Source organism: Pyrus communis, chromosome 14, assembly GCF_963583255.1.
Source record: "Pyrus communis chromosome 14, drPyrComm1.1, whole genome shotgun sequence".
NCBI lineage: Eukaryota > Viridiplantae > Streptophyta > Magnoliopsida > Rosales > Rosaceae > Pyrus > Pyrus communis.
The window spans coordinates 17,945,577-18,017,665 of NC_084816.1; the positions used below are offsets into that span (position 1 = coordinate 17,945,577).

Here is a 72,089-nt window from a genome sequence, read left to right on the forward strand (position 1 = left end):
ATAAAACCATCTTTCCAACTCTATCAACCCTCTTTGACAACTATTGTGTTTATTTGAGACATATATTGCATTGCATATTGATATAGTAGTTTCTTCGCAAATCATAGCACGTGTATTATCATTAGTGTATCAAAAGTACTAAATTCTAGATCGTAAACTCAAGATTTAATAAGCAAATATATATTGAAATTTGAGAGAATTTGATGCATCAGTTAGCTTGTGCAAATTTACGGGTCTTGACTCATTGTATGTTTGTGTTAAGGAAGTAGTATGTGGCATTATTTATTTATTTATTTTTATTTTTTTGAAAACTAGTATGTGGCATTATTCCCATGAAACTAAATCAACTTTTGCTAACCTAAGAGTGGCCCACATATATAGTGGATGGGTTGGTGGGGATTAGGCATTAGGGCTTCCGGTTAGGCTACTCAAATATAAAACAAATCTTCATGAACATACAGAAAAGATATGCAAAGTGTGAGCACGGAAAATGCACATTGTCCACAATTCTAGAAGTAGAGCATGTAGTGGCTATTATATATTTTCAGACTTATGACCAGAATTCGTTTGTACAAAAAAAGTCTTATCTCAACTTAATAAGGAGTTTCACAGTTCATATGAATCCCAATACTAAAAGAAAACTTTTAGTGCATATTTTGAATCTAAATGTGATAGTGTTTTATTTATTCGTATGTATACACGTAAGATTTATGTTTGAATTCGCTTTATTTCTAACAATTAAAGGGGTAATGTTTGAGCTCCTATTAATTTTTTGACACAAAGAATTAGTGAGAGATGTGAGATTCGAAATCAGAGTCTCTAATACAAAAATGGATATGCTTGTTCTATATAATTTTAGTTGATTTTTTACATCCGTGAAAGTCAGCTTCTCTCCGCCGCGTTTTTCCTTCCAATTGTTTAACAGTCGGATGAATAACAACCTAACTTTAGCTCCAAATTTAGTTATTTGTTGCTGTGTAGACCACTCCACTAAGATCAAGATACTCGGGAGGAAAAAATCTGCATGTAAGCTTTACTATAAAAACCAACCTCCATTGTCATCCTTAATCAAACATTCCCTCCCATCTAAGCCTCTATTCGGTCTCTAGTTTCCAACATTAAACCTCTCTCTAACAAGCCTAGCTCTTCACATTATTTCTTTCACCATGAAGTTGATTATACATTGTTTCTTCATATCTATCCTCCTCTTGTCTCCTATTCTAAGCATTGAATCCAATGACGTACAATCCCAACAATACTACGAAGATGCAACCATTGATGAGTTTTCGAATTCTCCGTTAAACGAAACTGAATCACAACCTTCAAACATGTTACGTGGAAGCGACCGTTTTCTCTTGCAAAAACGCCGGGTGAGATTGACTTGTAACAAGGTCCCCAAGATATGTCATGCTAAGGGAAGCCCAGGGACTCTGTGTTGCAAGAAGTGTGTTATTGTGTTCACTGAATGACAACCTTCAAATATGTTACGGGCAAGCGACCGCTTTCTCTTGCAAAAATGCCGGGTGAAATTGACTTGAAACAAGTTCCCCAGGATATGTCCTGCTAAGGGAAGCCCAGGGACTCATTGTTGCAAGAAGTGTGTTATTGTGTTCACTGAATCACAACCTTCAAATATGTTATGTGGAAGCAACTGCTTTCTCTTGCAAAAACGCCGGGTGAGATTGACTTGTAACAAGTTCCCCAAGATATGTCGTGCTAAGGGAAGCCTAGGGACTCATTGTTGCAAGAAGTGTGTTATTATGTTCACTGACCGAGCTAACTGTGGGAAGAAGTGCAAGTACAATTAATGAGATATGCTGCAAAGGGAAATGTGTGAACCCATCTTTCCATAGAAGGCTTTGTGGTAGCTGCAAAGATGGAGGGTTTCACTAGTACAAATAACAGTTTGCACGACGAAGCATAGTTCGTTGCGCAAAGTTAAAAAGCATCACCTGAAAATTAGCCCAATGAAAACTTCGTCACGCGCAAAGGTTGTGAGGGTAGGCTTTGCGACGACAATACCTGCATTGTAACATCAGAAGCTTGGTCGTCGTCATGGCAAGGTTGTTCGGGGTATGGGGAAGGCGCGAGTTCGTGAGATAGGTGCCTCCTCTTCCCAACCGACCACAGGACAGGTCATCGCCTTGACGGAGGAAGCGGAAACCCTAAAAAGTAAGATTACGGCCCAAGAAGCAGCCCAAGATGCTTGGGAAGCCCAGATTGCAGCCCAGTTTTCGGTCCAGGAAGGGAAAATGAGTGTGATTTTACGGGCCTTACAGATGTCCGGCCTCCAAATCCCGGTGCCAGCACCTAATCTTACTCCACATTTGACCTCCCAGCCACTTCGAAGGTGGAGCAAGATCAGGTGCTGGCATTGGGATTTGGAGGCCGGACATCTGTAAGGCCCGTAAGATCATGCTCATCTTCTCATCCTAGGCCTAAAATTGGGCTCCAATCTGGGCTTCCCGAGCATCCCGGGTACTTCTTAGACCACAATCTTACCTTTTAGGGTTTCCACATCCTTCGTCAGGGCCATGACCTATCCTGTGATCGGTCTGGAAGAGGAAGCACCCGTCTCACGAACCCGTGCCTTCCCCATGCCCTGAACAACCTTGCCATGACAACTACCGAGCTTCTGATCCAGGATCTCAGTGAGGATCTAAAGACCTGCATCCTCGGGTACAGTGACGCTCTCGATCAAGGTCTCCAAGGGAAGCTGCAATGCTGCTTCTTGGAGAACAGCATTAACCTTATCCACCATAGCAGCCTATAACAATAAAGAAAAAACATTTAATATTTAATAAAAAAATGTAATTAATATTTGAACGATTCATAAATATAAGAATAATAACGATTACATATACTTACATGCAGCTGCTTAGTGGTCTCATCGCCGGGTTGAACATAAACGTCCTTGAAAATGTCTACCTCTGGGAACTTAGAACCCTCCTAAAGGAAAAAAAAAAACATTAAGAAAATTTTATTAATCAATAATAAAATATAAATTGTATAAAATTTAAAAATTAATATACTTTTAACTGACGTTGCGCCTCAACCTTATACGAGAAGGGCATCGAACCGGAATGGTGGAGAAGTGTCTTTGACTCCCGAGCTTTCTTGCCAGCAACAGATTTATTCTGCTAAACGCACAATATACATGTTAGTGCGACTATTTGAAAGAAATTATTAAAAAAACTTAAAAAAATAACTAAAACAGTAATAAATTATTATTAAAATATTGTGTACATACCACAAATTTTGTGTCCGTAAAATGTTTGTAGAGCCACTCCCAATCCTCCATTGCTCCAACAACTCGATTGGGCAACCATCTAGGCGAGCAATCTCCGGATCATCCCATTTCTTAAAATGCATGTGGAGTTCGCACTTCCAATGTTTGTACCGGGTTGCTAAGTTCTCCTCTAAGTAGGCGGCGACCTCAGGGGATATGTTCTCAAGATTATAAATGACCTACAAATATGAAAATAGTAAAATAGTGAGAAATTTAATAATATTAAGATAATATTCTTTGGTTTATAAAATTTGTAAACAAAATTAAAAAATTATAAAGGTTAAAAATTAATATACTAACCGACCAACACATCTCGCACCAGTTTCTTCGTCCTCTCGGGAATTTCTGCCCAAGACTCCCACTGCATAGGACAATGCCATCGAATAACAAAACCACAGCTAGTAGCAATGCTACTATGCTGCTGTGAGGTAGGTGCTCCACGATGTCACAAATCATATGCAATTTGATCAATTCGTTGGACAGACGTATGTTGTGTGCCGGCTTCAGCATTCGATTAGGCCCCCTGGTGTTTTTTTTTAGCTGCCCAAAATAACTTAATTGGTGAAAACCCTAATCTTAAATTTCTACAGAAAATTCGACAAAACCTCCCCTAATAGTATACCATTTCCCAAAACCTGAAAACAGTAAAATAACAGTAATTCACACCCACAACACATTTTCACAATGCATCAAATTTTCACAATCATAAAAATAATAGTTTTAAAATGAAAAAAAGACAATGTAGTGAGGTAACTGGCTGGGTGCCCTTACCCTCGACTGTGGATGCCCAGGAAGTGTGATCAGAAGGCTCCGGTGAGGCTGCCATGCACTGAGCGGCTAAACTGACACTGATGACGCCGATGATGCGGGCACTTGGGACACCCTAAGAGTAGCCTCAGTAAGGGGTGTAGGCTCCCCAATCAATCGAGCACTCACGGCTGAAGCAGTAGGTGCTGAAAATGCAATGGTCGCGCCCTGACGACAAGTGATCAACTGTGACATCTATACAATTTTTGAACCATAAAAATATAACATTAGAAACTAATCATTTCTTGCATTTGAAACTAATCAATTAGTAGCCAAAGTAATATCATATCCTTTCTTGCATTTGTTCACATATATATAAAGCAATATTGCAAAGTAGAAATAATACTAATTCAAAAGTAGTTTTGGAGCAGATGGCTCACAAAGAGGATCCGGATTTGATTTATATATGTGATGTACTCATTGTTCAAAATATACGGAGCAGATGGCTCAAAGCACACATGCAGTAGCATTCACGTGTTTCAATAATGAGCAAGGACCAATAATCGAGCCGATTAAACAGAACTATCAACTTCTATAGTCAATAGTTGGTGTTTGGAGAGAACTTTTGGGTGTCTGTAGAATTACCAATGTTAGAATTATGAAGTGAATCTGTGACTCAACCGAATGTACTCTAATCCCAAAGCAACTACAAAAGTCTCCCCTAGGCTTAAACAAATAAACGCTAACACAAAACAAAATAAACGAAAAATTAACAGCAATTTGGGCAAATGCATATCAAATAAAAAATCAAAGAAATGTTCTTAGTGCTAATCATGAGTCATTATTTTTGTAGATAAATTACATTTCAACATGCGTATAACAATTTTTATTTTTATAGCATTAATGAGTATTTGCAAGCTAAGTAAATAGAAAATCACACCTTACATGTAGAAATTAAGTAAACTAATTCAGTAATGCTACGTTCATAAAAAATTAAATTTAATTAAATTTAAAAAAAAAAAAAAAAAAAAAAAGTTAATGCTCATCAATTAAGGGTGTATCTTCAGTACAGTCAGTAACACTACAAACATGTTTCCTCCCACACTCTATAAGGGTGCTGAGCACCTTTTCATCCAAAGAGCTCATATCATGTTTGTAGTTAATTCAATTGCCTAGTTAAACTTTACTCTTTCCTTTTGTAAGTTCTGCAACATAAAAAATTTACCAAAACCATTATTCATCAGAGATCATGAGAGATCATGTAAAGAAATGCTTTTCGCACACTTTTCTTTTTTTTTTTGCACATACGTGTTATTTTTTGTCTTCTGATTCTCTTTTAATTATCAAAAGATGGACAAATAAACAAAGTACATATATAGAAAGTAGGGATGGTTAATGGGTGCCCATGGATACTCCATATCCTATCATCATCATTACAAGCACAAACGCCACCACTCACCACCACAGATAACACATATCTATACTTAATGAGTACCCATTAACCATCCTAATAGAAAGTAAGAAGTATGCTGAAATCACTTTCCACCGTTCAGAAGGAAAAGACCAATTAAAGTACTAGTTTTACCTAGGACCATATCGTTTACTAGGACCAAAAGAGGAGGACCATATTTCATCTTCTGCGTGCTCAAATCAGAGGGTGAAACTGAAAATGAAAGCTAGTTCACCAGGTGCATGCATAGTTCAGTTTCAAAACTAATCCTTTCTTGCATTTGAAAGTAATCAATTAGCAGCCAAAGTAATATCATATCCTTTCTTGCATTTGAAACTAATCAATTAGCAGCCAAAACTAATCCCATAAATTTTATAGCAACCTATTTCCAGAAATTCATAATATCAACAAGGGTCCGAACATGATTTGAACCCTAAATTCATAATATATGCAGAGAAGATAACGTCACCATGACATTTCAGGTACAGTGCAAGAACCCTAAATTTTAGGAGCAACAAAATCATTAATTTGAAGCTTGACTACATGTGCAACAAGGGTCCAAAACATGAGATAACTAGTGTCCATGCTAGGGCTCCATGCTTTACTATATTTAGTCTTTGATTAGGGCTTAACCGTAACTAGTAAAACATACGACATTTTGTGTTACCGATTGTATGCAACTATGTGTTTGTTCATCTTATCAAATGCCTAATCAAGTGATTTTATACAAATATTCATGGAGCATAACTATTGGAGCAATCACCTAACGACACATCTGCTGGATAGTTTGGTTTATTAGGAGCATTAACTAAAGCTGTGAAACACCACATTGCTCGTGATTTTGAAGTTTATCGGATAAATTTCTCTAAAGTTTGGAAACTCAAAAATGAATTTCAGTCATAAATTTTAGAATTCTCACATATATCTCTTTCAGTATTCTAAAATTTCAAATCTTAGAAATTTAGCAAAGGTGGCAAATCAACCCATTGGGTTATTCATAGGCACCCGTTAAGACTATTTTAATTTGATATGATCATATTATAAAGGTGAGATTGATAGTAATAATGATGGTGTGAAGTGGAACCAAATTACCCATTAACAACCCAATTGAAGCACCATTCTGGGAGGAAGAGATCGGAAACCACGTGCCTTATAAGCGACTTTTCTGGGAAAATGTTATGGTCGTTTGCTTCAATGAGGGTACATACGTATTTTATGTGAATACCAAGTGATATTAAAGCTGTATCATGCTTGTTTTGTTTGCTTATCAAGTTATCACTTGACAAACAATGGCCTGATAAAGATTCGCGCATGAATAGAGGGAGACTTTTGACTGGGCGCCACTTTTTATTGCTTCTGATCTGAATTAATGCATCTTTGTATATACTGCTTATGCTGATGTTTTTCCATAAATATCTATAAAACAAATTATTATTTCAAAGATAATAGAGTCTTTACTACTCCAAAGATTGGTTAAGTAAGTTGGCAGTTATGAAAATTGGATGTAATTTTGATAAAAACTTAAATTTTGGGATTGAGGAAGTATAAGTATTTTGGGATTGAGGAGCTCAAGTATTTTGGGATTGATAGTATTGAAAAGATTTTCTCTCCCTTCTTATTAGTTGAATTTTTTTTTTTTTTTTTTTTTTGTCAAATATAAGCTAGGTTATGACAAAGAGAAATAAGTATAGAACCTCAAAAACTAATAGAAAACTATGGAGATTTAAATGAAAGGTGTCTTGCCATTTAGTATTTGTAAGTGAGAGGTTTTAGGTTTAATTCTTGCCAAAAATGAAGTTGAACCAGACTCATTGTAAGGTTTAGCCAACTCTCCCAATCCCTTAGTTTATATACTATCGTTTGTTTTAAAAAAAAAAAAAAAAAAAAAAAAAAAAAAATGAAAGGTGCCTCAGTTTTAAGACATTGGTTAGGGATGTGGGCGGGGTAAATTACTTTTGAAATTATATACGTAAACACTAAAATTAAATCACATATTAGCTGACAATATCTTGTATAGAAAGGAAATAACAAAACCACATGCATGGACACCAGAGGGATTCCATATTATAACAATCCATATGATATTCAAGTAGCAAACTTTACAGTTGTCTCCATATGTGGACTGTAATTAGCAATACATCTCTAAAAACAAAAAATATGTAAATATATAATATAAAAATTATTGATTTAAAGTCTGAGCTCGTAAAATAAGTTCTTAAATAAAGTTATGACATCGATTATTACATTCAGAGAAAGCACTCTAGGACAGTATAATTGATAAGAAAAGAAAACTATATATATACGTGTATATAATTAATTGAGAACCACCAATTTGGTTTTTATTTATTTATTTATTTTTTATTTTTATTGTGGTTTTTATTGCATAATCAAATCAAATTACGAACATCAGGAGTATTAACGAATCTCCTTAATCACGCATAATTGCAAAGACCATATACACAGTACTGCCCAAACTTGCAGGGACTGTTGCACTGGCCACAATGCCTCTTGTCATAATTCGTGTTCACGCACTCTCCTCTACAGCACGATTCAGTGTACTTGCACTTCTTCTTGCATGCACCACAGTTATTCTTGTCCTCGGACAAGTCCAGGCACTTGTTGTTGCAACACGTCGAGTTCTTATATCCCGGCGGCGTGTAGGCACATACCTCATTGTCTTTGTGGCAATGGTCAGCTGCTCTAGGGTTTTTGTCAACCAGATCATTTTCAGCTAGGAAACGACTCACCCTCTTGGAAGGTAGTAGCAAGGTGTTTTCATCGACCTCCGGTTGCTGTTTCCACGAGTCGGTGAAAGGGGTTTTTCCTTCTTGCTCTTCTTCTCCATAACCGACCCTTTTCACGGTCATGAGAGTGATAGACAAAGCCATGGTTGTTGCTATGACCAATATTATCTTGATGACCTCCATGGCTTTGTCTCTTTCTTTTTGTTTGTGTGTTTTTTGGGTGGGGGGGGGAATTGTAGTTTCTGGGTTGTGTTTGATTTGATGGTGGGTTGGAAGACATAGGGTTTATAGTACCTAGCCAGGGAGGGGTTGACGCGGGAAAGGTGGAAAAAGCTTGTGGTTATGTCATCCAAAGAGTGTGGTCGAATTCTAGGCTCTAGGGCATAGTATATTAGTATTACTTCTTAAAAACTTAAATGATTTGGGCACTCAAACCATCCACATTCCAACCGCACTCTTCATCTTGAAGGACCACGTTGCATGCAAAATTAAATGCATGCATTAGGCAATGTACTTACGTATTTTGTATTTGATCGTACTTAATATTAATGTGATAGATGATCAGTGTTTTATTCAGAATTGAACTGTAACCAGTGAATCTATATATATGCCGCATAACCAAAGTTTTTCGTTCAAGTTAGTGCGGTTCAAGGTTATTATGGGACCATAAAATATTTTGATAATGGAAACACGCCACGCATACAACTTATCAGATATGTACTTAGCCCTTGATGAAATATCCAGAAAGTTAGTCAAACCCTGGCTAGTCCCCGGGCCAATTCATCGCAAACGGTCTAAGTCGATCGTCACATGACCTGCTCTTACTTTGATAAATAATGAGTTTGCCTATCAGTCTCTTAACATGGCAAGATTCTCCGAAGCATATTTTAAGAATCTCATAAGAATATTCCTTCATCGATGTGCAAACTAGGTAACACTTTGCTAATAGGTTTAACAAACCTGGATGCTAGAGTTAACTCCTTAGTCCTCTATACATAACCAAGATCAACCATTTTATTTCAGTAATCAAGAATTCGCACAACTCATTACTTCTTACACTCTTTTTAACTTAGCCATCAGAAACTAGTCTTAGTTTGCTGCTTTTCATTGTGTGTGTAAATTTCGTCAATTCAACTTGCTCCCGCAGATGATATCGGTCTATGCTCTAGCATTTCTTTTTCACTTATATCTCTAGTTGTGATCACACTGCGAATGCCACACCCCCATGAAAGTCAAGGGGCAGCTATGAAAATTCACTAATGTGCGGCCACAAGTGAGCCGACATGAAGAAATTTAGGCATGCTGTGAGGGGAAGCAAAGGAGATAGGCCATTAATGAAATGTTATAACACAACGAAGCAATAGAGGTCGTCTAAGTGTTATGCTGTGACGTGTCCTTTCGAACTATAACTTTAGCTCTAAGAACGTCTGCGTACATGTACAGCTTATTATTATTAATTATTAATCAAAAAATTAAACATGTGTTAATGCAAATGCAATTATTCAAGTTAATTAGCTCTCAAGGCTTAATATTTCTACCCGCGTTTATTGTGTAATACGTCATTATAATGCAGAGGCGTACCAAATCAATGACCACCAAATACGTCTTATGGTTTGACATAATTTTTTTCATATACTGTATTGTTTGCCTATTTTAAAATTATGTGTTGTAATTGTTGTCAACGAGTTCATCGTGGTTGTTTGAGTTATTCATGAATCTATTCTGGTTTACAAGGAAGAATTGTGTAATATTCCTAGCTAGTAGCTGGATGGCTTGCTGGCAAAGCGATCGGTTGAGAAGGAGGAGAGTAACTTGAATGGAATATGTTCACCGTCATGTATCATCATGATTCAATACTGTAATGTCATATGATAGAGACTTATATACGATATTCTTTTATTGGACTGAGATGTCATAATGACAATAAATTTGTTGCATGCATATGTAAGTCATTTTCGAGGAATAGACAAGCTCCAACTAATACCATTTTCTAACACTACAAAACTAACCTAGGGAGCTACTTGTTTAGTGCAATCAAATTCTTTAATATCTTCAAGTCTCAAAATTGTTATGTGTTCGATGTCTTTTAATTTTCCCTTCTCTGTAATTGTAGGTTTTTGCCATGTTAAAATATGTTTTTTTCTTGCCACAAAAAAAAAAAAAAATATGTCGTGTCTTGAGCAATTATACATATATTCATAGAAAACCAACTATTCAAATGGGTGACTTAAGAAAATAGACAGTTCAGATCATTGTATGCAGTATAAGAAGTAGAGCCGAGAAGGTGGAACGAAAAGATCCAAATAAGAAGGTTCTTAGCATTCCCCTCAATATTGACAATATTTATGTTTTTAAATTATTAGTTTCAATAAGAAGTTTAGTCCAAACAACAAAACTAAAAAGCTTTCTTTTTATATACAATGATATATTTACATTAAGGGTGTGAGAAATAAATTGGTATCGAACTTATCATCTACGAAATTTGAACATAAAACTTTTCACTGACAAATAAAGAAAAATATCACTATATCACAATACTAATTAACAATTAAAAAGCTTTCTTTGATTAACCAAGTGACCTGAGTTTCTTTGATTAACCAAGTGACCTGAGCATTGCATATTGTCATACTTCCTCGATTCTTTTTTCTGATCAAAGGAGAAATTTGAACTTCGTACTTTTCTTTTTATTTTCTTACTTTTACTCTCATCTCTTTATATTTCTCGCTATCTTCCCTTACAATTACAACACCCAACCCTATCTTTTTCACCCTCTAACCCCAGCTTCTTGCTGGCAAAAACATAAACAAAAAGAAAAAGACTTCATAAATGTTGCAGATGATCTGTATATATCTCTATATAACATGTATGCATATATGTGGTTATGTATTAACTTAGAGTGGAAATTAGGTCGTGTTCGAGTTTTCTACTAATATCAATAATATAATATTTCAAAAATTATATTAACGTGTTGTATTTCTCACACAAATTTCGGTTGAACTAGCCATCTTATGGTCATGGTTACTTGCGTTGTCTTTTTCGATCAACATATACATACATACATACATACATACATACATACATACATACATATATATATATAGCATAGAATAATTATCTATATATATGTGTGCATCTCAGTTCTGTAGAAGAGGAATATTCAGAGTCAATTCGTTTTGCACATTGCACCACTTAATCTTATTAAGTTAATTCCAACGATTTGAAGGTCAAGATCCATCTCCTTTTAGATAGGGATGATATAATACACCTAAAATCTTGATTAATCGCCTCATAACTCACAAATATATATATATATATATATATATATTATCATCATCATCTGTGACTGTGAGAGGAACAAATCCCATCTACTTGTGCTACATTGTTGGTTAGTCAATCAGTTTATGAATCTGCTTTAGGAAAATATGTTTCTTGAATTTCAGCAAATTAATTAAACTGTTGTGGAAGCAAAATCCAAAACCATACGAATCACGCACACACGTATTTATTGCATTATTCAGCATGAATTACACATTCGAATTCTATGTACCTATGTGATGATGCATCACATTAAAAAATATCAAGAAAACAGTATTATATACCTTTTTCTAAATACGATATCAACAAATATATAAAACGATTTTTACACAATATACTAATCTAATCGTGTTTACCTTTTTGTAAGGGATGTGGTTTTTACACACCATTTTTAGTTTCTCAGACAATCCTCTTTATTTTAATCATTGGATCAAATAAATCAAATGAAAAAGAATGACAAGATTAATTAGGGGTGAGTAAGAAGTTAAAAATAATAATGTTTATTTATTATTTTACTTTGTCATAATAAGGAAGAAGGTCAACAATATCTTTTTATTAACTATAATTTTAGTCTGAAGAATAACTAAAGGGCCTAGTCCAACTACTACCTCGTCTAATTATATACATTAAGGGAGGAGAGTGGACTTAACCTTATAATGCGTTAGCAACAATAATATGATTTAAATTTGTTTTTGGTGATAATCAAAACTAAAATCTCTCACTTACAAGTGCACAAACATTTCTTAAGAAACAATTGTTAGTGTCACTAGAGTTCAACTAATTTAAACATTTTTAGTGTCACTAGACTTCAACTGATTTATAAAAATGTCACCCCTCTCTTTTTGTGTTTATGTTTAAAAAAAATTGTTAAATATTTTATACTAGGAAAAGTTATGAGGCCCTTTTCATAACATTTTTTTTTTTATAAAAAAAATCCTACTATTTCACTGGACCAAGTCGTATGATGGAGGAACTAAACGACATGACGTTCTTCTGTTGTTACGGCCATTTTCCAGAGAAAACGACTTCTGGGAAAAAACGGCCAAACGGCCGTCGCAAGATACCATCTTCCTCCAAAGAAAAGGAAGCGGCCTACTGTGCTGTCGATGCTTGAGCATGGAGTTCAGACCTCGCAACTACATCGCCGAAAAAGGAGCCCACGCGCTTCCTCGCGTACTCGCGGACAGCCACCCTTTCTCCGCTCCATCTTCTCCATCTCAGCTCCAGGTCCAAATCACACCCATCTCACTCTCGATTTTTTGTAATTTAATTGCCCTTGACTCTGCGCATTTGTTTGGTTGCAAGGATAGAGTAGGACATTCAAATCACCAATATTTCTTGATCAGGATACTAATCCGGTGTGCTAAATTTGAGCTATCATATGCTATAATTCCATTTCGAATTATAGTTAATCAGTGTACTAATATGGTTAGAAGCCTATAATTACAATAAATGGAGCAAAATTTCAAGTTAAATACAGTAATTGTGTTGGAATATTTAACGAATGCCAAATGGAAGGACAAACATTTGGTGGCTAGGAAAGGAGTGGATCTCTTTGCTTCGTTGTAGTTCGTGTGTTCGTTTGGTACCTTGTAACGAAAACATGTGGGATTAAAGAGGAAACAAATAGCATCGGATTAAGAAACTCGAATGCTAATGGTGTATGTATTGGCTGTTTGGTGTTTTGATCATGAAAATTTTGGAATTTACAAAGTTCAGCATCTTAATATAGGTTGAGGTCGTGGATGAAGGGAATGAGGAGTACTTTGACCCCCTCAGAAGGTCAGAAAACAATGCCGAAGCTTCTAGAGAGGATTTGGTGGAAATTGAAACCAGTTCTACTGCAGGACTCTCTGGTGAAGCTTCTATTCAAAATCCGTCTAAAGAATGGTCCTTTTTTAAGAGATCCCTGATGCAGAGGTTTCCAGTCTCCAAAACAGTTTTGACTTATTCAGTAAGCATTTCACGCTTCTTGACTTTATTAGTTCCCCATGCTGTTTTATATTCAAAAGTATGCAATCTTCCGAGGCTTCATTTCGTCTTAAGTAATTGTCAAGCTAGCGAGCATGTTTGGTCGTATCTTAGATGGTGGAGCCCATTTGTGACGTCAGTTTCGTTTCTGTGTATTTTGTAATGGCATAGAGTTCGATGTCTGGGTTCCTAGAAGAATTCTTTTTCAATTGTTGCTAGCTATTTTTCAAAAACACAACCATTAAGCATCTTAGCTGGTGGGGCTTGTGTTCTAACCTCACTTTCATATTCTGTATATTTTCTATATTGAAATAGAGTTTGAATTTTGCATTTCCTGGATGAATGCTACTCCAATTATTGTTGGCTAGTTTTCGAAACCATTAAGTATGATATGGGTATTCAGAATGTTCTTATCATATATCGGTTTCTATAACCGTTTTCCTTTCTTAGGTTTTCAAGGGGAAATTTTGGTTTTCCCTACCTTCTATTCTCATTCAGCTATTTACTTCCTTAAGTTTCTCACTGAAAGCTGTAACCTATCTTCTAACTTTTTATTTTCCTTTTTCTTTTTACTTACAGATGTCCGACATGATAGGGAAAGGCAGGAAAAGTATGTCAGCCTCCTTTGTTCCTATAATTTTTTGGAACAAGTATTCTTTTCGCAAGTATTTTTGTTGCTCAACTAGAGCAGCTATGATAATCACTTTGATTTATTTTACTGATGTGAATTTACAGCACATGAGAAATCTTCGACAAGTATGCATTTGGAGGAATTGGAAGATCCAGAAAAATTTGCAGAAGAGGGGGGCAAGGTCATCACGGGCCAGGAATATGTTTCTCGGTTGCATGAGCTTAAAGCTGAATTAACTCATGCATGGCATGCCGATGATCGTGTTACATCCCTGAAATTATCAATAAAAGTAAATTTTAATTGATAATTCAGTTTACCCAATTAATCTTACCTTGAGAGAATTTGTCATAGAAGAAAACATTAAGCAGCTGAGCTTTTAAATAGTTAGCTATGTGTGTTGATAGCCAGAACACTTCCATTTATTTTTGGTAGCCTGATATCGTATGTGCTGATAGCCTGAAGAATTTGTGGTAGAAGAAAAGATTAAGTAGTTGAGATTAAATAGCCTGAAGATTTCCATTTATTTGGCATACAACACTAGGTTTTTGTTGCGCCCTCATATGTAAGAAGTCATTTTTGTTTTATAGTTTTGAAAGGTCATTGGATTACCAGTTCGTGTTAATTATTATTTTCTCTGAGAATTAAGCCATTCAGAGGTTAAATGAGCTATGCATGCTTATAACTTAGCTTGAAGATTTCCATTCATATACACAATATAGCTAGTTTTTTCTTTTCCACTTTTTTTAAGAATCTGGGTTGTCTTTTCTCTCCCTAAAAATACAAAATTAGTTTGATTGGCCCTTAGATCATATTACTAGTTGCTGCAACTTCATCTCAGTGGGAGAGATAGGTTTGGGAGTGTATGTAATGCTGGTTTGTGTGGATGCGATTAAATTTTAAAAGCAATTTCTTTTTACAGGTTGCTCGGCTTTTGATGGATACATCTGTTTTACAATGTTATCCTACACTCTTTGCTATTGCTACGGATATTTTGGATATTCTTGGGGATATGGTATGGGAGCGAATCAAGTTGAAAGCTGAATTTACCGAAGATGGTACCAGAATCTTCTCCTTACCAGGTATCACTGACATTTCTCCCTAGGCATCATTTGTTTTTTTTACTAAGCAATACTCTTTAAGTTATTCGTAGAATATGTCTATGTATCACATACTTGATATATGGTCTGTAAAGATCAGTTTATGCATTTTGACATGGTTGAAAGTGAAACTTAACTTCCTTGGTCATTTTGCAAAAAGCAGAGCTATCTGGTTGTCAGTTGTTAGATACTTGTAACTTTAGGGAAGCCTGAGAAGGAAACAATTTATTACTAATGCCGTTAGGAACTTGCAAATATATCTGCAATTCTTCATTACGTAGTGTTTTTAATTTAATGAACTTCAATAAGCTTGGAATGGTTGTGTCATTTTTAATGTATCAGTTTTTTTATTTTATTTTTTATGAAATTTGAATGGATTTATGGCAGAGAACTTTTCAGCAAGTGACATCTGCTTTGATGCCAAAGAAACTTGCAACAACTGGTTCTGCAAAATTGGTGCAGTCCGAGAACTTCTTCCACGCATGTAAGTTCTTGCTCATTATGTTTATGATCCTTTGTTCATCATCTTCTTCTACTCCTTCTTCCTCCATGTCACTTTCTCCTAAAAAGTTGATGTAGCACTAAGTAGCCTTACTTTTTGTCTAATGATGATGTAATCTTTCATTGTTTTAATAAAATAATTGATGATGTATTAAAGAAATAGAGGAAAGTAAAAGGAGGACCAGACTTTCTTCTGGAGAAGACACAAGATGAGAAAGAAAAGTTTTGACCGATATTTACAGCTTAAAGCATTAGACCTTGAAAATAAAAACAAGAAATGACGTTCGAACAGTGCATTATAAGTTCTTCATACATGTGCTTTCTACATGCAATAATTTTCTATTGCTTCTTCCCTCTTTCCCATCCCCTTTCTTCAAATATGGCATATTCTCTGGCTGTTAATTCGATATTGAATTTCAGTTATTTGGAGCTGGCATTGTTGCCTTGTTGGCGTTTCTTAGTTGATCAACCTCTCAACAGTCTCCATCGCTTGTTAATGATGACAAGAGGGTTAGGAGATCCATTGGCTTCGGCCTATTGCCGTCTGTATATGGCTCATTGCATGAGGAAGTTGCCTTCACATGATACAGGTATACATTTTCTGTACTAATAATAAATGATGGATTTGATTCAAATTTGATGATATGTAATTGCCAGAATACATGCTCATCTCACAAGACATGTGGCCTCTTATATGCTTATTCTCATTTATTCCAATCATCACTATAATGAAATTGCAAGTAGGATGACATGCCTTGAAGTGAAAATCTAATGTATAGTAAAGTGCAGAGATTATGGTGGAATGTAAACTGTGTCAATATTGAGTTCGACATAGTTCCTTTTAAAACAAAGATATATTTAGGTGTTGGCTGTTTCTCAAATCATTTATCCTTATTGGATTGAGCTTGTAGCTATAGTGATTAAGAGTGCTAGTAATAGCCTTATATATAAATATTTTACAGTCTCATGTTTGATGACTATGTTACAGGATGTCTGCTCACCTGTGTGAATGACTTGAAAATTGTGTCGATGAGGGTCATGTCAGCACAGGAAACCTCTCATGGAGCTGAAAACAGAAGATTGGTTGTTAGTCTGATGGAACCAACCATTGAGTATATCATGAAATGCATATTTAGGAATGCGTCTGAGGTATATATTGTAATTTCTTGTAGCAATCATAATTGTCTTCGGCACTGTGTATCGCTACATTTTAAATTCCATTGCCCTGGATATATCTAGTTGTGAAAATATGGGAAGCAACCTTATGTATTGATAGAGCATATTGCTGTTTTATTTAACGAGCATTTGATATTTTGTCATGAATTTTATAGTAATTATAAAGCAGAACATAGATATTATTCCATTTGAACTATGTTGGATTTTGTTGGGAGTCACCTATTCATTGTGGACACTCCAAATCCTTCATTTCATTTCTAATAGTCGTAGAGAATGCTGTTGAATCTTTCAAAACATGAATAGCTGGATAGAGATGAATAGGTAGTTGAATCTATCACATCATGAATAGCTGGTGTGACATGAATTCGTAGACTTTATACTATGATGATGTAACAATACTTTTAATCTGTTCAAAACTTGAAAGAAACAAGTAGGTGATGTACTCGTTGAGCTTGGAGTTGGGTTGAATCAAAAGGAGTTGCTTGGAAGGTTCCCATGTGCCTCGATCGTTCTTCATCATCTACTCAAGCAACTTCCATCTGAAGTAGTTAGCTCAAGGGCAGTGGAGATCCTTCATCTTATTGAGTGCAGCAGGGATGATTCCCTTGATCAGGTATTGTTCATGAGAAAGTGGTCAAGTCATAAGCTTTGTTATGTATAGAACATGAAATTTTGTTATCAGCTTCATTCATTGATGTGACTGCCTCCTTAGGATGTGGTGGGTTAACCTCAATGTTAGTTTCAAATTTATCGATGAGAAAGTCTTCAGTGCACAACTCTTAAATCTCTTCTCTCTTGGTTTGGTTTTTGGTTGGGAAAGTGCTTGAATTACAGGTTACTTGGATTTAGGCTGTGTGAAAAATCTCAAATGGACACTGTCAATGCTGTAGTGGACAAAATCATTGAGGTATTTAGAGAGATCTGTTTAGCTGCTTAACTTTAACATTTCATTGGTGTTTACTTCTTCTTCTTCCCTTTTCTTTTATTTTTCATTTCAAAGTGCTTCATTTCTAAAGAATCCTATTGAGATTTCTCATTTAAACCTAATTTATGGTTTTTATAAATCAGGTTATTATTGAATATGATGGACTTGATGACTACTTGAAGGTTGTGGATGCTTTTGTGGATATTGTTCTACAAAATCATATGGTGCGTCTTAGCATATTTGCATATTTATTAAATGAAAAGAAAGTTCCTGTTTGTGACATCATTCCAGTTGACTGATTTTCATCCAAAACCTCTAACAAAAAATAATGGAAACTCCCCATAAAAACAATTAGCAACTCTTATAAATAACATTCTTTCAACCTTAAGTTTCATAACAAGTGAATCACTTGTTTTGGTGATTACAACTGACAAAACAAGTGACATGCCTGGTAAATGATTTTGTTGCTGTATTATTTTTGTTGATTGTTGATTGTTTCCATTGAAGTTGATATGACTTTCCTGTGCTGGAGAATCACTTATCCTAAATGTTTAAACTTTTAGGAAGTAAGCTTATGAAAATGTTAGGTTTAAAACCTATTAAGATCCATACCTATGTGTGGGCGTGCCCAACATGTGAGCTTTCCATGTTAAACATGAATATACAAGAAGAGACATCAAGATTTGAGTAAAGGCCTTGGACAGTTGAGATCCGATACCTAGCTGGAGAATTGTCCTAAAAGCTTAAATTGCAAGGAAGTGGATAAACAATGTATATCAACTTAAAATGTACTAACGTGCATCACTTTAGGACTTGTGCAGGTGAAGTAAAACTGAAACTAACACTTTGTTATATCATATTGTCCAAGTACCCGTGCAATGCCTTGCACAATTTAAACAATAATGCCGAATGTAGTTTGTACCTCACTTGAATGGTAACGGACTTTCTCCTTGTTGACTATGAAGAGTAAAGTAGGAGAGCATGTGATGAAGAGTTTCCGTTTCATCTGTATGTATTAAAGCGTATTAGATAAGACAAATGCTGCTTGCTACTTAGACACTTACGGTTAAACAGTATCGAGGAGTTGCCCCACATTTAGTTATACTCTGTTGCCATTTAATGGGAAAGATGGCGTACCTTAGCTGAGTTAAATTGAAATGTCTCCAGTCTGTTTTTGTGGGACTTCTCTTTAATGTTATTTTATAAGATATTTCTTGTAACTATAATACCTGCTGTTTATTAACTTCATGTTCAGTGATGCATGCGAACTTGTGTATATACACATTAGTATCTTCATGCCGGTTCAGTTTTCTTCCTCTTGACTTTTTTGATTTTTTGCCAGGATGACCATCTAAGCTCCATTTTAGAAGGCATTTCAAAACGAGCATGCACTAAAGGTATTGCTGATGATGACCTGGCAACCTTGCAGTCCATTTTGGTGAAGCTTCTTTCATATTGCAAGGACATAGAAGACATATTTTCCATGGTATGCTTCTCCTTGTACTTGTGCAACAAGCCCTTTTTTTTCCTGTTTGTACTGCAGTGTTAGTTTTAACATAATGGTCACTTGGTTTTATTTTTACGGTTGCGTTGTTTAAAACCATAACATCTTATTTCACTACTATGGGCAGTTACCTGTGTTTGTTATTTTGTAGAATCATTTTCTCAAGATCTTGGATCTGATGTATGGAAATTCGCGAAGCATTGTCAATATCCATATCCTTGATATGGGGATAAGGTGCCATTTTAGTTAATCTATATTCAGTATCTACTTCATCAAGTTAGTGCCTCACTTTGGTGTTATTGTTCCTTTTGAAAGACAAATATACTTTCAATTTCAGAACTTTTTGAAACCAGTCAAATTAGAGTACGGCCTTCCTGATGGTGAACGTTTTCAGCTGCCTTCATGCTATTTCATAATATTTATGTAGAAATGTTTTGATGAATTTGGAAACATGGAGGCTGGATACATGTCTCGGAATACTGGTTTAGAAACCCAAAGCGTCGTGTTCTAAAATATGAATGCTAAGATCTTCCTAGGTTCCTTACAGTGTCTGTCTTGTGATTCCTCTCTTCTTCTTACTAATATATCAATGGTGTGTGAATCGCTCCTTCAATTTCCTTGGGTAATTTAACATTTGCTTATTCATTTGGCAGGAAGGGTTGTATACGTGATCCAAGAACTATACAGTTTCTTCTTGAAATTTCTCAGGCTCTGCATCACGACGAAAATTTTGTGAATCTAAAAGATGATAACCAACCAGGACGTTTGATTTCTCAGTTTGTATCTCTGGTAAAATTAATATTTATCTACATATTAAAATGTTGGGACTGTTTATGGTGGCAAACTGGCAATCCTTCTGGCTGTCTGACCTTTATTGCTGCTCTGCATTGTCAGGTTGATTATGGAGCAGAGATTGAGAGTCAGTTGGCATTCTTAGTTGAATGTCGTGGAACTTTTGGTAGCATACGCGGGCTTAAGGTTAAATCTCGATGACTCCAATTTCTTTTAATCATACTGATAATTTGTTCTATGCAATTGCATTGAACTTTCTAATGATAAGTTTTGCTTAAAAGATGCAATGATTGGACTCTCTTTAAAACAACGTGGATTGTTTTCCAGAAGAGAATTCCCATAGTAGCAAATATTGTACTTCCATTTATAACTATATATTCCTTGCATACTTAAAACTTAAATTCACTTTCAGGAAACTCTCATTCACTCCAGTAATTGTTTAGCGATTAAGGCTTTGAAAGATGCGAAACATCTCAGTTTTGTCAAATCCTGCATAGCATTTTCTGAAGTCACTTTACCTTCTATTGCAAGCCAGATTAGGCAGTTAAATCTTTATCTTGAGACCGCAGAGGTAATGTTCTGTTTTAGTGTGATCGTGTTGCACATCAATTAACCATATATTTTTACTCATTCCTGTATAAATAGTTCAGGTCGCTCTACTGGGTGGCTTAGTTTCTCATTCGGATGGATTGATTGATTCCGCGATCAACTCTTTGCCAAGTTTAGACATAATGGATGGTTAGTTCATGCCTCTCTCTCAGAGTGAAATCATCATATGACTAAGTATTAGCATCATGCCATCATCCTAGATGTTTTTTTTTTATATATATTATGAGTGAAATTTGATTTGATTTTCTTTCATAATAATGGAATTTTCTTTTCTTTTCTTTACTTTTCTCTTTAAATGGGACTTGATATAGGAACAAAATTTATGTAATATTCATCAATTAAAAAGAAAGGTTCGCGAGCCTTATATAGAATTCTAGTAGGGACTTACATGAACCCTAGACATTAAGCGACTCTTGGCTCCGCAATAAGGCACATATAACAGCAGCTAGTATTGATTGGATGTGTGCAAACCAATTATGCAAGACTCCAAGTATGCCCCAACATCATCCAGCGTATTTTAAATTGGGGCTTCAGCCTTATACCTTCTTACCATGCTTTTGATAAACTTTTAAAGGGTTGCTGCCAGTTAGCTCCTCCATCAACCACACATTCAGTCATGATTTCACGTAATCAAGGGTCTAGAGTGATATGCTAGAAAATAAAAAACAATTTATAACTTTATTAAACTTTCGTTATTAATTGGCAATACAAACTTTTAGATTTACCCGTTTTCTCCAAAATTGAATTATAGTTTGGTAACAGAGCATCGCACCATTTTGGTTCCTACATACCCAACCTTCTCTCATCCAACCATACTAGTTTATCATTCTATTCTACAGCCATCATGTGCATGATCATTCTATTGTACCTATATTATACATACATATACTAGTTGTATTATTGGCATGACATCGATGTGCGATGCCCTCCAATGCCATTGATGGCATTGACTCTCACAATTGACAGCCCACATGGCATGCAGTATTCCATAATTGAAAGTCTCGTTGTGTGTATGTACTGTAGCTAATTTCGTTATAAAATTTAAGCTGCTCATAGTAGTATCTATAGATTTTGTTTTATGTAACATCTACGTAGCAAAGGAAACTTATTCCGTAGCAAATCAAAACACAAATGAACAAAGATTTCTTGTGTAGGCTCCAGACTACCAATTGATACTGATGCGGTACTCTCCTCAGTTCAAAAGTTATTCAGCTTCTTGGTTATGGTTCCAGGTTGTTACACTCTTTTCTTTTTCTTTTTGGTTCCTTTCCATCTTGTTGTAGTTTGTAGATCAGTAAACTATTGCATCTGTGTTTTTATTTTTCTTGGCCACTTTCTGAACATTATCCATTTGCTTTTTTGAGTTTCCCGAGTTATCCCCTCCCCAGTCAAATTATATTAAGAAAAAATAAATTACCTATATTTTGTTTGACTTGTCTTTTCCAAGAAAAGGTAATCCTGAAGATGGAGTTACGTACTTTCCGAAGAACTTGGTGTTGCTACTTAACTCTCAGTCATGGTGAGTCTTCAATGACAACCTTAGTATTGAGAACCTTGCATCAATTTATTTTTGAGTAATTCATAGATTTTTGTGTACTTCTCGTTTTGATGTTGTAAGATATTGTTATAGGATGACACCAAGAATGAGGGTGAAAGTTTTTTGTGCAATTATTTCTCTGTTAGCAGCACTTTCTCAACGAAATCTCCCTTATCATGCAGATAGTGGAAAGGTACACAGTTTGATTCTTTGTAGAAATTTGTCGTTCTCAAAAGTTTTCAATTGTCGAAGTTCTAAAAATTCATACATAAAATATTCAGAAATGGGCAGATATGCCTTGAATAAATGTGGGTGGGGGGAAGGGAGGGATGAAGGGAATGGTGCGTCTGCATACACTATCTTGTGCAGCGGTGCTTTTTATATTGTTCTTGTATTTCATGTGAGATCCTGTCATCTTCTGCCTGCTAATATTCAGTTTTTATTTTTCTGGACGAAAAAATGTCATCAGCTTCTAGGAAATGACGTATTGTTCTTTGGTGATTCATCATATTTACATGAGCTTGCGTCATTTTGCGAGTTTGTTCTTCAGAACCTGGTTGATGCTATTCAACAAGAACCTTCCAAGGTAACAATAACTTTCAATGTGGGCTTCCCTTTTCCCCTTCCATTTTGGTGATGCTGATATACGGATGTGATTGATTAAAACTCAGGCTGCTCGCGGGAGCATGGCGCTTGAAGCTTGCAACTGCATTGCATCATCTTTGATTGTAAGTTCCTTGCCATCTGCTGAACTGACTGTATCGAACGCTCTACCATAATATGATCCCCTTTATAATACAGCTATTCAGGTGACGAGGCACATTAAACGCCTCACAACTGTATGAATATATGTGCAATGAAATGGTACTAGCGAGTGGAGTTGATGTTGTCATTTCCACTCCGAGTATGATCTGAGTATTACTGCTCATAGCCTAAAACTTAATTAAGATAACCAGCTGCTAAAAGCTATTGCTCAAAAGCTCCATGTCTTCTTGGAGACAATCTTTGTGGAATGCATCCTGCACATGATGATGCCAGGAGAGAGCATGGCTAACGCGATGCTGCTTAAGCAATGTTTATAAAATGACCTCCCCGTCCTTGATCACGGAACTAACTTTGATGTCTGCATATTTTGTTTCTTGGACCTAACATCATATACAATATTTTCTCCACATATTATCTTAATTGCTTTTGTCTGCTCTGTTTGGCAGCTAAGTCAGGAAATATCATCAATTTGCTCGAATCTGATAGAGACCGGGAAGTCGTGTATGAGCACAAACAACAGATATCTGCAATCGACAATTAAATTTATGGATCACTTGCAAGATTCATCTGTTGCATTGTGATAAAATATTAACGTCTTTCAGTTCGTTGCATCATCGTTTGGCTTGGGAAAGATTTACTGGAATTCTTTGGGTTATCCGCGCGATTTTGCGATTTTGCGTTTTTCCTCTCCCTGTACATGTACAAACTTACAGCCAAAAGCCTGTACAATTGTAACATATGCTAACGGACACAAGCCAAAAGCATTTATCTTCGATTACGAATGTGGTTGCTCGTCTGGTTGCAGTTTGATTTTCGAATTCCGTATCTGCTGTAAATTTCTTGGCTCTTCATTGATAGAAATGCAGTTCAAACAATTCAATCAGCTTGGTAAAAGTTACACTAGTACTATTTTGGAGTGTTGATAACAAAAGGAAACAAGGGTTGGGATTATTAGTCTCCGTGATGATAGGATAGTTGGAAGATAACTCCTGTGATAAAAAATAAAAAAATAAAAAAATAAAAATTAGGATTAAGCCTCTGTAGTGAAATTTATTAGAATTTATGCTCAAAATTAAAAATTCGGTCAACTCTTAGTTAATTATTAACACCTGGGCTAGGCCACGCATGTTAGGCTAAAACATTTATAATGAGGGGTGTCTTGCTTCGTAAGTCAACTTACATTAGAAATACGGTAGGTTAAAAGATTAGTGTGAAAACCATTGAAATTAAATTAGTCATGCCACATGATTAAACACTAACTATAAATTCAAAGCTAAGTTCAACTTTCTAAACCAAACCTATCACCTCATGAATTAAAGGCTCGGTTGCTCATAATACTACTAAAACTTCATAAAAAATAGCCATATAATTTTTCAAAAATCCGTGCAATATCGTCTAGTTATCGAAGAAAATTTTAGAAACTGTGTTGAGCGAAAAAAATAGGTGCAAATAGGAGCATTGCCGCACGAGATACACCAAAACCTCTTCCATGTTTCTTTCAGAGAAGAAAAATGAAAATTAATTAGTTTTAGACGGATATAGCACTGCCGTTGAACTTTTTGAACGCCAAAAAAATATCACTATACTTTAGTACTAGATAGGGGACAAAGAGAAACTTAACTGCAAGTAAAAGATGATACTGCAATATTCTACTAATCTCATCTACTAATTAACCTGTTAGGGAGGTATAATAATAAACTGCTAACTTTAACTACTAATTATAGCCTAATGGGGACTACGCTATCAATCAGTGGCCCAGCTGTGTGTGTGTAGCTGCTGGTGCTGGTTCATTTTTCGCCGGAATCTTGTAGTGTAGGATTTAGGGTTAAGTCCACTACCTAAAGAGGTGAAAATCCTAAATATGCACAACCACTTTTGCTTCTGAATTCATAACACATTAAGTATTGAAAGAATAAGGAAATTACAAGAGAAAATGACGTACTTTCTTATCAAGAAGCCACACTTGCAGCCTCTATCAACTCATCTTCCTCGTCAACAATCATCTCGTCTCTAAAAAGCAGTTTCAAGTATGGAAGTACCTTTGGGGCCACAGGCAAATCAGCAATGTTAATACTCATCATGTCAAATCCAATGCATGTCTTATGCATGTGTGTATCATCAAGTACTGGGATTTTAGGATATCGCTGGCTGAAGTGAGTGAGGATGATACGATAAACTCCAGCAGAGTTCCCAACTTCTATGGCTTCCTTTGTTGTGCTATGGTTTCTTGCTACAGCCTCGTCCACCATGCCATCCTCAAAAGTTGCCTGCAAGAGTCAGAAGTGAAATTGATCAACTGCAATCCTCCTCCTTTTCAGTTCCACATTTTTTTGCTAATTGCACAAGTTTATTCCTCGGACAAAAAAAAAAAAAAAAAAAAAAACCACAATACGTCATAACTTGCCTCATGTATTAGAACTGTTGCACCACGAGATGCGTCTATAAGTTCCGGACAGGGCCTAGTGTCACCTGAGTATACAACCTTCCAACCTGGAATCATTTTTCCAACACTATTCAATCTCTCTGAAGCTTGCAAGACAACACCAAATGCCTGCGGACAGTGGATGACAGGAAAACTAATCAAGGCTTCCAAACCAGTTTCATTGAGCACTTTTTGCAAGCTCTTTACAATTGGAACTACACTGTTGTCAATAGGACTACCCGGCCTCTTCCAATAGCTCTGCATACGGGATCCTTTAGCAAATAGAGTGGAATCAACTCTCTCCGCTAATTGCCTCTCTGTATTTTTAATGCTCATGTCCTCAAAACGGGTTGGACTTGCTGGAGAAGAGTAGTCCCTATTGAGTTCAGTAACACCCTCCAAAGCAAGTAAAGAGGCTTCTGTGGTGTGCTTACAATCAAGGAACTGCATATCTAAATCTTCGAGTCTCTGGTATGCATCCAAAAAGAACTTAAGCTTTCTCGGTCCAACAACAAGTAATGGCTCATGAGGCACCCCCTTCAATAAATCACGTCGTAGAGTAAGTATTCTTGCCAACCCGGTATGGTGATCAGCATGAATATGAGAAATCCATATACAGCTAAGACCTCTCACAGCATTATCAGCACCTTCTACACCATATCTGTTGTTGATGTACATAACACGTAATATCTTAAAGTGGGGAAAGGATTTCAGTACTAGTAAATGTATTTCAAAATTTTCAAATGGTGTTACCTTCTTTTCAGCTGTCCCAGTGTTCCTTCACCGCAATCTAAAAGTAAACCTCCTTTGGAGAATAGATTGATATGGATAGAAGTGACATTGCGATACTTAGATGGCTGAGATGATCCAGTCCCTAAAAGAACTATCTCCAAGTCATCTCTCCTTATATTTTCCAAACAACTAGGAAGCGTATTCTCATTATACCATGGCTCTTCAACCAAAACTTCATTGTCTTTAGTTAAACTTATCTCTCCGTTTATTTCTGCAGACTGGTGCCAGAACCGACTAACACAATGGGCAGCGTCTACAACCTCTGGAATCTCTGAAATTAACTCATCAATGATGTCTGAGGAAGCCACTTGACTTGGAATAACGGACCTATCTAATCCAAGACGAGCAAATGGACGCAAAGTGAACTGTTCAACACACATGAAAATCACCATTATTAACATTTGTACATCAGTAAAGTGATTGCAGAACTTGCAATGCTCCAAAGAAAAAAAAAACAAAAAAAAAAAGCAGTCATTCTAATGAGAACACACGTTCAGACATGTAGTAGAAACATAACCCTTCACTGCTGGACACCTTTATTAGCAGCTTGGGAAAAAGGAAAGAAAAATAAAAGGAGATATGAAGCAATTAAAACAAGAGCTCTGTTAAACTATCAGAAGCAAATCACTATCCCCAGGTAGCCAAATTGCTTTCTGGACTGTTGGTTGTACAAGCAGCCAGTCATAATCCTTCTAAAACTTCTATAGTATTTATCAGATTAATCATATAAGCTTCTCCCATTTATATTAGAAACTTTAAAAAATAATAAATAAAAAGAATAACACTGAATCAAGGACAGAAGAAAAATTCTATTTCGAATGGAAATTTATGCAATAAAGCTTTGTGTTAAAGAAGAAAAACATTGTATCGATTAGGAAGGAAAGCAGGCACATAGGATCTAAGCCACAAAAGCCTACTTACTAGATGCATCCAAGTAAATCAACCATTTATACCTTGAGGAGGTTTTCAGCGGAAATGCTTTCACAAGACTTTGAAACAGAACCCTGGTAAAACAAAACCAAATCACCAACAGCATCAGCCCCAAATTTTAAAAGCATAACTATTAATGCCTAAAAGTATAAACATACGATCATGGTCCTGGAAAACTTCCAGACATTCTAATAAACCTAATTTATGCATAAGAAATGATATTACAACAAACCTCACTTGAAGCAGTGGATTCTGGTGCCAAACAATCAAGGTTCTGAAGAGACCAAAAACCTGGAGCTGGAAAGAACTGTGGACATAGATAGTTAAGTCGAGCTGCAATTCTTGCACTCGCTCTTAGGATTGGAATCTCCACATTCTTCCTGGAAACAGACAGAGAAGCAAAGAGGGCTTTTCACTAACAAACAACAAGGAGCTCCTAATTAATCTTCTGCATGGGAAAAGCTACTTACCTTTCATTCCCAGCCATGATATGTTGGGCTAAACCAAATCTCTTCATCCAGCTCTGGTAGTTCGGACTGCTAATTAGAGATGCAGGACCCAAATGAATGACACAAGTCACGCCCTTAGCATTCTCAGGCGGGCCCAAGAAATCCACATAATAGCGACTGAGACATTTTATGGATACCAGCTCCTCCAAATGAGATTCCGTTGGGCAGTCTACAAGTAATACAATCGGACCAGGAATGGAGGGTTCCATTACATCACTTGGATGAACCTAAACAAATAAGGTCAATAAACTAATTTTAAATACACAATAAAGTTTTTGATGGAGTACATCATTGCCCAGAGCTACTATATATATCTCTATTTCATAGTTTTCGGAACCAACCGTGATATTTTGAAAATCTGAGTGCACAGAATTTCCAAGTTGCAGTTCCCGATATTTTGACCCAGGTTTAAGACCCAAAGCCTTAGCTTTTTCAGGGTCAAATTTCCCTTTAATCTCAGGTAATTCACAGATGTAAACGACAGACATGTCACCAGGCTTTGCATTAGGTCTACCGTTGCCATTTACTTTAAAGGGTTGTGAAGCATGATCCATCCTATCATCAAGAACCTTTTCTGTTGGATTCTGTGTACTGGTTACTTCATTTGGGAGCCGAGTCCCTTTTGAGAAATTTGGGAGTAGAAGAATGGCTGATATTTTGACAACCTCATCATCAACAAGAACAATCGGCTCTTTAAACTTAGTTTGATCATCCATAAAACCCCCCGCAGAACCGAGAGTCGGCCCAAAGCTCCGAGTGTGAACCATGGCAGCATTTGGGATGAAACACCTCATGGCATCTACCAAATACTTGAGATCTGACGGACCCCATACATTGACCTTCAAAACAATTCAAAATATGATTTAAACTCATATTTGGAAGGGTGGATCTAAATGAAATAAGATTAAAGGTGGAGTACAGAAAAGAAGAAAATGGATAGGAAGTAAATCTGATACTCACAGACATTCCTTCTTCACCCATGCCAGCCAAAGTTAACAGCAAACCTATGAGGTCAAGTAAAAAAATAAAAAATTGAGCAATTTAGGATCAGCAAGAACAACCTCTTTTGAATAACCAGTGCAGATACTGAAAGCACAATAATAATGCTTAAAAGCTTCATCATAGACTTCATAACATGTTACTGGTGATAACAGAAAACAAAATAAACAATCTTTAATTGCAAGTGCAACATAATAGTTGATCTTTCAAGCAACAAACCTGGAAGTCCACCTGCAGTCTCTGAGCAGACACGAGAGAGAAAAATGTGATCAATCTGAAGAAGCATCAAGAACATCGATAAGGCATCTCAACAATAGGAAGGAACCTCATGAATGAGATGAAGAGCACTTCAAGTTCCAACAGCAGAAAATGGGTAAAGATTTCAGATATCATATACCTTTGACAACTTAATCTTATGTTCTGTGCAGAACCTTTGCAAACCCTGCAGTGAGAGTTATATAGTAAGAGACACTACTTTACTCCACAAAGGGTTTATCATTGATTTGTAATTACTAATTCATACAGATAGTGAAAGAATCATCACCTTATTTAATATTACAAACTAACTAGATGTAAATGTATATAATTGAGTTCCTAATGCAACTATCACCTGACACTTACCTCTCCAGCATTAAATATAAATCTCTGTTTGTCAAAGAATAGCAACACTGAAGGAGATGTATCATGAGTATCCATTCCAGTCCCTAGTATCTGCAATGAGTTTGCATGGGCAAATTATTAGACCATAAATAAGAAAAAGGCTTACTCGAAAATGAAAAGGAAATAAAAGAATTATAGGACCAAACACTTCTTTCTAGAATCAAGACACATACAAACTTTTTTGTTTTCAGGAACTCTTTATTCAGTACGAAAATCGGTAGAAATCCGATAAGTCCTATTCAACAAGCACAACTATTCCAAAAGAGCAACAAAATCAAAGAAATGAACTCAACTGAATAACCAAAACTATGAATTGCAGTCTACTCAATCACACAATTGAAGATAACCCATAAATCAAGTCAACAAATTCAAACCAATAATGCTACGAATTTATTCAACAATTAACAAAACCCATAAATCCAAAACCTGATTAAATCAAAATTACCTGCACATAAGATAGGGTATTGATGGGATTAAGGGAGCGCACTTTCCGCTGAAGGTTCTTCTTCGGCCTATCATTCTTGTCGTTGCCCTCAGCTCTTCGCTTGTTGAACCCAGCAGTGTCAGCCTTCTTAGCCTCCGTGGCCTCCTCCATTGCTTTGTCTCTGCCTCCTCCGCTCTCTCTGAGAGTGCTTTTGTTCCTGGCACGGAGGTTGGGAGGGTGGTTGTTGGGAAGGGGACGGTGTCGTTTTCGGTAGGAGGAGGCGAGGGCGGTGAAGAGAGAGCGGGGTTTATAGGGTTTAAGGGTGAGAGGAGAGAGGGAGGAGAGACGAGGGAAAGGGGAAAAGAAGAGGAGACGGAGGTTTGGGACTTGTGGAATAAGCATTTGCATTGCAACGACTCAATTGTTATTCATTTGGTCTCCATAAAATTTAATTGATCCACTTAACTAGAAACAGTTTTCGTACATAGATGATACCTTTTTAAGGTGTTCCTTCTCTTTATCAGCAGCTTTTTTCCTTGAACAATCTAGCAGCAAAATTCAGATGTTAAAAATTAAAATCTTGTATTAATTAGTAATAAAAAGAAATAAAATGCTCTCTTAGTAAGGCTGACATATGTTTAAAATTCCAAATGTGTCACATGCTATTAAAAAAAGGAGGATATAACAACAACAACAACAACAACAACAACAAAGCCTTTTCTTACAAAGTGGGGTTGGCTATATGAATCCTAGAACGCCATTGCGCTCGGTTCACGTCTTCCGTTAGATCCAAGTACTCTAAGTCTTTTCTTAGAGTCTCTTCCAAAGTCTTCCTAGGTCTTCCTCTACCCCTTCGGCCCTAAACTTCTGTCTTGTAATCGCATCTTCTAACCAGAGTGTCAGTAGGCCTTCGTTTCACATGTCCAAACCACTGTAACCGATTTTCTCTCATCTTTCCTTCAATTTCGGCTACTCCTACTTTACGTCGGATATCCTCATTCCTAATCTTATCCTTTCTCGTGTGCCCACACATCCAACGAAGCATTCTCATCTCCGCTACACCCATTTTATGTACGTGTTGATGCTTCACCATCCAACATTTCGTGCCATAAAGCATTGCCGGCCTTATTGCCGTCCTATAAAATTTTCCATTGAGCTTTAGTGGCATAAGACGGCCACACAACACACCGGATGCACTCTTCCACTTCATCCATCCAACTTGTATTCTATGGTTCAAGTCACCATCCAACTCTCCGTTCTTTTGCAAGATAGATCATAGGTAGCGAAAGCAATCACTCAATTCACTCCATAAAATCAAATGCAAAAAGGTTCTTCTTATATGCATCCCCTTTGCACCACAAAAATAAATACAAAGCAAAATAAATCTGTATAAATTAAAACAAGAATATGCAAATGTCCTTGGCACCAAGCAAACAAAAAAAGTAACACAATTTAAACGTCTTTGGCAGCAACAGCAAGCAAAACAAAAAAAATCTAGTATAGTAAGATTGAAGAACAATAAGTCTGGGAATTCTCCAGAATTACAAAGGGCTCAACATGAAGTCTTTTTAGGACACTGCAGGTGCGTTTGTTGCCTTGGACTATCTCGGACTAGACTAACTTCAAGGACTAAGTTGAACTGGCTTAGACGAGACTAAAAAACAGGATAATCAACAAACTATAATATTATATTATTTAATACATTTCCAATAATATTTTATTATTAATTCAACAATTTTCTTTCTTTCTTTCCTAAAAAACTCTAGCCCTCTCTCAAAACTTATTTCCTCTTCTCCCTCTTTAGCTCCGTCCCATCTCTCCTTTTCTTTTTCTTTTTCCTGCAAAACCCAGATATTTCCCATCTTTCCTTTGAACTCTATAATCTATAGTCTATACAACCAATCAACTATTCATCTCTATCAATTATTTGACGGACTCCATTGATTTTCCTAATTTATTGATTTTCTTTTTCCGGCGAGTTGGTCAAAGTGAAGATCGAAGAAGAAAGAAGCTTTGAGCATTATCTGAAACAGAGAAAAGGGTTTTTAGAACGGGTACAAGAACAAAGCAAAGCCCAGGGTTTTTCTGGAAATTTTTTTGTTCGTCCCCAAAGCTAGCCATCTAGGTTTTTTTTTTTGGGAAAAAGGAAGAACAAGCACCGCCGACTGCTGGCCACGATGACAACGCTGCAGAAGAAGAAGGATGCCCAAGGACTGAATGTCGCTGTTTAGCAAGCAAAAGCTGGGGTCTGGATCTCAGCCTCAATTTCCTTTTTAGTCCCGCTTAATACCAAGCGAAAGTATGGGACAAGATAGCGGGGTTTAGCGAAGTGGGGAGGGCCTCGTAGTCAAGGCGAGTCCCATTTATTGTAGGTCAAGACCTTACCAAACATAGAATTATAACCCCAGTTAAGCCAGTTCCTCCTAAGAAGGTGTAACAAACGCACAAGTCTGGGAATTCTCTTGGAACCTCTGTTCAATGAATGGAAAAGCAAAAAAAAAACAAAAAAAAATCCCTAATCTGACAATACCTAAATCATATATGAGGAAGAAACACATTAATCTCACATGAGCAGGGCAGCCAATCAATATTTAACAAACAGCAAGGAAGAAAAATCCCAAAGTTATGAAAATACTTAAATTAGAAAAATAAAAATTCCTATCTGGAAATAAAAACCAAAAATTTAAAACCCTAATCCTACATTCAGAGAAATTTTTAAAGCAAAAAAATATAAAAGGAAGTTAAAACTGAGGAAATATGGAGAAAATACCGAGGAGAATGAGAGAAGGAGATGCTGTGAGCCTGTGAGGTGTCGCGTAGGAGGGAGGGGGAGGATGAAGGCTTGTCGGCGGCTGAGGGCGGCTGCTGATGTGCCGATGTAGTGAGGGTGAGGGCAGCGTGAATCCTGCTAAGGTGTGAGGGTGAGAGCCGTGAGGCAGGTATCGATAGTTTAGTTGATGTTCTGTGAAAGTGAATTGTAATTGAGAAGGGGTTCAGGGTTTTGGAATAGGTGAAACCACATATTTCAACCAGTCATTAAATAACACGTATATACATATACATATTACAATATATAAATAACTAAATTAATTACGTAAGCATAATGGCTTGATAGGGTTTGAATGGGGGGAATTAATTTTAAAATGCCATATCCAAATCCTAATCATTTATATCAATCTTCTATAGGATTATATATTTTATATATATATATATATATATATATATATTATAAACTTTCCTAATTTAAGTTTGATTGTGTAAATCCTAAATTATATTTAATTCTAGTTATTCTTTCATATATCTATATGTACTTGTATTTCTTGGGGATGAAGGAATTTTTCTCCCTCTTATTTCTATAAATAAATACACTATATAGGAGGGAATAACACATACATTCCCCTACAATTCTACAAACACATCAATAGTCTCTCTCCCCTTGTCGCCAGCCCTTCCCCTTAGTCAGATAAAATAGGCTACAACACGTTACCAGCACGCTCCTACCGCTACACTTAGGAATCTGACGTCGAAGCTTTTTCTGCATCAAACAAGTTCATCCATATCAATACGCAATCAGGTTCTTCCAAAACAATGATTTTTATCTCGATATTCTTGCAACTTTACATTTTTCGAATTTTAGATTTTACATAAATTGTGTATGTATTATATTCATAATTGTTGAATTATGTGAATTTGATATTGCTATGAATTGCATCAAATATAAGTACATGCATTAAAATATTTGAATTATATGATATGCATTGAATTAAAAAAAAAAAAAAAAAAAAAAAAAAAAAAAAAAAAAGGGAAAAAACAGAAATCGATAGACGTTAGGGTTCTTTGAACCCATGACCTCGAGCTGCTCGCCCAGACCTGCAGCCTGTGTGGTTGAGTCGAGTCACGCCACAACCCAAGAGCTAACAGCTCTCTTTCTCCATGAAAACCAAAACAACGTAGTCCATGGCGTCGTCCCCAAACCTTCACTCGCCTGGAGACAAGTCACGGCACCAACACCGACTTTCATTGAGAACCACGACCTAAAGTTGTGATTTTTGGGACAAATTTATCGTCGAAATTCCCACAGAATTTCATTAAGTTTTCGAGGATTTTGATTTGAAACCTCCATGGTTTTCACACCCAACGTCAAGAAATCGAACTTTCTCCGTTCAAAATAGGGTTCCATGTTGAACCCGTGTTTCCCTTAACCAATATTCACCAAGAACACAACCACCAGCAGTGGCGGCGCTAGCCTCAACTCCGGTGATCTTACCCAGCAACACTGGGTTATTTTTTTGTTCTTAGCCGAACCCACTTGGGCTTGGCTACACTTAGTCCAAACACCAGCCTTTTGGGCTTTGATGTTCTTTTTTAAGCTTATTGGATAGATTTATCAATATGGACTCACAAATTGCAACCCACAAATTAAAACCTGGCCTAAGTGTGACATCAACCCGCAGGGCTATGGTGTCCTATACGTCTGTGACTCACTGGATCGCGTCCTCCCATGGGTTTACCTGTCTATGCTGCACACAATCCCAGCTCGCTACTAGAGACTTGGTGCACTGCTCCACGCCGCACCGGATATGTACCCTTTCATAGGCTCTTCTTTAGATCCAACCCTTTTTTTTCTCTCTCGCCTTGGGCCTGCAGCCCATCCGAGACCAAACTAGTCTAATCTGGGCCTACACCTCACGACAAATATTTACTCAGCCCACCCGTGGGCTTTGGTCCATGTTTTTAGGCCCCCGAGCTTAATTGCCTAATTATTTTAGGCCCAATGGGTTTTATATTTTTTCACCCACACTTTAAATTTGGCCCAAAGTCCAAATAATTAATTCAATTATAATTTTTAGACCTGAAGTCTTGTATGCATATCTCTTGTTGCATATTTCTGTGTATATATTTGCGTTTGTCTACTGGAACATATGAACCTGAAGTTCATAATTATTTTGAAACTTGAAGTTTCTAAAAACATGCCTTGTTTAAAAACCTTAAGTTTTCCTTAAAAACATCACCCATGAAAACCTGAAGTTTTTCGTGCAAATTTTAACCAATACATGTCTATTAGAACTTGAATGTTCTACTCCTATGTGAATGGATTGATATTTTTCTCCATTGCACGAACCACATCTTGTTCATCTATTTTGTGATAGGAACATGTCGAATTTGAACAAACTCGACTTCACCGCTTTAGAGGTCTCTGGAAGGAACTACCTCAAGTGGGTCTAATATGTGAATCTTCACCTTACTGCAAAGGGTTTGCGTCCTGCCATTGAAGATGAGATAGACAACCCTGTTGGCGAAGTTGAGAACGTCACCGCTATGATCTTCATTCAAAGACATATTCATGACGCACTACAAACCGAGTATCTTGCTGAGGAGGATCCACAAGCATTATGGGTTGCTTTGGCAGATCGTTTTGATCACCAAAAGGACATCTTCTTGCCTGAAGCAAGACATGACTAGCATCATTTGCGTTTCCAAGACTTTAAGTTTGTGAATGAATATAATTCTAAAGTTTGTCGAATCCAGTCACTTCTCAAGTCATGTAATGAAACTTTGACCGAAGAAGATCTCTTGGAGAAGACCTATTCGACCCTCTCTGATACTAATATTGTCCTGCAGCAACAATATAAAGCTTAGAAGTTCACTAAGTTCTCATATTTGATCTCTATTTTACTTCTCGTTGAAAAGCAGAATCAACTATTGATGAAGAATCATCAAGCTCTACATACTAGGGCGACTGATATGCCTGAAGCACATTATAGCACAAACCAACACCCAAAACACCAAAAGTGGCATGGTAAGGGCTGCCAGAAGCCACCCCGTCAAGGTCAACAAAGTCAAGGCCCATCTAAGGGATGAAACAAAGCCCAGAAGCACCCTAACCTCACTCCCAAGGCCCCAAACTTCAAGAAAAAGAGCAAAGCACCTGAAACCATGGATACATATATGTGTTATCGCTGTGGTTCAGGGGACCATTGGTCCCGTGTTTGCTAAGCTCCCCAGAAGGTTGTAGCTAAATATCGTTCTCGTCGTAAGAAGTTTGAATCAAACTTTATGTATGTGGACGAATCAGAGAGTATCAAGATGGAGGTTTCTGACTTTCAAGAAGCCGTTACCCCTATGAAATATTAGAATCTTAGACATAAACTATCTTTTTTAGCTAAAATAAGACATTGGGGCTGAATTCCACAGTAATGGGCGAAACCCCCTTGTGTTTTTGGGTAATTTTGAACAAATTTCCTTTGTGTTTGGATTATTTATTGGTGATTTATTTTTGGATATTAAGTTTTTAATTAATTTCCATCCTTGAATACTTAAAATTATTTTGAATGGATATTTGTTTTAAGAACTTTTATGCATGTGACTGATTCAAATTAATTTTCATTCTAGGTATGATTGGTGGGGAAGTTAGTTGTCTAGCAGATAGTGCAACCACACACACCGTTTTGTGTGAACGCATCTATTTTACTAACTTAATACTTAAGAATGCACCTCTGATAATCCTCTCAGGCCTATCCACCTGATCGAATGATACGGTAAGGCACGTATAATGTTTTACAATGGTACAATTCTGACCATTGACACTTTATTCTCTGCATTCCGGAAGAATGTTGTTGAGTTTTAAGGACATTAGAGATAACAATTACCACCCTGAAACCCACATAGAAAATGGAGTTGAATTTATGTGCCTAACTTCCTACGAATATGACCAGAAGTGTATTCTAGAGAAGATTGAGCGTTTCTTGAGTGGCCTATGTACTACAACCATACACCCCATAGAGAGCCACTATATGGCCGGCCCTACCTTTGAGACCACTCATAAAATTACACTTTGGTATGATCGTTTGGGACATCCTAAATGAATAGCAATGCGTTGTATCCTCAAATCATCATATAGGCATCCACTAACCCAAAATTTAGGTTCGATCCAAGGAATCGCATGTCAAACATGTTCAACGGGAAAGTTTATTACTAAGCCTTCTTATGACAAGATTTGTACGAATCCTTATATTTTTCTACAAAAGATTCAAAGGGACATTTATAGACCGATTCACCCTCTATGCTGACCATTTAGATATTTTATGGTTTTGGTTGACGCTTCCATACGTTGGTCACATGTGTGCTTATTGTCCACAAGGAATGCTGCATTCTCCAAACTGTTGGCTCAGGTTATCAAGCTCAAGGCTCACCAACTTAAATATCCAATCAAATTTATTCGATTGGATAATGCTAGAGAATTCACATTTAAAACTTTTGATGACTATTGCATATCGATTGGGGTTGAAGTTGAACATCATGTACCCCATGTTCACACTCAAAACGGCCTGGCAGAGGCATTTATTAAGCGCTTACAAATAATTGCTCGATTTTTGGTCATACGTACCTAGCTCCCGATTGCTGTTTGGGGCTATGCAACATTACTCGCAACTATGCTGGTCCGCCTGAGGCATGTTGTGACCCAACCATATATCACCCTTCAGTTAGTTACCAGATACGAACTCGACATATCGCATCTGCTAGTTTTTTGTTGTGCGGTCTATGTGCCGATTTCGCCACCCTTACGTACAAAAAATAGGGCCTAAACGAAGGATGAGAATCTATGTCAGATATAATTCTCATTCGATTATTCGTTGCTTAGAACATTTGGTAGGCAATCTATTTATCGCTCATTTCGCGGATTGTCACTTCTATAAGACATTCTTTCAGTCATTAGGAGAAGATAATAACATCAACGTTCCTGAAGAACGACACGAATTATCATGGACGACTCCCATTTTGTCTCATTTAGATCCCTACACCGCTCAGTCTAAAACTGAAGTGCATCGTATATTAGATCTTCATAGCATAGCTCAGAGCATGCCAGATGCTTTCAACTTTCTAGCGCGAGTGATAAGATCGCATATTCAACTGTGAATGTGCATGGAAAGATAGATGTACCAAATATAAGACGAATTTCCCTTCTGAAGGCCTTGGACGCCAATGTAGGTGATCGGTGTACATTAGCGGCTAGGCAATAATCTGCCCCTACACAAAAGCGTGGTAGACCTCTTGGTTCAAAAGATTCACACCCCCAGAAAAGGAAATCCACGGCACAGGCTTCTGAAGAGCTTACCGTGAATCTCTTATTCATTATATCCAACTCATAAAGAAATTCTAGATTACGAAAGCATCATTGAAGAGATGAATCCTTATCCCAAGAATCATGAGATTTCGGTATATTATGCTAACTTACATGATGGGTGGTGTAGAAATGAGATGATTGTCGACGATGCATTAACATATGCAGTAGAGATCATGTTGAGCGATGACATTGAATCCCGTTCCGTGTATGAATGTCGATGTAGAACTGATTGGTCAAACTGGAAACAAGTAATCTATGTCAAACTCGATTCGCTTGCGAAACATAAGGTGTTTGGACCTATAGCTCCTACTCCTTCACATGTGAAGCCCGTTGGCTACAAGTGGGTTTTTGTTCAAAAGTGTAATGAGAAGAACGAAATTGTGCGTTATAAAGCTTGTCATGTTGCGTAAGGCTTCTCATAACGCCCTGGGATTAACTATGATGAAACATATTCACATGTTATGGATGTGATTACTTTTCGCTACCTTATCAGTTTGGTAGTTTCTAAAAAATTGAGTATGATGAACTTAGTAACTGCGTATCTCTATGGAGATCTTGATATGAAAATTTATATGAAATTTTTCGAAGGACTTACATTGATTGGATCAAATATTTCCAAACCCCGGAACACGCTCTCAATTCGGCTGAAGTGTTCACTCTATGGTTTGAAAGCAATGAAGCCTAAAGTTCCTTATCTAAGTGCGATAGGCGCCTTATTGTACTTAGCTCAATGCACTAGACCCTACATCTCATTCGCTGTTAATCTTTTGGCAAAATACAGTAATGCGCCAATACGCAGACACTGGACTGGTATTAAAGACATCTTAAGGTACTACGGATTTAGGCTTGTTCTATCCCTATAGATCTTCGAGTGATGTTGGACCCCCCATTTCTCGAGTCGATTCTCACCTTGTTGGATATGTTGACGCATGATACTTATTTAATCTGCACAAGGCACGCTCTCAAACGGGTTATGTCATTACCACTTAAGGCACTGTAATCTCTTGAAGGTCAACTAAACAGACTTTAGTTACCACTTCATTTAACCATGCTGAAATTTTTGCCTTACATGAAGCAACTCGGGAATGCTTTTGTTAAGAGTAGTTGTGGGCCATATTCGAAGCTCCTGCGATCTTTACCCCGTCGTGGATGTCCCGACAATGATCTATGAAGACAACGCAGTATGCATCGAACAACTCAATAAGGGTTACATCAAAGGAAACAACACCAAGCACATTGCACCAAAGTTCTTCTTCTTACATCAACAACAAGAGCATCAGAAGATTGAAGTCACACAAATCCGTTCACAAAACAATCTGGCCGACCTCTTAACCAAATCACTACCGAAGGCAATGTTTCAGAAGCTTGTTCAAGGAATTTGTATGCGTAAACCTTCTGAGTTGTAACATTGCTACTTCTTTTTGGAATTGTTTCAAACTCAAGGGGAGTATCCTAAAGTATACTTGCTTGATCTTAATGTATTTTTTCCCTACGATTACGAGCATTTTTCCCACTGAAATTTTGCTACCTAACTAGGTTTTAATAAGGCACCCACCTTGGGTTGATCTTATCCATAATGACGTCCCATAGATGTTTCTTTTGACTTTGCATTTCTCACGCATTTTTCCTTAGACTATGGATTTTGTTCCTACTCGGGTTTTTGCCATAGCCATAGGGTCTTTTAGTGAGAATTACTTCCTTTTGCAAGTTCCTATCTTATTGAGAAAAACGTTTTTCTCAGAATCAATGCTGACGAGTTGACTTCCTCAACTTTTGCATGATGCTAAAATCTACCTTGAGTATTTACACACTCAAGGGGGAGTGTTATAACTTTCCTAGTTTAAGTGTGATGTGTATATCATAGATTAGATTTGATTCTAGTTATTATTTCCTATATGGACTTGTATTCCTTGGGGATGAAGGAATTCTTCTCCCTCTTATTACTATAAATGAAGGCACTACGTAGGAGGGAATAACACTCACATTCCTTTACAATTCTACAAACACATCTTTCATCTCTCTCCCCTTGCCGCTGGCCCTTCCCCTTGGTCACATATATATATAGGGATATGATCAAGGGACAAATATTTTAACAAACATTTTTACACTTTTTTATAGCCTTTAGATTTTATAGCATTCAACGATCTAGACTAAGAGTGATGTGAAAAATTTTAAACGTTAATTGACTTGAATGATGATGTGGATAATAATTAGTAAAGAAAATGCTAATCTAAATTAAAACAAATACCTCATATATATATATATATATAATCAAAAAAATAAAAAATAAAAAAAAACATTTGAACCCTGATAACAAAAAATCATGAAATCTCTCATTTGCCGATGAGGTCTGTAGTGCCTATCTTCTTTCATTTTATAAAAAATAATCCTAATAATAATAAAAAAACACGATTTGAGAGTAGAAAAATCATGAATCACATGAACTGACAAAACTTAATTTTATCACCTACATATATGAACAATAATAGAGAATTTAGGGTTTTATTTAGCTTACGTAATGAAGATTCAAGGCATAGAAGTTGCAAACCTGGGGAGATGGAGGTTGCAGACCTCCTTTCTTATTTTCACAATTATAGCTACGGTTTTTTTCCCCTTTTAATTTTCTTCCTAATTTTATGTTTTTTCAATTTTATTTTTATTTTTAATATTAGTTAAAATCCACATAAGTATCCAAGTCATTTAATGAATAAACAAGAACCTTTAGATGTTATAAAATCCAAAGGCTACAAAGAAGTGTAAAAATGTTTGTAAAAATATTTGTCCCTTGATCATATCCCATATATATATATAAGAAGCTTTTAAGGGAATGGATCTCCATTTTTATAAATTAAAAAAAAAAATAATAGGGGTTAGTTGGTGGGCTCACATCACATCAAACTTTTTAACAATCTGAATCATCTACTTTTTCAAGTTGTACCTTATAGATCATCTTTACAAAATATTAGCCAAATGGAAAATATTTGAGACATCTAATTGAGTTCAAAGAAATTGACGAATACTTTATTGACTAAGAAACATTGAAATTTTATCATGATAATTAAATAGGCAAATGGTTTCGGATTTGATTAAATTTTTGCAAGAATAATCTATAAATCGAGAATTACAATAGTAAATGTATAGAGTAGTATGGCTTTTAGTAGGGAAAATCATATGATGTAAGGGTTTTTCATTTGAGTTTATTCAGTATCTACTCTATCAAGTTAGTACCTTACTTCAATGTTACTGTACCTTCTATTTCAAGTCAGATTTGGCAGTTAAATCTTTATCTTGAAACTACAGAGGTAATGTTCTATTTTAATGTGATCGTGTTATTGCACATCAATTAACCATATATTTCTACTCATTCATGTATAAATAGTTCAGGTTGCTCTACTGGGCTCATTCGGATGGATTGAACGATTCTACAATCTAACTCTTTGAAATCGTAATCACAATTCAATACACCTATATCTAAATAATTTATAACCTAATCAAAGCAGCTGAAACTACATGGTAAAATAAGTCTTACAATTTACATCTACATTTACATTAAGAGCCTATGTACAACCAAGAGGGCGGATTTCTAAATCCAAGCTATATGTAATTTGCATGAGTTTTTCATATGAAATTGAAAATGATGGTGATGTAGCTAAAACGCACTTAAATATCCAAAATTGAGTCTTGATTCCTTGTACCACAAGTATAGAATAGGTGATGCAAGATAATCTATCAATGATAAAGTAACTCTTACCAAAGCTCTACGCATAAGTTACCACATGTATAAATCAAAACTCTTATTTCAATAACCCCAAAAGTTTAAATTGCTTACCATGAATACAAAGTGCTTTTAAAAAACGGTGGAGTTGCATCAGTTTCTACTTCCGTTTCCACTTGTCTTTGTGGACTTTGATGAGCACTTGCGTTATAAGTATTGTAGACAATGGCAGTTAGGATGAGTTGTTATCATTTAATTGTAATTTGTATTTAATTGTATTGTATAGCTGTTACAGGACCCCTATATTCTGTAGACCTCTTGGTGTATAAAGCCTTGTAAAGTTTACCTAAAGTTTAATGAAAATCTAAAACTTCACATGGTATTAAGCCTCTGATCCCTTCTTTTTTTTCCATGGCTTCCGCAACTTCCTCTCCTACATCTCCAATCCCTAATATCTCTACACTAGTTTTTGTCAAACTTTCTTAGTCTAATTACTTACCTTAGGAAAGTCAAGTTAAGCTAGTCTTGATTGGCTAAAACTTTTGGCGTTTTGTAGATGGAACCCACCCTTGCCCTCCTCCCTTTATCACCACCACCACTCATGGAACTTCACCAAATGTCGCTGCTAATTTCGACTCCTCCACAGTGATGCCTCTTGTGACTACTAGCGTTCCCAACCCCGATTACCTGGTGTGGTACCATACTGATCAAACACTTGTTAGCATGTTGCATGCTACACTTACAGAGCATGTTCTCTCTTTGACCATCGGGTTGTCTACTTCTCGTGAGATTTGGGATCATCTTCGTCAAAATTTTTCTCAACAATCCCTCGCCAACTCTACCCATACTCGGTTTTAGTTGTTGTCTCTACAGAAAGGTACTAAAATGATTTTGGAATATTTGGGTCTTGCCAAACATTTGGCAGATCAATTGGCTTATATTGGTCAACCTGTTAAGATTGATGATTTGGTGACTTATGTACTTAATGGCTTGGGGCCTGAATATGAGATTCTTGTCTTGGTGCTGACCAACTTTTCTCCACTACAGTCATTTAACGATTTACATGCTCGTCTTCTGGTTTATGAATCTAAACATCTTATGACTCAATTTGCTTTGGCTCCCTCTGCGTTCTACTCCGCACGTAATTCTGGTGGTAATTTCTCTCAAGGACGTGTTGGTCTGCCCTCCCTCCATCATGGCATTTCAAATGGCAATCGACATCCTCGTACTTATGGTGGTGGCCATTTTACTATACATGGTGGTGCTAGCTGATATGGTCAGCGTGCTACATAACAACGATATGGCATCCTTAGACCAGGTCCTGCTACTCGTGGCCTTCAATGTTAGGCATGCCATCAATTTGGTCATATAGCTACGTTGTGCCCTCGAGCGACTTATTCTGATGATGATATCTCTCGAGCTTTCGCTAGCATGCACATTGTTTCCCATTCTGATCCTACATGGAATCCGGACACTAGTGTTATTCACCATATGACAAGTGACTTAGGGCTGGTTTGGTATTGATGTGCTTTGAAAAAAAGCTGCTTCTGCTGTGCTGTGAGAATAAGCAGTTGTGAAATAAAGCAGCAAAGTGTTTGGTAAACTTTTTTGTAAAAGTGCTTTTGAAAAAAAAAACAGTATTAGAGTGTTTGGTAAACTTTTATGTAAAACAGATGTGAAAAAAAGCCGGTTTTTCAAAGCTGGGTTTTGCAGCTTCTTGTTTTTGGCTTTTTTTCACCCAAAACTGTGAAAAAAAGCTGAAGCTGAGTGTTTACCAAACACAAAAACAACTCTCAGCTTTTTTTGATAGTAGCTTTTTTCAGAATCACCTTTGTACCAAACCAGGTCTTACTCTATTACTTCGGCTACGGGGTATGGTTCTAATGATAAGGTTGTTGTGGGTAATGGTGAGACTCTTCCTATTGTGCACACTGGTAATATTTCCTTTAAGTCCGGGTCATTCATTTTTCGGTTATCCCAAGTTTTGCATGTTCCAGCAATTCGAAAAAATTTATTGTCGGTTGCTAAGTTTACATGTGATAATCTTGTTAGTCTAACGTTCTTTCCATGGGGTTTTGTCATACGTGACTCAAAGACGGGTGTTGTTCTTTTTTAGGGCCCATGTGAGGATGGTCTTGCTTCTAGAAATGGTTCTACTGCCAAACATAATTTTGCTTCCATTTTTGCGTCACCCTCACTCTGGCATCGTCATCTTGGGCATCCCTTCCATCAATTTCTTAGTGTGTTAGCATCTAGTGATGTATTAGGCTTGTCTTTTACTGTCTCCATTAAAGATTTTTGTAATCACTGTGCGTTGGCTAAATCTCATCGCCTAGCATTTACATCTTTAGAACACTATGTTATGTCTCCTTTTGAATTAATACATTTTGATGTTTGGATGTCTCCTATTGTGTTGGTGTTGGGTTTTCATTTATATGTCTTGTTTACGGATGATTACACACAATACACATGGATTTATCCCATGCGTAAGAAGTCTGAGGTCTTTAATCACTTTAACAATTTTATAACTTTCATTTTTAATCATTTTTCTACAATGGTTAAAATACTCCAAAGTGATGGGGGTAAAGAGTATGACAATTTGTCTTTTCGTCAATTGTGTACGCATAAAGGGATTCACCAAAGATTTTCTTGTCCACATACCCCGTAGCAAAATGGACTTGCAGAACGCAAACACCGTCATATCTCAGAAATGGGACACACCATGTTACTTGCTACCAATCTTCCACATAAATTTTGGGCTAAGGTACTTTGCACCGCTATTTATATAATTCATCGGCTACCCACTTATATTCTCAACTGGGCTTCTCTGTTTCAAATTTTATTTAGCCGAGCTCCTGATTATATGGCTTTGTGCACGTTTAGGTGTGCTTGTTTTCCATATCTAGGTGATTATGCAACTAACAAACTGCAACTTAGATTTTTGTCATGTGTTTTTCTTGGCTACAGTGACCAATATAAAGGTTATCGTTGCTTTCATCCCCCCACTAAACGTGTATACCTGTCCCATCATGTTAAGTTCAATGAGGATGATTTCCCATTCCACTCTTATATGGCATCGTTTTCTGTGCAACAATCAGACTTGGTATTTGTTCCTATTATCCCCATACCTGCCCCATTTCAGCACAACAATGCCTTGTCACCCATGTTGTCCTCCACGCAACCCGAGACTATGCCTCAAAGTCTGGAACTAGCCAATGTCAACACGTTTGTTACTGTCCCCGCGTTGGTCCCTGCTGCAATTCAGCAGCAACCCTTCCATCCACATACATCTCTCTTGCCAGCTGGTGGCGTGGCACCCATTCTGCCTACAACATCGTGATTGTACCTCAAAATCTGGAACTAACTACTGTCAAAACATTTACAATTGTCCTTACGTCAATTCCTACTGCAACTCAGCAACACCAATCACATCCACATACATCTCAGTTGTCAGCTAGTAGCGTGGCCTATGCTTCTTCCTCAGGACCTCACACACGGTCCAAGTCTGGAATTTTCAAACCCAAAACCAAGGCCTACTTTGCTAGTCGTCATCATATTCCCTCTACGATGACTGCCTTTGTTGAATCCGATGTGGAGCCCACTTGTTTTACATAAGCCTTACGGTCTCCTAAGTGGTGCTAGGTTATGTTGGTGAGTTCAATGCCTTGATCAAACAAGGTATATGAACTTTAATTCCTCATGTTCTTTATGTTAACACTGTCGGATGTAAATGGGTGCTCAAAATAAAGCATCATTCTGATGGATCGATAGAGCATTACAAGGCGCGTCTTGTCGCCAAAGGTTTCCATCAACAGCTTGGGGTTGATTACATAGAGACCTTTAGTCCCGTTATGAAGCCTACCATGATTCAAATTGTGCTCAACCTTGTCGTGTCCTTTGGTTAGCCGATAGATAAACTTGACGTGAAGAATGCATTTCTCCATGGTTCACTTATGGAAGAGCTTTATATGACCTAACCACCTGGATTTGTTGATCCCAATCGTCCCAATTATGTTTGTAAGCTTTGAAAAGCCATCTACGGTCTTAAACAAGCTCCGCGAGCTTGGTTTCAACGTCTAAACACTTTTCTCATTCAGGTAGGCTTTGTTCAAAGTCGGGCCTTCGATGTTTACATATCATCATGGCTCCATTGTCTTTGGTTTTCTTCTATATATGGATGACATTGTTTTGACGGGTAATTCCTCTCCCTTGATTTAATCTTTTATTCAAACTTTGAGCACTGAGTTTGAACTAAAGGATCTTGGTAAGCTGCACTATTTCCTTAGCATAGAGGTATCTTATTTATCCAATGGCATTCACTTGTGTCATAACAAATATACTTTGGAGTTATTACAACGTGGTGACTTATTAGAGTGTAAACCTTGTTCCATACCTATAGCAGCCAAGACTCAACTTTCTGCACACACCGGTGCTTAAGCGAATATTGAGTTATCTAAAAAGCAACTTGGGTATAGGACTTCGCTTAACTTCGTCTTCATAACCGTTTCGTCTCATTGCTTATTATGATGCCAACTGGGCAGGGTGCCCTGACACACGTCGTTCCATCATTGGCTTTTGTATTTTTCTTGGTGACAATCTGATTTCTTGGTGTGCTATGAAACAACGGACGATCTCTCGATCTAGCGCCGAAGCGGAGTATCGGGCTCTTGCCTTTGTATGTGCTGATTCTATTTGGATAATGGGTCTTTTGCGTGAGGTTCGTGTACCAGTTTTTTAGCCAATACTGATGCATTATGACAATTTGTATGCCATATATATGGCTGCTAATCCAGTCTTTCATGCTCACACGAAACTCATTTCATCCGGGAACGTGTTGCTTCAGGAACTTATCATGTTCACTTTTGTCCTTCCGTTTCGCAACTAGTTGATCTTTTTACGAAAGGCTTGTCGAAGACGCGTTTTCAGTCCTTGTGTTCCAAACTTGTCTTTTCTCCAGTGTCAAGTTTGCGGGGTAGTGTAGACAAAGGCAGTTAGGATGAGCTATTATCATTTAAAAGTAATTTGTATTTAAATGTATTGTATAACTGCTGCAGGACCCCTATATTCTGTAAACCTCTTGGTGTATAAAGCCTTGTAAAGTTTACCTAAAGTTTAATGAAAATCTGAAACTTCACAAGTATAACTGCAACAAAAGTTCCATCCACTAACTTTACACTCAGATCAAACAAAAGTTGCCACTTCATAATTTCCAATTTCAATTCCTTACTTGCCACTGTGGGCATTTCACCAACTTCAATCTCTTCTTGAGTTTCAAATAGGCTCTGATCGGCTACTTCATCATCTAATAGAAACAAACTTAGAATAATTAAGTTAACAGAAGGAAAGGATTTTATTGTCGACACTTCAAAAACACCCAAGCAGTTTCATACAACTTAAGTAAAAGACGATTACCACAGATGATAACGAATTCCAGCTGCACCACAAAAGGAACATGATCTTCCTCTCAACTTGTATTTGCAGTTGTTACTGTAACATCTGCAGATAGCATACATAAACACTTATTCGATAATTCTCCACACACAAAAAAACACTTACTCGATAATGCGCCAAATCCTCCCAGGGTCTATAAGTAAATACTAATGCATATACACATGAATACAGATTCTTCCAATTGCTAGTGTAAATGTTTGAAGTCAAATTTTTATTTATATAAAGGTTGAATCTACATTGTGAAATTTTGAGTCCTTGTAGTCTCTGGTTGAATGATACTCCAGTGTTTCACATTATTGATATTTATGCATGTCCTTCCACTGTAGTCCAAGTAATCTGGCAATGGCTTGGTTTCTGAGAAGCACGAGTCAGTAAGGCATGTAATGGACAAGAAAACTGCTAAGGAAGGTGATAATGTCTCCTCAAAATCTGCTGGTTATGATTTATTTTTTGATAATGGCAAGAAGAAAATTTTAAGATGGTAATTGGCACATCAAAGAAGGATAGAAATGATCCATCTATCAAAGATAACGAAGCTTAGTCTAGAGTCAGCCTAGATGCAGTTGCATCTATTCTTTAAGTAGCCATAATAAGCACTAAGAATCCAGGTTTAAAGATGTTCCCAAAATCATTGAGTGGTATAGATCAAGCTTCTAGTAATGAGGGTGGGCAAAATTTGAGCTTAGGGAGAGTACATACATCTCAACTTCACATTTCTATCCGAAAGGCAAATTGTTCTGGAGAGCCTCACGTTCATGTCCATGTTGCAAAGGTTATTGCTAAGACGGTTGCCCTTGCAGCTGCAAATAAGCCAGACTCCTCAGAAGCATCCTTGACTAGATAGCAAAAGTTGAAGGCAGAGAGATTGAAATGAGCAATGATGTTTGCAGCTATGATAAAAAATGAACCTGTTTTTTTGAAAAGTGAATCATTGCTCGGCTTATCGGCTGAACCACCAGAGTCAGGGATTTCCTCATAAAGTAATGAATTATAAATCATTTAGCTAAAGAAAGAGAAAACAGTTTAGCTCCCTTACAATCTGATCTTTTAGATAAGGTTGAGAAGTTATAGAAGAAAATTTCTGCTGATGAATGTAATGAGCGGTGTTCAAAGATGAGCTACCATTCTAAAAGGTATAAAGGAGAAGAAGTTGACAATGATTTGCAACAAGAGGAAAAGGAAGAAAATAAAAAGGTTCACAAGCACTCGAGGAAGAAGCATCGGTCTCATCATTCTTTAGAAAGCGGTAGGGACATACATAAGCATAAAAGACATTCATTTTCTAAGGATAGAGACTCTCGGCGCCGTCACAAGCATGACAACTCTAATGACAAGAAGCATCGGCACTCACAGGGTAGGCATAAGAGCAATAACTTTGATGATGAACATCAGCCAAAAAAAAGGCACAAGCACGAATGCTCTGATAATGCACATCAAAATTCTCGACGTAGAGATAAGCATAGTGACTCTTCTGATGATGAGCACCAGCATTATAAGTGTTGGCACAAGCACATCAACTCCTTTGAAAATGAGCATGAGCACCGGAGCACATCTGTGAAGCATAGGAAACCCGCGTCTCAAAAAGGAGCAGAACTAGAAGAAGGGAAGATCTATACAAAGTCAAATCAATCAGTGTGGGTGATCATTCTAGTAGGGAAGCTTCCATTGATATTTTGAACTCACATAAAAATGAAAGAGTTTCATCTTAGACTTCTCAATCAACAGTGGTTTCCAATGATCTTATAGCTAAAATCCATGGTATGTTGATTGCAACCTTGTAGAAATGGCACCATTGCAGTTTTCCTTTTGTCATAAAAAATAGCTAATTTAATTCCAAAGTTCCAACTCCAGAGTTTTTTGCTTCACGTTCTCTTTTCATAGTTGTATATTAATAAACTTTCTCGGGCTTAGGAATCTAACTTAACAAGTGGAGAAAAAATTATATGGTAAATTGGAGCAATGCTCCATATTTTCATTAGCCTTAAGAAACAATGCTCTGCATCTTTCAAAATCCAGATACCAAATCTCTGATAGTTTTAACTAAGAGACACAAACTCCAATTTCGTCCAAATTAAGAGGCTCCACTGGTTTAGGGAAATAACTTCCCAAAGTAATGACATTCTAACATATTGTTTTTGGAGCTATATTATAGAAGAAGAAAAACAAAGATTTGAACTTGGGGGCATAAGGGGACACATTGCCTCGACAACTCGATTAACTTTACATCTTAAAAATTAGTTCTAAGAATGGGTGTTTTGCTTCGTGTCATTTTGTCCTTCTATCGAATCTTACTCAACTATAGATTTTACTTTTTCTCTGCACTTATATAGAGATACAGTAATATGAGGTAGCGAATGAGACAACAAATAGATGGAAATTCTCCACTTAATGGCTGTCACTTCTAGCTCTTGCACGGTTCGATCCACTAACAGACAAAGAATTATGTAAGAAAGTCCTAGCATCAATTGCAAGTGATATGTGTGTGCCCCCTGTTGTTGAAGTCTCTTGCCGATATTGTTTGACCTCTAGTTGTGACTCCTTAGGTTAAAAGATTAGTGTTAAAATCATTGAAATTCAATTAGTCATGCCATATGATTTTTTTTTTTTTTTTTGTGAAACTACAATATTTAATAATAACGAAGGTATACGTTCATAACAAGAGGGTAATGTGCTAACAATGGGTCTCGATAAAAACCTTGTCGAGAATTTCAACCTGGATGAAGGGAAAAAGAGCACCTTGCACCAACTAGTAAACTAATATAGCTTTTTTTTTGGTCAAAGGATAAAATTCATTACCAACAAAAGACAAGTACAATAGAGGTCCAAAACCAGATAATCACAACAAAAAAAGAAATATCACAACACACAGAAGACAAAGGCCCAAAACCAACCTTGGAGCCCATCACATACAAACAAACCACACAGAAAATCCTAGACAGCTCGATTGCTTGAAGCTACATACGACACCACTGCCGTCAGAGAACCACATCAAGATCGTCACAATCAACCACCCTCCACGACCACCTGAGATTAAGCTATCAAGAAACCGAAAATTGGTGAAGACAGAGGTAACATCATCCTCTAAAAACTAGCACTGGGAGAGTTGTCATGAGATCAAAGAAGTACGCAAGTAGAAAGAATCATGAACAACATCGCCGACAAAGGAGAACAACGAGAGTGACCAACGAGGGCCAGTAAGGGTAGTGGTGTAGACACCCAAGCTAAAGCTCTACAAATCCTCCCAAAGATCCGTGACAAAATGTAGTAAGTAAAGTTGGTACCCAATCAGAAATGAGGAGAGAGATAAAGAAGCCAACTAAGGAAGATGATGGAGAGAAAGGGGTCACAGAGGATGGAGAAAATGAGGGATTGGGGAACAGGGCCCAAGATGGTGCAATCAAAGGTAAAACGAGAAAAAAGGAGTAGATCGTCCAGATTGCATGGATGGGGAAGGAAATGTGTAGGCACTAGGAAAATGAAGAAAAAACTAAAAATAAACAAAGCACGAACCACAAGGAAATTCACAAGGTTGTCACCGACCTAGCCAAAGCTAGGGTCGGCATTGAAGCAAAGTGGAGTGAACAAAAACTAGTCACATGGTGGTGAGAAAGCATCTCACAGAGGAGAGAAAATCTCTCACAGGGGAGAGAAAAAGTTTATTTTGGAATTTAGTTAGCTACTATAGCTATCGTTGAATAGTAGATCATAAATTACATCAGGGGATCCTCACGCTAGATGCCTGGGTTAGCTGAAACTATACCCATTCTCGTCAATCGATGAGCCACTTTATTCGACTCTCTTGGACCATATTCAAACTTCCAGTGGGGAAATGGTTGCAGATGAAATCATGCAAAATGTGCCCAAATGGGCCATTATTGGCAACCGCATCCTTCTACAAAGCCTTAATAACCAACAAAACATCACCTTCAAAAATAAAATGTGTTGCCTCCAATTGTCTGCCTACTTCCACAGCTGCACAAGCTACAAGAATCTCTGCCAACATAGGTGAGCAAACCCCAGAAAACTGCTCTGATTTGATCGTCACATACTTCCCATTCTCGTCACGAACCACCATCCCACTTCCTCCAAGAGCTCCGTTTTCATCCCAAGCACCATCAAAGTTGCATTTAAACCAACCAAGTCATGCCATATGATTAAACACTAACCAAAGTTGATTAATTAATTCGCATTGAAGTTGAAGCACGTATGTTGTGAACTGTAAAGTTAAGTTTCACTTTCTAAACCAAACCTATCACCTCATAAAATAAACGCTCACTTGATCATAGGACTACTAAAAAGTAGCCATATAATTTTACAAAAATTCATGCAATATCTTATATATATTACCGAAGAAAACTTAAGGATCTGTGTTGAACAAAAAATTAAGTGCAAATAAGAACACTGCTGTTGCACGAAATATACCGAAACCTATCCCATCTTTCTAGTCTGCAGAATAGAACAGCATATACAACCGATAAAAATATTTTTTTATTAATTTGTCAACAGATCAGGCGATGACCGAGAGTAGGAGGGGATGAGTAGTCTGTAGTCTAGCTACTAGTAAACTTAGTTATTAGTCTCAATCTCTTCGTTTTAGTTGGCCTAATGGTGAAGAAAACTCAGGGGCAAGGGAAACCTTTTCTTTTTTTGATATAACAATATATTTATACCAAGGGATGGAAGTATAAATTGTATTGAACTGGTCATCCACAAGAGAGTTTATCTTTAACACTTCAAGGGCTTGTGCGAAGTTTGATCTTTTGGACAATGTATTCATGCTAAATTCAACACATAATCAAAATTTCAACTTAATCGGAATCAGCACACCTCACTCCAACTAATTTAATAGTATAACTCGTTTGAGATTTTCTTTTTTTCTTTTTTTCCCTTCATTTCCTAGAAATTAAGCTTTAGGATACATTTGTGAAAAAATGAGCCGGGTAAACAGAGAGATGGAGAAGGCATTTTTGTGTGTTGGCAAAAGAATACACGAATTACATTTTTATTATTTTATTGTTAGATAAACGCAAGGGGAATTGCTATTGGTACTTTAAAATTTTCATTTTGCACTCAAAACTTTTTACAGGTATAAAGAAAAATACACTTGTGAGGAGTGTACAGTGAAATTTTTGAAGTGTTAATGACAGTTCCTAAAGTGAAAAGTTAATATAATAATTGTCAGCTCCACTTATCCCATCGTAATATGTATTGATCGAAAAAGAAAAATTATTGTTATATGTAAATTGAAAAGTGTTTGGTTTTTATTTTAATTAGGAAATTTAATATGTGCATGAACATATAAGAGGATGATAAATTTGAGGACCCTATGTCATGCCGTTGAACTTTTTGAACAATCCGCCTCTAAAAAGAAGTATCAGTATACCATATTACTAAGCAGGGGGCGCGCAGAAACTTAATTGCAAGCAAAAGATGATAATGCATTCTACTAATCTGATCTACTAAACTGTTATTAAGGAGGCATAATAAGGGGCTAAACTGCTAGCTTTAACTACTATTTATAGCCTAATGGGGACTAAGCTATCATGGCCTAAAATTTAGTCCCCCCTTATAGGCAAAAATATGATTCAAATCTAACTGTTACTTCCATATTCGGTAACTGGGAGTAGTCAGTGGCCTGGCTTATATGTGTAGCTGCTGGTTCATTTTTCGCCGGAATCTTGAAGTGTAGGGATTAGGGTTAGGGTTTGGAGAATCCTTGATTTAATGTTAATAGTTTGAAGCGGCGGTGGGCTAGGGCTGACGCCTCACCTACGTACAGAAAACCAAAACTTGTGTTTTAGGGTGATGATGAAGCGTCAAATAGTTAATTTTGAAAAGATTTAATGCAAGGTTTTCACGCTAATTCGGGTTTAATGCATTATGTCTTTTCAAGCTTCCATTCTTTTTCGAGTAAATATTGACAGAACTGTTTACCAAATCATTTGGGAATCTTAGCGCTCTTAAAATATAATGTCCTAATGAGGACCAAGCCTTTGACAATCCTAGTTACTGAATCTGTAGCCACAGTTACATGTAGTTGTGATATTTGACTAATTAGTTGGTCAAGAACAAAAAGTTTGAAGTGCAAAAAATAAAAAAATAAAAAAATAAAATATATATATATATATATATATATATATATATATATATGTACTCATCAATTTACCCCTTGAACTTGTAAGGATTGACCAATTTCCCCCCTCAACTTTAATTTTGGCCAATTTCCTCCCTCAACTCTCATAATTAGTCAATTTGCACCATACTGTTAATTTTTTGATTTTTCCATCTATTATTCCGTTAAGTAGGTATCTGCATAACTACCTTTAAAGGGCAAGAAAGTCATTTTCCCTACACCTTCGATCTTCTTCCTTTTCTTCGAACTTTCTCTTCTTCTTCCTTGTCTCCATGGTGAGCCGGTGACTACCGCCAACGCCTCCCTCCTCCGTTGTTTGCAGCCCAGTCCATTTGATATGTTGCTTTTGCAGTTTGCAGCTACCCACACCCTGTCGCCTCCTCCCTCAGCCTCATCTACCTCTAGTAAGGTGTAGGGAAACCAACTTAACAGAAAATGACAGTAGGGTGCAAATTGACTTTTTTTCCCTTAAAAGGCAATCATGCGGATACCTACTTGATGGAAGAATGGATAGAAAATTAAAAAAATTAACAGTAGGGTGTAAATTGACTAATTATGAGAATTGAGGGGGAAAATTAGCCAATAGTCACAAGTTCAAGGGGTAAATTGATGAATACCTCAATATATATATACATATATATATATATATATATATATATATATATATAGGTTTTGGTAGAAATTATAGCCCTCCTATATTTATCAAGGAGTACAGTAACAGTCTTGAAAATAATGTCACAACCGCGCGCTAAGAGCCTACCTAAGAATTTAACGGGCGGCTGGAAAGTTGAAATCAGGAATGACATGACTAATCTTGACGTGGATCCTATTCGGTGATTATTTACTTTTCCATTCTTCGATTATTAGTATAAACGCATGATATGCTAGGAAAGAGAATATTGTACTATTTTTTGTACTGAAAAAATCGAACTCGCACGCATGGGTGGTTAACGAGAAAACGGGAAGTATCAGACAAGCGATAGTGAGGGGAGTTTTTCTCATTGCAATAAGAAAAAAAACATGAAATTAAAGCCAGTGATCGAGATAGTCGTAGTCTAATCCTTCATTGTGTGCTACTTTTCTTAGTCGTAGTCTAATCAGGTGATAATCCAATTCAAACCCACACAGCAACGCCAAGCCTTCTAATTTGGCCACCAGAGCTTGGTCCAAATAGCCTTTGCTTTTCCTTGATCTTATTCCCTATCTAACATTTAGTCTTTTGCTTCTTTGGTTTTCGGTTCTCTCCATGCCATCTTATTAAATTCCACCTTCCTACCTCATGGTTTTCAAACTCTATCAAGTTTTTCTTTAATATTCGACCAAACATTGAAATCCATTTCCATTGTTTTGTTACTATGCAATGCCATGCTGAATCTTATTTCGACACGGTCTCATGCTAGTTGTGGAGCTAAAAATAAACAAGAGGCGACATGTGAATTTTTGGGTGAAAATAACAAAATTACCCTCGAGGCACACCACGTTTCCTACGTGCAAGCAGCGGGAAAGCATCCCTCAACCAAGCCAAAAGTGCTCAAAATAGGTAACAAATTCAAAATTATTTCATCCATCCTCATCTTATATTCCCTACAAGGTATTTACTCCACAACCTTCAAAACATTCCATATAAATTGAGTTAATTGGCCAATTAATGGATTTATTACCTAATTAATCCATTAATTGTCAAATAACTCACCTATTACACCCCAAAAAACACCCAAAGGCCGGCCACTCTCTCTCCCAAAGAAGGTCGGCCATGCTCTATAAATTGGACCCCATTTTCTCTAAGAAGGGAGGTTACACTTTTGCAAAACTCTCAAAAACTCTCCAAACCCTTTTCTCTCTAAATTCTAACTTTGGCATCAGAGGTTCTTTAGCCAAAGCCGCCCCCCTAATTCATCATGGGCACGTGAGGCTCTTGGCCTTGACCAAAGGTGTTGATTGTTTTGTAGGTGCAATTTTTTCAAAGAAGGAGAAGGCGAAAATTTGCATCCACAAATTGGTGCTTTTATTGAGAGCTGAGTCCTACACTCGTAGAAGACTCTTGCATCCAAGGTTTTCTATTTTCTTGTCCATTTGTAGATTTTTCGTACGTGCTTATTATTAGAATTTTTTATTTGAAAAAATTCTTTGATAAAACGTAAAAGAGAAATACAATAGCTAGAAATTTAGAAAATTCAACAAATGAAAGTTTCAACATTCAAGATATGAGACCAGGACGATCCACGAGGCTAAATGTGACAATAGGTGGAACAACACCACCACCACGAGTTTCCACCACGGGAACCACCGCGGTGGCTACCATGGTAGCTACCCGAGGCGAGGTCCATAATGTCACCACCACGACCCGAGCCGTGCCATCCAAGGCGGCTAACGGCACTAAAGCCACAACCCAAGCCATGTCACTCCACGCCCAACGCGTTGCCAAGTAAAACCTAAGCCTTGCACCCTTATGCATCACATGCTGAGTGGCCCATTCTCGTGGCTCAGCCTGCTCCCGCCGAGCAGCCCACTCTCGTGGCCCCACCTGCTTTCGCCGAGGAACCCATTCTAGTGGCCTAGCCTGCTTCTGCCGAGCAACCTACTCTCGTGGCCCAGCCTGCTCTCGTGGTCCAGCCTGTTCCCGCGTCATTCTCAGCAGCCTATATCAGCCTAAGACTATCTCATCCATCTGGACCAACCATCGAGCCGGGGGCATTTTCATCACATTTCTCCGCGAATTTGACATTTTCTAGTTCAAATCTCGTGCCCGGAGCCTACCACACTTCTACTGCTTAAGAAAGCATATTCATTCCAAGCTCTCCAATCCAAATGGCGAACAACACTTGTCTCGAGAAGTCATAGAGTTGACGAGCGCCCTTGCACAACAGATAACCTTGGTGAATCAACTCTTGCAACGCACCAAGATTCAATGTGCCCCGGATGAGGTGTCCCGAAGAAGGACAAGGGCAGACGAACCTCTCCACTAGCGTCCCGACAAGCAGCCATTTGGCCAGTCACGAACCGAACGTTCTAACAGAGTACACTCCTGATTGGACTCCCGAGATAGCGTATACTCCCGTCTTAGTGCGTGGAGAAAAGGCCCATGGATAAACATACATTTCACAGTTAGGGCCACATTCCGATAATCAACATGAGCAACCTTCCAGGCGAAGTGTTCATTTGCGGCAAAGCTCGCAAGGAACATCCTTCACCTCACATCAGAGTAGAAAGCACAGCGGACGGAGAGAAGAAGTCACTCAATCCGGCTCAAGTTCAACTAGCAGCCTGTAAGTTACTCATTCACCTGCTAGGAACATACCACACCCATCGCAGCTGCAGCATAGATGAGCTGAACACATGGAAGAATAACCTAGACCAGCAGGTCACGACTGGGGGCAGGCAAGAGCTCTGCCACCCCCAACAAAGGCAAATTCAAAAAGAAGTAGAAAGGCTCTTGACCGAGCAATTGCGCAATTTCCCGCGCAACGAAGATATTGACAAGACGCTCCAATGAGACATGACCAACATAAGCGAGTCATTTTTCAATGACAAGATAAAGCAGACAAGACTACCCCATATAAATTGCTAGATATAAAAACTACTTTTGTTCCAACAAATGTAGCAGCTCAACCTAATGGCATGTCGGGGGCAGACAAGTACCAGAAGGACACATTAGCCCAACTACCCAGAACCGAGGACGGGCTAAGGATTATTTCGGTTGTCCTAGCAGTCCAGTTTTCCTTAGCTATACTCACGACAATGATTTCCATGTTTTCCAATGCAATAGGGTAAACCAATTCCCCGACACCCAAAAGGGTCTGCTCTCCAGCACGAGACGATAAACTAATTGCTCTCCAGTGCTAGAGGGTAAACCAATTCCCCGACACTCAAAAGGGTCTGCTCTCTAGCGCAAGAGGATAAACTAATTGCTCTCTAGTGTGAGAGGGCAAACCAATTCCCTGACACCCAAAAGGGTCTGCTCTCCAGCATAAGAAAATAAACTAATTGACCCAATTCCCCGACACCCAAAAGGGTCTGTTATCCAACGTGAGAGGATAAACTAATTGTTCTCCAGTGTGAGAGGGTAAACCAATTCCCCGACACCCAAAAGGGTCTGCTCTCCAACGCGAGAGGATAAACTAATTGCTCTCCAATGCGAGAGGGTAAACCAATTCCCCGACACCCATATAGGTCTACTCTCCAATGCGAGAGGATAAACTAATTGCTCTCTAGTACGAGAGGGTAAACTAATTCCCCAACACCCATATAAGTCTGCTATCCAGTGCGAAATGGTAAACTAATTGCTCTCCAGTGCGAGAGGGTAAACTAATTCCCCGACGCCCATCTGGGTAAGCTCTCCAGTGCGAGAAAGCCACATGGCTTAAAAGATCGAATGCTTGAAGATCGAGTAAGAAGCAAAATGGTCAGGGGGCAACAACCACTTTTTGCACTCAACAATTCACTCATCCAACACTTCATCTTTAGCAGCTCCAATCTTGGCAGTTCCATCCTTGACTGCTTCATCTATGACAACTGAGAAATTAAACTTAAGCAGTTTCCTCATTTCCAGTAGGCAACCCAAACCGTAATCCATGCCACGCCATTTCCTCAGCCCATGCCGAGCCAATCATTGGCTTCAATCAAGCTGAGCAGCACAAGCAATGGCTTCTACCACACCACATCTTTGGCCCATGCCAAGCCAATTCCTGGCCCCTGCCAGCCGATGTGCTGCACCACCCCGACGACTACACCGCGACAACACTATCTAAGAAGAAGACAAGGAAAATTAAATTTTTTACATTGGTGCGGCGTAGAGACGAAGCAAGCAACGAAAGACGATCTTTTGCGCGGGCAAGATGTAGAAGATTACTAGAGGAGAGGGAACAAATATCCTCTAAGCTTTCTCTCTCTTGTAGGGTAGAATAAATCGCACTCCAAAGTTAATTTAACAACCCACTTAAAGTGGACTTAAATAGACTTTGAGAGGAATTTATTTCCCTTTCTTAGAAGGATCTAAGTTCATATTAAAGAGGGAATCTACATCAAAATAGGAAGCAATCCTAAGTTTCCTAGAGCAAGATCTTTACACCTGCTGCCTTTTCCTACAAGCAGCCCAGCAGGTGTAGGGGCATTTGTGGAGCCAAAAATAATCAAGAGGCGACATGTGGATTTTTGGGTAAAAATGACAAATTACCCTCGAGGCACACCAGGTTTCCTACGCGCGAGCAGTGGGCAAGCATCCCTCAACCAAGCCAAAAGTGCCCAAAATAGGTAACAAATTCAAAATTATTTCATCCATCCTCATCTTATATTCCTTACAAGGTATTTACTCCATAACCTTCAAAACATTCCATATAAATTGAGTTAATTAGCCAATTAATGGATTTATTACCTAATTAATCCATTAATTGTCAAATAGCTCACCTATTACACCCAAAAAAAAAAACACCCAAAGGCCGGCCACTCTCTCTCCCAAAGAGGGCCGGCCATGCTCTATAAATTGGACCCTATTTTCTCTAAGAAGGGAGGTTACACACTCTTGCAAAACTCCCAAAAACTCTCCAAACACTTTTCTCTCTAAATTCTAACTTTGGCATCGGAGGTTCTTCGGCCAAAGCACCCCTCCCCATTCATCATGGGCACGTGAAGCCATTGGCCTTGACCAAAGGTGTTGATTGTTTTGTAAGTGCAATTTTGTCAAAGAAGGAGAAGGCGAAAATTTGCATCGACACTAGTATATCTATTTTAATTTTTCTTTTCACTTGGGAAGCAAGATTCAAGTAGGTCATCTCAATTAAAACTGCTCAACATAAATAATTCATAGATTCGTCAAGTTTCAATCCTTTTCTGAAAATTTATGCGATTGGAGTTTAGTTTTTATTGGAACTAGACGTTTGTGGTAGGGAGTTTGTTTTGTGAAAATAATAAACACATTTAGTGACTTTTCAAAGTTGTGATAAGTACTAATTAAGAGCTCGTCTGGAAGTGCTTCTAAAATAGTTGAAATCGTTTTTTGTGAAATATTTTTTAAACCAATCTTTAGGAAGATACAAGTTAATCTTGGTTTGGAACCTAAAAATATTTTCTATAAAAATATTTTCCGTCATTTTAAAATTACTTCCAAATGAGTTTTTTAAAAGACCTTGATATATAAAAAGTAGGTTTAAATTGATTATTACAAATTTAGCATGGATAAATTTTATAATTTTAGAACAGAGGATCTTGTGTACCAGCTAGGGATTAGAAAACTCCGGTTTCCCAAAGACTATACCTTCGAGTAAAATCCCCCCGCACCAGAAAATTAAGAAAGATACATAATCCCTTTTCTTCTTCTTCTTCTTCTTCTTCTCTTTTTTTTATTTTTTTTTATTTTTATTTTTTTTTATTAACAACTAAACGGAGAATAGTAACCCTATTGCTAAGAAAACAGACAACTTTTTTTAATCAAGTTCCAAGACCATCATACTTACATAAAGCAAATAAAACTACAAAATTGGGAAAAATTGTAACTCTTTATAATTAAACACTAAACTATAAATTTTGTAGATTCTTTAGTCATTCTTAACGACGGTTTTAGTAACATATCATTCTTATAATGATCTGCGCGTCTATTTGATACATGTAAAGAGATAAACAATCTCCAATCCAATTGTTTTTTTCTAAATATAATTTATAAAAAAATGCATAAGAAAATGAATTATTTTATTATGACAAACGGTAGAAATACGTGAATCATAGTTACGTGAACAAGAAAATGCACCAATTAATGTGGTAGATGTAAGTATTGTCCAATATAATAGATATATGTCTAACTCAAAGCCACCATTTAAGACTTTTTTAACAAGCTTTGCCAACCAATCCCTTAGACTCAGGTTCATCCCATTGAACTCTAGATTGACTTGAAGTATATTGCGAGAGTCAAGTACTTCAAGCCTACGTGCAAGTAGTAAAGGTATGAATTCGCATCTTCGTCTTCATGTATACATGGATAATTGATAAATAAATTCATCTACACTTGTCTTTCCTTTACAGGGACAAAGCCACGTTTGACGAACCCATTAAAACGGTGCCTAAAACTAGTTATCATCACAGAGGTGCCAAAGCCATGCAGATAGAGAGATCCACGTCTTGAGTTTAGACGCATGAAGTGATACCTCACAATACAATATGTCATTTTATTGATTATCGACAGAAAAAAAAATAACGTTACAATTGGGTTTTTAGCTATGATTTTACATGTTATTATTAATTTATGTGTTGTAATATAAATAATTAATTATTTAATATTTTAGGGTATAGTACTAGTAAATAATACGGTACTTGTTTATAAAGTTCTTGAGAGTCTGTCCACGTGAAGTAGTGGTGAGGAATGAAAGGGTAATATTATAAGGGAACTTTAACGAAAAGCTCATGATACTGTTTACTTTAATGAAAAATCATATTTTTACATTAAAAAGTCAATCCTAGTACTATTCACTTTACTTTTTATTTTGTCCTTATCGTTAAAACTCAAAGTTTTTAAGCTCTCTTCATTAGTTTTTCTATATTATAAATTATAAATGTAGAGTTCATAATTTACAGAGTTGATATATTTATAATAAAATTCATGTCTAAGTCTGCTGCTTTGTTGCATGGTCTCAGATTCCTTCCAGATTCAGAGAAAGTCAGAGACAACATGAAAGAAGGTGTGATCTCCAAGTCTCACAGGATGACTTTAATTTTTACTTTTCCGTGATATTTGAACGTTCATACAAAATTTGTTATGGGGACGAGGCAAGATGTAGAAAAAAATAGACGGCCGTGACTACGTAGAGATAAGATATATATATATATACACCCCAATTTAATTACGTCTTTCAATGGTTTTGACTTCATTTGGATGATGCCATGCACGTTGTTATCAATAAGTAGAGGAGGTGACAAAGTTAACTAGGATCGATATTCATCATTTTTCTTCATCCAACATATTACGTACTGAAGAAACTTTTGGATCATAGAGTCGTATAATGCTTCATGACTTTTTTCTCTTTTGGAAAATTATTTCATAGAATATATTGTTGCTAAATTGATATATATCCTATTAAGTAAATGCTAAAAGCCAATTAAGGAAATTTGGACTAAGCCACAACCAACATGTCATTTTATAGTTTATACTATAATTAAGATAATCTCTTTGATTAAAAAAAAAAAAAAAAAAAAAGAGAATATTGTTGGTAATAATACTCCAAAAACTATATAATAAGAGTATTATGTGTATTTACTTTTTGATTTTGCCCAATAAAAATGTCGCACATTTCTCGTTTTTTAAAGCCAAGAAAAATTAATAGCAATGCTAGGTAGACCAAGTTTTTAAACCAAACTTGGAAACCAAATGATGTGTCGCCAATAGGATTTAAGCACATTTATCAACACTTACGAAATAATCCAATCTTCAACAACTAGGTCATATGGTTACAAAATTTTGTTTAAAATTTTGGTCTTCCTATCATGTTCATTATTTTTTTAAACAATAAAACATGTGTTAGTTTGTCATTGGACAAAATCAAAAGGTGGGTACTAACTAGTGAGTACCCTAATATTATCCCCAAAAATTTGATTGTGCACTCTTAATTTATTATATTAGAAAGTAAAAAAAAACACTCCTTAACCAGAGCATAACAGGGTTATACATTTTAAAAATAAAATATAAAAAAAAAGGTAATTCTCAATTTTCTCTTTTTTGTTAAATGATGGATTTTGTCAAATTAACTACCGACGAAGTTTGAACTCATACCGTCGTGAAATTCGAATTTTGCAACGTTTAGTTTTCTGCATCTCACTTTCTTACATAAAGTTACAATTTGCTCACAAAATCGTACTTCTATTAGTCCAGTCATTAAGTTCCCCATTCAATGAAGACATGTTAGGCCTTTAGCCCCACCACAAAAAATTTAAATTAATCAAAAATTGAAAATTTTTATTACTAAAATTAAAATACAAAAGAAAAGAAAAACACTCGCTACCACTGTCATCCTCATCCTTGCAACCTCATGCACATGATCCCCAGTACCACTGGACTCTCCCCCACCCTATACCAACCCGACCCACTCCAAATCCACACCAATGTAGCCCCCTCTATCTTTATACTAGCGAGTACTCCTCTCATCTGCATCCATCTGCGCGTTGAACATGTTCATCTCGAACGCTTTTCAAATATAAGGAAATGACGCAGTCGATGGTTAGGAGGAGTAAGTCTGTGTGGGGGACGGACGAGTTTAATCGCTTGGAAACAGCAAACAACAGATGAGCATCTTGATGTCGGAGACCAATTGAGTCAATGATCTGGAAGATCGGCACGTTGTTCTAGTTGGGCGATGAAGTTGACCACATGCCTGTCATATTAGCAGTTAGCAGACAAATTGACATATAAGAAAATAAAGGTCTGACATTGTAACAAATTCAGAAATTGATATATGACATTGCAATGTTCAAAAGATGAGATGTGAGTTTGTTATCTGACCTAAAGTTGAGGTACTAAAAAGTAATTTACTCTAAAAATAATATTAGAAAAATGTAAATTTTCAAGTATTAAGTTTGTAGTTCAACTTGTTAAGAACGTTTATATTACATTAAGGTCTTATATTAATTTGAGTGCCCTCTCTTCCACTATCACTAGTGTCTTCGTGTATATATAAACCCTAGTTTCCAAGGGTTCGTATAAAAACCCCATTATCTCACTTTGAGTTGGTTGGTAACTTGGTATGAACAAGTGTGTGGCGGTAAACTACATGGATTGCCTTGTAAGTTAACACACATTAACACGTGTATTATGTTTATGGTTTACTAAGCAGGACTTAAGCATTGTTAAGCGTGTTTAAGGCCTAATGTTATGATTTGAGTAAATTCATAATATCATGTCAAGTATCAGTAACACACCAAAAAATCTCATTCGTTTTACACTTTTTTTTCTTTTGACCAGTCCGTTACCTATTTATATACATACTTCACTGTCTCAACACCCATTTGTATCCTATTTTTAGGTTCTATCACATTGTCGAGTGACTATACATATCCAATATTTGAATATTGGAAAACCAAAACTACTAAGAGACCTCTTCTCTTCTGTCTTTGGAGATGGGAAAACGATTCGATATACTACATTTCATAATCCAAGTGTTTGAATAATTGAAAAAAATTATACTTATATTCACTTAATGTACCAAACTATGTATACTAAAAAATTTATACAATATTTGATCCAAAACGTGGGCAGTCTAACAAAACATTTGTGGGACCCAGTATAGTTCGCAAGGGAAGCTTGGCCGTCTATATCGTTGACTACCTCCTCCTCCCCTTCTCTTCACATGAATTACGCCGGACCAATAGCAACAATGCATTGCATACATGGGAATCAATCAAACTCTTTTCTTTGACAAACAACACTTATATTTAATAGACTAAATTTGTGGATCAATTATAAACTAAAAGATAAGAAAATTTGAATTATTATTTAAATATTAGTTAATATGCTTATTTTATTTATTGATGATACATCATTTAATTTGTAAATTTAGTCTCCCTCCTTCAAGAAAATTATAAAATTTCAAAAACCTTTTTTAATTCTTTTCTTGGAAATTTTCTATGAGTTTTACCATTAATTGTAGTAATTTCAGTAGGTATTAGTGCTACTAATTATCATTAATTTTGTGCTAGCAAAGTTTTGTTGAGTTGTAGTTAAGGTCAAATCAAAGTTGCATGTGAATGATTCAGTAATTATCTTACAATCGCATGTTACAATTCCTTTTAACTTGCAATCGCTGGATAAAATATGATATTGTTTCTTGGTATTTTGATGAACGACATTTGAAAATTAAAAATGATATACTAATATGAAACCCAATTTTTTTTATTTTTCATAAATTCAATTGAGCGTATATACTTGTTTTACAACAAAAAGAAAAGGCATATATAAGCTCTTCTGTTGTCAGCTGGCACATCCATGCTGCTTTTAATCCTCTCAATTTCAATTTTTTTTTTTTTTTTGGGTTTACGTATATATAATATTTTGATGAGATGATTATAACAGACGAAAGGAAAATTTGCATTAATTAAGAGTAATATTATTCATATCATATTTTTGTACTACATTTTCATACCACCTTAAGTGACATTTGATATGGACAGTCACATCATTTGAATTAACCAGATTTTTAAATTTAGTTCATTATTTAATAAACTATTAATTAAGAAAAACTATTTAATTAAATGATGATTGTGGTATACGAGAAGTCTTTCCCCTTCCTTTCCTTGGGTTTTGCAAATTTTTCAAATGATATAACTGTCCACATTAGAGTCACTTAAGGTGATATAGAAATATAGTATAAAAATATGGTATGAATAGCATTACTCGAAAATCTTTTCTTTAAACCCCACCCCCCCCCCCCGGCTCTCTCTCTCCTGACAATGTAAAGCCACGTGGTCCCTTGACGCACCACCTGACCTCACTCCTCTATTCTCTACCATACTATTTCTTGATCTTCTTGTATAAGATCTCACTCATTTTCTCATGGTCTTAGTCCAAACTCTTTTAAAGCCGAGTCTGTTGCATCTCCTATGACTTCAAACTTCACTACTCCCTCTCTCTCTTGTGCTTAATTATTCATCTTTCCAAACCCTTCAAATATTTATATGGACAAAGGAGGACGGCTACATGCCCGTCCAGAGCTCGCTCTTGTTGTTCTTCCTACCACAGTCATCGTCTTGATCACCAACATCATCACTCCCAGCAGACCAAACCTATAATTAATCGAAACGTTACGCGTATACGATATCCGTCATGGAATCTTCAGCTAGTGATCATTCTATTCACAACTGCAGATTCGTACTTTCTTCTGAGACGACAAATGATTACAATCATGGGAAACGAGTGGTTGATGAATTGGACTTCTTTGCTGATAAGGGCCATTTGAAAGAAGATAGAGATCACACGGCTGAAGTTAAAGAAGAATGCGAACGTCACGGGGTTGGTCAAGAAAAGCAACTACCCGACGTAAATGTATGAAAACCACTATATAGCTGGTTACCTTTTATTGACTGCTTCTATATTTTGATTTCTTTTTTATTTTTTCTTTTTCTTACACTATCTGAATTTTAGTGCTATTGGGTTTGTTGTTTTTTCGCTAATTTTTATAATATTAGATTGGATTGAATCTTCTTACAACAAACACCAGTAGCGAAAAATCATCCATGGATGATGGAACTTCGTCTTCCCATACTACGGAAAACAAGCATAGAACAAATCAGGTACATGTACATGGAATATGTAGTCAGTGTTTTTGCTTTTAGCTTTGAAAAATCGGTACGATATTCTCTGAATTCTTTTTCCGCAAGTGTTTTGAAATAATAAACTAAAATCTTAATTTGAATTGATATTTAAGTGAAAGTATATAATATTTTGGCTGCAGCTGGCAGTTCTTCGAGCTGAATTAGGCCGTATGAACGTAGAAAACCAACAGTTGAGAGGTGCGATTCATCAGTTAAACACTCATTACCAGGCGTTACAGGTGCACCTTGTGACACTGATGCAACGCCAGAAAAATCAAAAGACTGATTATCAAACTGCAGAACAACACAAGGTACATATATATGTATATATATAAAATATTGAACCACACATGATATATATTGACTAATTATGTCTTTAACTAGTTTTATTAATATCATCACGTTCATGGGTTTGGTTAGATGAACATAAATGGATCAGTGGTACTAGAAGAGAAGCAGATGATGAACGGGATTAATAATCTTGCTCCAAGACAATTTATGGATATGGGAAGGGCTGAGAAAGATGAGCTTTCACAGTGTTCTCATGAAGGCTGCAGATCCCAAGATTGTTCCAGGTCGCCCCCTCGAAACGACATCGTCGAGTCAATGGAGTGCTGCAAGAGTACTAGTCATGTTCACAGGGATATTAGTGGAAGAAGTCGTACTGCTGGGGGGGAAGATAGCCCTGACCAAGAACTTCAAGGGCGGATTCCTAAGAAGGTTCCCAAGTTGATGAGCCCTAGGGAAGTGGATCAACCCTCATCTGAAGCCATGTCCATGATTAAAAAAGCTCGTGTTTCAGTTCGAGCACGATCTGAAGCTTCCATGGTATGAACCTAGCTACCTTGACATCTGCTTGACTAATATGATCTGAAATTTACAATCTAAAACCTAAGTATCTATATGACAACATTAATCTTAAAAGAATATTAAGAGATTACCTTCCCACCATGATCCACTCTCGTTGAAATGTTTTTTCCTAATGAGATGCGTGGAGAAATTATATACCTGTATAGGAACATGTTCATTTTTTATCATTTCAAAAGGACCTTGATTGCTTAAAACATGCAGAAAATAGGAACTGTTGGAATATAATTCAAAGATAGAGAAACTAACAAGACCAATAGAAGTGTATGGCACGTTTAAAAACTTCAAAATCTTTTCTGTCTAGCTCTACCTTATTCTTGATTGTCTTAGCTATTTGAAGAAAGTCAAATACACAGCCTAGCAGTCATAATATTAAATTTGATCCTGCAGATATCTGATGGATGCCAATGGAGAAAGTATGGCCAGAAAATGGCTAAAGGAAACCCATGCCCTCGAGCTTATTATCGTTGCACCATGAGAACTGGTTGCCCGGTTCGCAAACAGGTATACATTGTTTTCTCATTATAGATTAACAATCTGATAGCATAACAAGTCAAATTGTTAATTTGACACGAGAAGTCAGCTTTTCTAACAAAGTGGACTGGATTGGGTTCCTAACTAACAGGTACAGAGATGTGCGGAAGATCGAACAATACTTACAACAACATACGAAGGCCACCACAACCATCCACTCCCTCCTGCTGCAATGGCCATGGCATCTACTACATCAGCAGCAGCATCAATGCTTCTATCAGGTTCAATGCCTAGTGCTGATGGCCTAATAAGCTCAAACAGCTTCCTAGCAAGAACTGGATTGCCTAACTGTCCACCAAGCTTGGCAACACTTTCGGCCTCAGCCCCATTTCCTACTGTCACCTTGGACCTCACTCGCACTCCCACTTCCTCAGAGATGCCACTTGGCCAACCAAACCAGCTCCCTCCAAATTTTCCTCACAACAATCTTATGTCTGTGCCACAAGTTCTAGGTCAAGCCCTTTGCAACCAATCCAAATTCTCGGTTCTCAATAGCCTTCAGGGGTTGGATAGTACTACACACTCACTGGCTGACAAAATCAGTGCAGCAACAGCGGCCATCACAGCGGACCCTAATTTCACAGCGGCTCTGGTAGCAGCCATCACCTCTATTGTTGGCAATGGTCATTCAAACAATAACACCTACAACAATATTGCTACAAGAAACAATAGTGACGACAATACAAAATAAGTCATAAGGTAACTTGAAATAGGTCTAATTTTATGGCCCAACATTAAGATTAGTCCAATTTTTAGTTATTTTTTATTTAGGTCCGAAGACTAGGACACCATGTCAGCATTTTTTGTTATTAGTTGACTTTTTTACATTGTGATCACTATTTTACCCTTTTATAGCTTTTAAACGTTGTCCATAGATTTCCCACGTTTTAGATTTATATCATCATCAGTTATCCATCATAAAAAAGAGTAATTCTTCAGTTTCTTTCATCTTCTGCTTTCCGATTTCTTGATAATATTTTTTTGAATTTAAAATACTTATCAATCTATTTTAAGGAGGCTTTTAATTATTTATGTCAGGTTCCTTATTTATCGGCATTACCCAAATTTTTGTTGATCTTTTACAATCTAAGCTACCTCTCATATAAGTGTTTTACAATCTAAACTACATGTCATATAAGTACTTGTACAAGCTAAACTACCTATCGTATTGTAACTACCTATCCTGGTGGAACAGGTAATTTTACATTTTTTTTTTTTATTTTTTATTTTAGCAGAAACATGTAATTTTACATGATTCTCGTTTTCAACAATATAAGGTGCAGCCCTCCATCTTGATAATGTCAAAAGCTCATGAACACACAATCAATGTCAAAAGCCAGTGAAGTAATACTTATATAACACAATCACATATAAAGCTCGCGAATCATGTATTTGAAATCTCGTGGGGATGTGCCATACCTGTTATCCAAGTAGCAAATACCAGAAAAACCCAAACCAGATATTTGTCATGTTTGCCTTCATCATCTACAGAGATGTTCCTTATAGTTCTAATAGCTTCATACGAATTCGAAATTCAAATTTGGATGCTAATTCGCAAGAATCGCAAGGAGTATTCAAAACATAAATGGGTTAGGGTTGTTGAAACCGTGATTTGTAATTTAAAGTTCAAGTGAATTTCTGGAAGAGTCCTAATAAAATATTCAATGGCAATTGATGTAATTTGATTTCTCTACTTATTAGACCTCACCTATGATTGTGTAATACATTGGACCCATATCAGAACAAGCTTATAAAATTGGACCCATATCAAAAGACCCTATAAGCCATTTTCGTTGTTAATAATAAATATAGATATGTAGTCAATTTTGTTGCAGTCATATTTAGAATAGGAATGTGATTATGTAAATCCTAGTAGATATGGGAATGTATCTTATATTCCTATTAGGAGTAAATTACCTATTAAATGTTATAATCCTAAAGGGAAAGGTTTTCACATATCCTACTACTATAAATAAAGGCACAATGGGGTGAATCAAACACACCTCACAATTAAATCACTCTCTCTTCTCCCTCAATATTGTTCGCCCCCTGTCTCTCTCTAAACCCTAGATCGTTCAATCAAATAGGCCTACAACACGTTATCAGCACGCTCTTGCTAGAAGCTGAGGAATTGACGCATCGTAGGAGGAGGCTATCTTCCACCAAATTCAAAAGCTTATTCATTTTCTGCTAATTAGGTATGCTTAACATAAAAGAAGATATTTTAAACGTCCACGAAGCATGAAAACATTCCCCATGATGCATGAACCCATCTATGTTTATATTTTCCTTTTGATATATATATTGTATATGTTCATATATTTGTCAATATATATATTTGTTTCATGCATTGCACAATTAAATTGTTATGTGGAATATGTGAGTCAAATTATATAAAATAAATTAGAAGCAAATTTGGGTTTCCTAAACCCTAATTATGTCGAAAAAATATATGGGCACTTGTGGCACACCACTACGGACACCTTGGACCCCTTCACGACAGCATCCCTAGGGCTTTACTGCGCTGACGTAGACTACTAGGCCTTTCGGCCTACCTCTGTTTATAGGGCCTGCAGTCTCTAAACCCCAGTCTCGGCCCGCTTACCAGCAGCTTTGGCTGTTGGGCTTAAGTTGCCTTGGACCCAAAAGATAGAAACCCAGCATTAGCTGGGTTTCTCGAACCCATGCAGGCCAGCTTTTAGTTGGGCCTGCACCTGTGCCTCTCCCTCGACCCATTTAACCTAGCAGCTTGTTGCTGAGGCCTTTGTCCCTCTTGACCCGTGGCCTGCAGCCACCGTGGGCTGCACTCATGCACCCAACCCGAGCCCAAATATTTTTTGGGGCTATATTTTTCAATCCAATAATATTATTTTAATATTATTTAGCTTCTACAATCAACCCTGCATGGTCCGATTTATTGAATTAATTAAAAGTGACATGCAGTCCATTAATCTGATAATAAATCCAAAATTATTGACCTAAATATCACTTTTGGGCATTAACGATTCAATCATTTATTTTTATATTTTGAACCGTGACATACTTTCATAGTAACGAAGTTCTCACACTTGAGTTCCCGAAGAACCTCAAATCCACTGTATTTAAATTAGTATATTGCATTCTATGTTTCTTGTAGGAACCTCTCATTATGAACTAATTGTTCATAAAAACTAAATTGAACCTGTAGTTTCAAGTTTAGTGCCTTTGAAACCTGAAATTTTCATACAAAACATGCCACATGAAACATGTAGTTTTCATGCATTAAACCATTACATGTTTGTTGAACCTGCATGTTCTACGATATATGTTTATGGCTTACCATATGACTAATCACGTTTTTCCCTCTGTTTTAGGGACATGTCGAACTTGAACAAGCTTGATTTCTCCGCTTTAGAAGTCTCTGGAAGAAACTGTTTGAAGTAGGTTCAAGACATGAAGCTCCATCTGACCGCAAAGGGTATTAGAGCCATAATCGAGACACCTTTCATCGACAAACTTGTTGGCAAAGCTTAGAAGGCTATTGCAATGATCTTTATTCGAAGACACATCCATGATGCACTGCAGACTGAGTATCTCGCTAAGAAGGACCCACGCACCATCTGGCTTGCTATGGCTGATCGTTTCGATCACCAGAAAGACATATACTTGCCTGAAGCAAGACACAACTGGCAACATCTTCACTTTTAGGACTTTAAGTCCATGAATGAATACAACTCTGAAGTTTGTAGAATCCGTTCACTGTTGAAATTCTGCAAAGTGGAACTAACTGAATCAGATCTCTTGTAGAAAACCTATTCGACCTTCCATGCCACCAATATTGTCCTGCAATGACAATATAGGGCACATAAATTCACCAAGTTTTCAGATTTTTACTTCTCGCTGAAAAACAAAACCAACTTTTGATGAAGAATCATCAATCGCGACCCACTGGCTTGAACGCCGCACCTGAAGCGCATGCGATTAATTCTAGCAGCCATAAATGACAAAAGAATCGTCGTAGCTTGGCAATGAGCGGCAAGCCCCACCACGGGCCCAAGGTCAACAAAGTGCCACACCTAAGGGAAGAAATGTGACCCAGCAACATCCACCATTCACCCCTAAGGCCCCAAACTTCAAGAATAATATAAAAGCTCCCGTTCAGCCTGCTTCTACTAAAATGGACATATGCTATCACTGTGGATCAAGGGATCATTGGTCACGCATATGCCGAGCTTCCCCTGAGGCTATTGCCAAGTATCATTCCCGTCGTGAGTCTAACTTTGCACATGTGGATCATCCGGAAGATTCAACTACATCAATGGAGATATCAGATTTCCAGGATGCGTCAACGCCTATGGATGAATAAATTAGACATGTTTTTAGGGTGTTTACCCCTAGAGGCCGAACGCACTAAGAGTGGCCAACCCTACCCCCCTATTTTTCTAGGTTTACGGTTTAATTTTGAACAATTTTTCTAAGTATTTGGAATAATTTGTTTGGTTTTGGTTTGTTTTGAATTATGGATTGTTATTTGAATGGATATTATTTTTCTCGAATTGCTTAATTGAATGAATGGAATTATGTTTATACATGTGACCAATTCAATCAATTTATTTCTAGGTATGTCTAGTGGGGAAGTTAGTTGTCTGACAGATAGTGCAACCACGCACACCATCTTGCATGAACGACACTATTTTACTAACTTAATACCCAAGAAAGCTCATTTGACAACTCTCTCAGGCTCATCCAACCTGATTGAAGGATACGGAAAGGCACATATCATGTTGTCCAATGGTATTATCTTGACCATTAAGAAGGCACTCTATTCTCCACGTTCAGGAAGAACGTTGCTGAGTTTTAGAAATATTCAAGATAATCAATATCATATTGAAACCATTGAAGATAATGGTTTTGAATTTCTTTGTATTACTTCATACGAATATGGCCATAAACGTATTCACGAGAACTTAGAACGTTTACCAAGTGGGTTGTACATCACAACCATTCGCGGCATAGAAGCCCACAGTGTGGCCAGCCTTATGCCTGAGTTCCAAGACACTTTGTTGCTTTGGCATGACCATTTGGGACACCCTGGACATGATATGATGCGTCGTATCGTCAAATTTTCACACTAGCATAAGTTACATCCCTATGTTGGACTCCTGCCATGCAAAACGTGTTTTTTAGGTAAGTTGAATACTCAACCCTTATATA

The 72,089-nt window shown here is 37.0% G+C and overlaps 4 protein-coding genes and 1 pseudogene across 7 annotated transcripts; 3 read left to right on the forward strand and 2 right to left on the reverse strand.

Moving 5' to 3' along the window:
* Positions 1-7,918: 7,918 nt before the first annotated feature.
* LOC137714928 (stigma-specific STIG1-like protein 1) lies at positions 7,919-8,413 on the reverse strand. The gene has a single exon (XM_068454089.1). It carries the CDS (start codon positions 8,411-8,413, stop codon positions 7,919-7,921), a length of 495 nt encoding a protein of 164 aa, XP_068310190.1.
* Positions 8,414-12,577: 4,164 nt separating this feature from the next.
* On the forward strand, positions 12,578-23,936 carry LOC137716518 (uncharacterized). Of its 3 annotated transcripts, none has more exons than XM_068455975.1 (23): positions 12,578-12,772; positions 13,278-13,499; positions 14,096-14,126; positions 14,252-14,436; positions 15,067-15,226; positions 15,632-15,728; positions 16,166-16,335; positions 16,734-16,894; positions 17,346-17,534; positions 17,742-17,828; positions 17,990-18,070; positions 19,189-19,332; positions 19,502-19,584; positions 20,004-20,139; positions 20,245-20,328; positions 20,555-20,713; positions 20,793-20,880; positions 21,906-21,983; positions 22,204-22,270; positions 22,382-22,481; positions 22,758-22,874; positions 22,960-23,016; positions 23,500-23,936. In XM_068455975.1, exons 1-23 carry the CDS (start codon positions 12,662-12,664, stop codon positions 23,632-23,634), a joined length of 2,742 nt encoding a protein of 913 aa, XP_068312076.1. In that variant the 5' UTR covers positions 12,578-12,661; the 3' UTR covers positions 23,635-23,936. The 3 variants fall into 3 exon arrangements, 2 of the variants coding, with proteins under 2 accessions (XP_068312076.1, XP_068312077.1); XM_068455976.1 differs by having other exon boundaries at positions 15,067-15,202; XR_011065687.1 differs by lacking the exons at positions 22,960-23,016; positions 23,500-23,936 and having other exon boundaries at positions 22,199-22,270; positions 22,758-22,797.
* Positions 23,937-24,915: 979 nt separating this feature from the next.
* On the reverse strand, positions 24,916-32,747 carry LOC137715991 (tRNAse Z TRZ4, mitochondrial-like). Of its 2 annotated transcripts, XM_068455378.1 has the most exons (14): positions 32,560-32,747; positions 30,285-30,334; positions 29,811-30,175; positions 29,327-29,416; positions 29,103-29,147; positions 28,925-28,979; positions 28,667-28,710; positions 28,048-28,545; positions 27,668-27,933; positions 27,430-27,577; positions 27,221-27,271; positions 26,229-26,632; positions 25,458-26,136; positions 24,916-25,320 (listed from the first exon to the last, which is right to left on the reverse strand). In XM_068455378.1, the coding sequence occupies exons 3-14, from the start codon at positions 29,958-29,960 to the stop codon at positions 25,003-25,005; spliced, it is 2,748 nt and encodes a 915-aa protein (XP_068311479.1). In that variant the 5' UTR covers positions 29,961-30,175; positions 30,285-30,334; positions 32,560-32,747; the 3' UTR covers positions 24,916-25,002. The 2 variants fall into 2 exon arrangements, with proteins under 2 accessions (XP_068311479.1, XP_068311478.1); XM_068455377.1 differs by having other exon boundaries at positions 29,811-30,334.
* A 13,497-nt stretch (positions 32,748-46,244) lies between these two features.
* On the forward strand, positions 46,245-48,861 carry LOC137714488 (uncharacterized; annotated as a pseudogene).
* Positions 48,862-64,769: 15,908 nt separating this feature from the next.
* On the forward strand, positions 64,770-67,837 carry LOC137716356 (probable WRKY transcription factor 31). The gene is made up of 6 exons (XM_068455797.1): positions 64,770-65,226; positions 65,370-65,474; positions 65,636-65,806; positions 65,916-66,323; positions 66,753-66,866; positions 66,988-67,837. Exons 1-6 carry the CDS (start codon positions 65,008-65,010, stop codon positions 67,585-67,587), a joined length of 1,617 nt encoding a protein of 538 aa, XP_068311898.1. The 5' UTR covers positions 64,770-65,007; the 3' UTR covers positions 67,588-67,837.
* Positions 67,838-72,089: the final 4,252 nt, after the last annotated feature.

What these genes read in the sequence shown, in the direction of transcription:
- LOC137714928 (XM_068454089.1), bottom strand. Translation starts at nt 8,413, where the DNA reads ATGGAGGTCATCAAGATAATATTGGTCATAGCAACAACCATGGCTTTG.
- LOC137716518 (XM_068455975.1), top strand. Translation starts at nt 12,662, where the DNA reads ATGGAGTTCAGACCTCGCAACTACATCGCCGAAAAAGGAGCCCACGCG. An exon ending in CCCTGAAATTATCAATAAAA is followed by an intron (nt 14,437 to 15,066) that starts GTAAATTTTAAT and finishes TTCTTTTTACAG; the next exon opens with GTTGCTCGGCTTTTGATGGA. An exon ending in CAGAATCTTCTCCTTACCAG is followed by an intron (nt 15,227 to 15,631) that starts GTATCACTGACA and finishes GATTTATGGCAG; the next exon opens with AGAACTTTTCAGCAAGTGAC.
- LOC137715991 (XM_068455377.1), bottom strand. Translation starts at nt 30,197, where the DNA reads ATGCAAATGCTTATTCCACAAGTCCCAAACCTCCGTCTCCTCTTCTTT. An exon ending in TTATATTTAATGCTGGAGAG is followed by an intron (nt 29,148 to 29,326) that starts GTAAGTGTCAGG and finishes CTCTCACTGCAG; the next exon opens with GGTTTGCAAAGGTTCTGCAC. An exon ending in TGGGTGAAGAAGGAATGTCT is followed by an intron (nt 28,546 to 28,666) that starts GTGAGTATCAGA and finishes ATTGTTTTGAAG; the next exon opens with GTCAATGTATGGGGTCCGTC.
- LOC137716356 (XM_068455797.1), top strand. Translation starts at nt 65,008, where the DNA reads ATGGAATCTTCAGCTAGTGATCATTCTATTCACAACTGCAGATTCGTA. An exon ending in AGCAACTACCCGACGTAAAT is followed by an intron (nt 65,227 to 65,369) that starts GTATGAAAACCA and finishes TTATAATATTAG; the next exon opens with ATTGGATTGAATCTTCTTAC. An exon ending in GTTGCCCGGTTCGCAAACAG is followed by an intron (nt 66,867 to 66,987) that starts GTATACATTGTT and finishes CCTAACTAACAG; the next exon opens with GTACAGAGATGTGCGGAAGA.